Source organism: Dipteris shenzhenensis, chromosome 24 (genome assembly GCF_047967505.1).
Source record: "Dipteris shenzhenensis isolate YYH24624 ecotype China chromosome 24, Dip_SZ_1.0, whole genome shotgun sequence".
NCBI lineage: Eukaryota > Viridiplantae > Streptophyta > Polypodiopsida > Gleicheniales > Dipteridaceae > Dipteris > Dipteris shenzhenensis.
Genome location: NC_141619.1, coordinates 35082689 through 35154777, shown reverse-complemented (window position 1 = coordinate 35154777; position 72089 = coordinate 35082689). Strand labels below are relative to the sequence as shown.

At 41.1% G+C, this 72089-nt stretch overlaps 2 protein-coding genes across 2 annotated transcripts; one reads left to right on the top strand and one right to left on the bottom strand.

The window, feature by feature from the left end:
* The first annotated feature begins 29321 nt into the window (after positions 1-29321).
* HWS (Galactose oxidase/kelch repeat superfamily protein) lies at positions 29322-31448 on the top strand. The gene has a single exon (XM_087395027.1). The coding sequence runs from the start codon at positions 30000-30002 to the stop codon at positions 31218-31220; it is 1221 nt and encodes a 406-aa protein (XP_087251153.1). The 5' UTR covers positions 29322-29999; the 3' UTR covers positions 31221-31448.
* A 3004-nt stretch (positions 31449-34452) lies between these two features.
* Positions 34453-35521, bottom strand: LOC147886537 (histone H3.3-like). The gene is made up of 4 exons (XM_087395111.1): positions 35370-35521; positions 35020-35100; positions 34822-34908; positions 34453-34710 (listed from the first exon to the last, which is right to left on the bottom strand). Exons 1-4 carry the CDS (start codon positions 35439-35441, stop codon positions 34540-34542), a joined length of 411 nt encoding a protein of 136 aa, XP_087251237.1. The 5' UTR covers positions 35442-35521; the 3' UTR covers positions 34453-34539.
* Positions 35522-72089: the final 36568 nt, after the last annotated feature.

Here is a 72089-nt window from a genome sequence, read left to right as displayed (position 1 = left end):
CTGGAATGCATAAGAGTTGGGAGGCACATTATAATTTCTGTGCAGATTTGAGCGATTGAATAGCCTATTGATTCTGATTGTTTTCTTTCTTATTAAATCCTTAATTTGGTTATTTCACACCGAACATCGCCATATCAATTCATATTTTTTTTATTCTAGTAATGTCCTATCGTAGCATAGTCTAGGGTTGATCAAACAAGATAAATGGGTGCTCACATTTAATATATTTTTGAGAGTCAGAGGATAGTGGCTGTAGACTACAAAATCATCACTTTGAATAAATTTGGCAAGATTCTTCTGATAGAAGGAATAATTTCTATTGCACTAATGATGAAAGAAAATTATCAAAAGACTGATACAAGGCTCAAAATCACACTGGTGCTATTAGGCTTAATAATCGTAGGCTAGTAGTAGTACTAGTGTATTTACTAAGTAGTGTGCATGCCTCTCCTCATTAAAATTCATAGTCTTTCAAAAATATATAATACATAAGTCAAAATATTCTAATTAGTTTTATCATCCTAATGTTGAAACTGACCTAAATTCATAGTCTTAAAAAAGGTATAATACATAAGTCAAAATATTCCAATTAGTTTTATTGTCCTCATGTTGAAACTGACTTTCTCTTCCTTTGTCTCCTATGAGCTTCAAACCTTTAATCCATTAATCTCTCAAATAGTAAGGATGGTCTTGTATTAAGAGGCGATTCTAAAGTGATCTACAAATACTAAGAATGGTCTTATATTAAGAGGTGATGATATCTCAAGTGTTATACAAACGGTAAGAACGGTTTTGTATTAAAAGGTGATGATATCTCAAGTGTTCTACAAATAGTAAGAATGGTTCAAGTGTTCTACAAAAGTATTAGGTACCTCTTAGTGGCTGAAGGGAAGGAGTGATGATATCTCAAGTGTTCTACAAATAGTAAGAATGGTCTTGCATTAAGAGGTGATGATATCTCAAGTGTTCTACAAATAGTAATAATGGTTTTGTATTAGGAGGTGATGATATCTCAAGTGTTCTATAAAACTATTAGATACCTCTTAGTGGTTGAAGGGAAGGGGTTGAAGTATGGGCAAAATCTCTAGGAACTACAGGATGGTTGCAAGAACAATTTTGAATGTCATGACACTTGGGTTTTTCAACATACGGGTAAACTATTTTTAACATTTTCTTTCATGGTTGATAACACTTTTAATAAGAAGAACCATTTTGAATGTCATAAGTGTTGATGCAATCCCATGCTATGAAGTCTACAGACAGTTTTTTTTCCCCGCATATGGCTAAAGTGATGTTTACGTTACTAAGTTCAACATATCAAGCAATGCATTTGTTTTGATTATTGAACGAGTTTGATAATAAGACCCATTTCAAATGCAAAAAAATTGTTGTATCAGTAATGGAATCCGCTTTGGAGTGGAAATTCGGTTTCTTTCAAACCCACATACTATTGTTGCATAATGTGAGTATGGCTCCAATTGGAAGTTAAGGTAGACTATAATTCGCAATATTGGTATAGTTACACATAGTAACATAAGTTTTATTTTCAAGAATCTTCCCAAATAGTGGTTTCCACAAAGCTATGTTGAGTACCTCGATAAGGAAATTGTGGAAAAGCTCGCTCGCTTTTTTGGGCCCGCTCGCTTTTCCTCGCTCGCTCTATCGACTGCCTCGAGCTTGAGGAGCATACTATTAGCCTAGTTGAGGAGCAAGTTGAAAGCGAGGTCATCTTATCTTCATATCCGACTCATGCATATCCATCCTCTACCTATAATCCAGATGAGGCAGCAAGCAAGCCACACCTTGCTTCGTTGATCCAATCAGGATTGAGGGTAAGGAATACCTTACCCTATTGGAAGTGATGGAAGAAACCGGTCTTCGAGAGGACGAGGTGCTTTGCCGGCTCTCGAATGACACTTTTGATGATGTCATTGACTTTGATGCTCTAGTGAATCCAGCAATCGATGAGATTGCATGCTTTGATGACTCAAGCCTTGTGGGGGTTAAAGGTCAATGTGCCTTTACCCTGGTTATGTACAATACTCAAATACATATATAAATGAATGAAGAAAGAAGATTAGGGTGTTCTGCACCCATCAAAACTTGTGTGGCTCTCTGTCTCTATCTCTCCCTCTTTCGTTCTTGCTTCCGTTGTGAGCACTCTCAATTGGTATCAGAGCCCGGGTGATCTAGCTGAGCATGCGTGAATGCTTAGAAGCTCAGCACCTCTATGGGAGGAAGGAGAAGCTCTGTGGGAAGCTTTGTGGGTGACTTTACTCACATCCGAGTGTGCAGAGACCTTGAAGGAACCTTTGGAAAAGTCACTTTGGTTTTGCAAAGTGGTTTTGAGAGCCTGTTAAGTGTTTTCAAAGAAAAAGTCGTTTTTTGAGCTTTTCCCTATTCCGTTCGATGATTGAGACTCCGTATTGACTTGTAGAGGCAACTATTGCTTGCTTTTGGTGTCCAGTTCACTTTAGGAGCTTGGAAATACCTTCATTCTTGAATCTGGGATCATTTCATTGGATTTCTGACTCATTGTGTCAGTTTCTGCGTTTTTCTGCCCGGGTGTTGGAACTCAAGTTTGGCGCAACCATTTGCAGATCTGTCAGTTCTGGTGGACTCAGAAAGTCCTAAAACTTCTATGTTGCTCATCATTTGCACTCCGGTGGAGTTTACAAACAGCTCTGTTTCCAAAAACGTTTTTTAGTTCATGTGTTGGACCCAGTGATTGAGACCGTGGTTTCTAAAACCGTCTGTCCCATTGCATTCCGGATGCCAAAAAACCCCTACCTATCAGTTCTTACACGATTCGGTGGAGGATTTTCAGAGTTATAGATCTCTGTGTATTCGATTTTGTCTCTCTGTTATGCATTTTTCATTCTAAGGTTTTGAAATCTTAGATCTATGCCACATGGCAGTGGATAAGTGTTGACTCCCATTTCTCACTTATCAGTTGGGATTTTGGAGTTCCGGCAGAAGAGAGATATTTGCAGATTCTCTTGTGCTGAGTCCGATTATGCAATGGCACCCATGTTTTGAGGCATCTCAAGTTCTATTTTCAGTAGTGGTCATTACCGTGGGACTATGATTTCTTGAGCATACCTTATGTAAATCACTTTGGTTGCAGTTTGAGTAGTGTGCGCTCATTCGTGGTGTGCATTGGGTTGCAGTGGATGATTTCTAGGCCATTTGGATGCATTGCGGTCCTTATTGGATGTGCTGATAGGCCCGAATTGCCTTGTGGGATGCTATTTTTATGGACGCTTTGCACATGGATGCTATTTTATGCTGAGGGACAGCTTTGACACATTGCAGGTGATGCACTGATAGTGCTATGCTCTCTTGGATGAGATATTATTAATGCATATGCCAGTGGACGGTGTTTATGCTTGAGTCATTTGGCACTTATTGGCATTTTGGATTGCCATTGTAGTTGGCATTTTCTTTTGGGCCAGATTTGCTCATGTGGATGCATAGTATATGCACATGAGTTAGATGCTTTGAGACATGAGTTTTGGTGATATTTTAGTCTATTGTGGCATACATATTTGGGTGCACTTGGTATTTGGTGTGATTCTATCTTGCAGGCACTAGCATTTGGGATTTTGCTTTATTTGCATTATGGCATCCTCTTCCATGTCTGAAAAGGAGTTTTTCAACATTAAAAAGTTTGATGGGACAAACTTTTCTTTGTGGAAAGAACAGATAAGGATGTGCTTATTCAAAAGAAGCAAATTAAACCCTTCGCAGGGATTGAAGCTAAGCCTGCAAATATGTTAGAGGATGATTGGAATGAGTTGGATGCATTAGCAAAGTCTACTATTAGACTTCATCTTGCAGAGTCAGTTTATTTCATAGTAGTAAATGAGCAAACTACAGAAGATTTGTGGAAGAAACTGTGTCCCACTTATGAAAAGGAAACTGTCTCTAATAAAGTTTACCTCATGAAGAGGTTGTTTGAGCTACAGTTGAAGGAAGGGGTCTCCATTGCTTCTCACTTGAATGAATTCAATATTATTTTCATCCAGCTTCAGGCTCAGAGGATGAATTTTGATGCGGAGACTAAGGCAATATTTCTCTTATGTTCATTGCCATCCTCAAGGGATACCTTCCGTATAGCTGTCAGTAACTCTGCATCTGGTGGAGTACTAAAATTTGATGATGTTGTGGGTAGCTTGTTGGCCGAGGAGATTAGACAGAAGTCTATGGACGGTAACAAGCAAGATGCAGCCTTAAATGTGCAAAGAGGTAGATCACAGTTCAGGGGGAAGTCCCAAGAAAGAGGGAAGTCTCGTAGCAAATCCAGGGCACGGAACATTGAGTGTTACCACTGTGGCAAGAAGGGCCATATGAAAAAGGACTGCTACAAGCTAGAAAGAGAGCAAAAGGATAAGAAAAAGAATGCAAATTGGGGTGCAAATCAAAAGGAAGAGAGTCCAAGGGAGGACAAAGGAAAAGTGAAGATCGAGGAGATCAATGCAGTCACACATGATAGTGACAATGACATTCTCTTCATGTCTAGTTTATCTACAGAGTTGCTTAAGTACCACTTCAGATGATGTATATTCCCAGGATTGGATTTTGGATTTTGGTGCTTCATTCCATGTTACTCCCCATAGGGAATGGTTCTCCACTTATGACAGTGGAAAGACAGGTTGTGTGCATCTTGGAAATGACTATGCATGTGACATAGTGGGAGTAGGTGACATAAAATTTTCTTTTACAAATGGGTCTGCATTTATTTTGAAAGATGTGAGACATGTGCCTAAGTTGACCAAGAGTCTTATTTCAGTGGGTCAGCTAGATGATGCTGGTTTTCACACCACTTTTGGCTTTCAGAGTTGGAAAATTCAGAAGGGTGCTATGCTTTTGGCCAGGGGTGCTAAGTGTGGGACTTTGTATCCCTTACATGTATCAGGGGTATTTGATCATGTTGTTGCAATAACCGAGCAGCCAAGCACTTCTTTGTGGCATTGCAGGTTGGGGCACATGAGCTAGAATGGAATGATACTCTTATGCCGTTTGGGTTATGTACCGCATTTGAGTTTCTCTGATTTTGAATTTTGTGAGCACTATCTCTATGGGAAGCAAACTAAATCAGCTTATAAAAGAAGGGGAAAGAAAGAGTTTGAAAAGCTTGATTTGGTGCATTCAGACGTATGTGGTCCCCTGCCTACACGGTCATTAGGCGGGGCTGAATACTATGTGACATTCATTGATGATGCAACTAGGAAAGTGTGGGCTTATGCTATAGTTTAGAAGAGTGATGTGTTCCAGGTATTTTAGAAATGGCTGGCCTTGGCTGAGAATCAGTCAGGTAAAACGCTTAAATGCCTACGGACTGACAATGGTAGAGAGTATCTCTCTCACGACTTTCAGCATTTCTGTGATACACATGGGATTTAGAGGGAGCTCACATCCCCTCGTACTCCAGAGCAAAATCGAGTTGCAGAAAAGATGAATCATACCATTCAAGAAAGGTTGCAATGCATGCTTTCCAATGCAAGTCTTTCTGGTGTTTTTTGGGCTGAGGGAATGAAGACTGCAGTGCATGTGATCAATAGATCACCTAGTAAGAGTTTGGATGGTGGTATTCCTGAAGAGGCATGGAGTGGCAAGAAGCCCTCTTACTCTCATTTGCGTATATTTGGGTGTGAGGCATATGCACACGTGCCAAAAGAGCTTCGAAAGAAGCTAGATCCTAAGTCTAGGAAATGCATCTTTTTGGGTTATGGTGAAAGTGGAGAGATGGGCTATCCTCTCTGGGATCCAGAAGCAAAGAAGATCATACGCAGCCATGATGTAGTCTTCAATGAGAAGAAGATGCATAAGGCACCCATGAGGGATGTGGAAATGAGGAGAATCACTTTCCAGGATGTGAATCCATCTGCATATGTTGATAGACAGCAAGCTGTCCATGCACTATTAACCGGAAAAGAAATCGAGACCAGAGGCTAGAGGCTAAGCATGGCGACGCTCAAGGGCCATAGAGAAAAGGAGATCATGAGGGCGAACGGTTGTCATAGGAGGGAAAAAGGAATTAGAAGTGGAGGGAAGGAAGAGGGAGACTATGACACAAGGGGAAAAGGAGAGAGGGAAGAGAAGCATGTACATGATAGGAGGAGGAATGTAGAGATGGAGACATCAAGGGAAGAGAACCATACTTTATTTGAAAGAAGGGATGAGAGGGAAATATCAAAATACTAGCTAGGTGGCTTTACAAGAATGAGCGTGTCTCATCAAGGAATAGCCCCCTCCTTTTATAGCCAAAAGAGGGGGTCTCTCCCAATTAATGTATCCTCCCACATGCATGGTGTGTGTGGAAAAGTCTCCCATGTGGGCTAGGCGGTTACGCACTCTCAATTGTGTGCGACAACCCTTTGCCTCAATTTTCCACATAAATCAAGCCCCATATCTCAAGTCTATGATACTCCCTTGGTCTCTTTCCAATTTTATAATATGTTCAAACCTCTAGGAGGACAAGTGGAGGGTTGCCACAAGGAATCTTGCCACCTCATCCTACTTTCCCCATTATTTAACTTCTCTCTTGGACCTTCTATACCTCCCCCACATGGGCCTATCCCATATGGAGGGAATAACTCAATATAATATCCATCTCCACCTATTTTATATTGCTTCTCCCATAGACTTTGGGCCATATCTCACTAAATGCAGCCTAGGTGGTGGGGTGGCACATGGAGGAGCCATGCCACCTTACATTTTATAATATTACTATCATGGATTATGTACAACACACCTTATGGGTCCTCTTACATAGAAGGGTGGCACATGGTCATGCCCTGCCACCTCAACCTTGGGCACTATGCACACCATATTTTATTATACTATTGCCACATATACAAACACACATACATATTAATGCCTTTTTCCTTAGACAATTTTATCCATAACAGTTCCCCCCCCCAGGCAGGGAATGCACAGCATTTCCATGCCTGGGTCCATCACGCACAAAGAAAGGCTTCAGGTAACGCTTGTTGATCACCTTCTTGCCATATGGTTCATGCAGCTCCTGAACTTGTACAGACCCATTGCTAGGTTCCTTGATGACTTTGTATGGACCAGTCCACAGTGGCAGAAACTTCTTATCCATTTGGTGGTCCAATCTGTTATCAAAGCATAGCACAACATCCCCCTCAGCAAAGTGTCTTTCCCATCCCTTGAGAATCTTAGCATCCAAGCGGGCCTTTTATCGATTCTTTTGGATCTTTGTTTGGTGTAGTGCAAGGCATCGGGTTTCATCTAACTTCTCAAGTTGTACCAATCTGGCCTTTACATGTTCATCTTCTGTCATCCTCTATTCCTGTGCCAATCTCAAGGCCGGAATCTCTATCTCTAGTGGTAAAACTGCCTCAGTACCATACATCAACTCAAAAGGAGAGTGACCTGTAGATGTTTTATGAGTGATGTTGTAAGCCCACACAGCTTCAGTGACCTTCTGATCCCATTGGCTCCTGTTCCCTGTGGCCATTTTTCCCATGGTTTTACAAAGGAGGCCATTGGTCTGCTCTGTTTGACCCATGGATGCTGGATAATAGATGCTAGAAGTGTGATGATCAATACCCATGCGATCCATGAGTAACTCCACTGCTTCATTTAAGAATGGACTTCCATGGTCAGAGACTATCTCCATGGGTGTCCCAAACCTTGTGCAAATATGTTCAAATATGAAATTTGAAACTGCCTTGCCATTCGCAGCAAGGAGGGCGATAGCTTCAGCCCACTTAGTGACATACTGAGTGGCTACCAAAAGATACTTCTTTTTGCGGGCAGTTATGGGCAAGAAGGGCCCGACAAAATCTATTCCCCACTTCTGAAACGGATGGATGGACATCATTGGGTGATGTTGCCCAGGATGCAAATCCTTCCTACCAAAGCATTGACATGGTTCACAGGTTTTGCAATACAAAGTGACATCCTTGAACAAGGTCGGCCAATAGTATCCAGCATGTAAAATCTTCTTAGTTGTATAGTCACTGGCATAGTGGCCTCCACAAAATCCATCATGATAATGCTTCAATACCTTAGGCACTTCATATGCATCAATGTCCCGTCTTAGTACCCCATCCATGCCTTGACGGTACAACACCCCATCAAGGAGGGTGTAGTGCCTACTATCTTTGCAGATATCTTCTTTCTCTCATAGCTAGTACTTTCTGAAGGAAAGGAGAAAGCAGCCAAAAACTTGTAGATACCACCATACCAAGGATCCCCAACTTCTATGGCTGCTACCAGGGTTACATCAAGGCACTCCTCTAAATCAATCAAAGCATTCTTCAAGTTGGAACAACCCCCTTTTACAATTTTGAAAGAAAAATCTTATTCTTGTAGAACTGCCAACCATTTGGCCAACCGGCCCATGGGATTTGGTGATTGAAGAACCTGCTTCACAAGACCAATGCCACTGAGTATAAAGAAGGACTTTCCAGCCACATAATACTTAAATTTCTCAATGCAAAACACCAAAGACAAGGCATGCTTGTCAGCCTCTGAATAGCGTCGCTCAGTGTCGAGCAATTGTCGAGAAGCAAATCGAACGGGATACATGAACCGATCCTCCCCTTGCTGGAGAAGAATACCTGCCAGATTGTGTTCACCAAACCCAGGATTGATATAGAAGGTCTTTGACCAGTCTGGATTGCGTAGAATGGGTTCTGAAGCTAGAGCATTCTTGATTTGTGCAAACCCATGATCACGATCCTCATCCCAAGAGATATCAACCCCATCTTTTAATAGCATAGTCATGGGTCATGTCAAAGCAGCATATTGATCAATGAAGCAGCGATAGTATCCTGCTAGATTGACAAATGAGCGTACTTGATGTTTGGTTGTAGGCGGGGAGAGCTTGAGGATGGCTTCTACCTTCTCGGGGTCAAGCTTGATGCCCTCGGATGAGACAACATGTCCCAATAACCTCCCTTGAGTGGCTCCAATGGTGATTTCTCAGGGTTGAGACTACCATTTGCATCATTGACCCTTTGGAAAGCCAATCTAACCTTCATGATGTGCTCCTTACGTGACGAGAATATACAGAAATCATCTAAAAACACCTCCAAGAAATCCCCCAAATAAGGAGCAAACACCATCTACATAAATCTTTGAAAGGCAGCAGGAGCATTGGTGAGGCCAAATGGCATTACTTTGAATGCAAATGTCCCCCAGGGTGTGGCAAAATGTGGTTTTAAGCACATCTTCCTCGGCAATTCTGATTTGATAAAACCCAGAGTAACCATCACAGAAAGTATACATCTCATGACCACTTACCTTCTCAAGAATGAGGTCTTGAAAGGGCAGAGGATGATGATCCCTCTTGGTGGCAGCATTGAGTTTCTTATAGTCGATGCAGACCCCCACTTGTTGTTTTTCTTTGGGGTGACTACCATTGGTGAAACCCATTCAGTATTGTGAACCGGAACAATAAACCCAGCCTCTACAAGCTTCTGTAACTCTGAGCACAAGGCATCGGTCTGCAAGGGCCCTAATCTCCGATACTTCTGAGCCACAAGCTTTGCATCAGGCTTCAGCTCTATCTTGTGCTCTATGCCAGTCACATGGCGAAGGTGGTGGTAGCTAGTTGCAAAGAGGTCAGGGAAATCTTTGAACATTTCGAGAAACTCATCTTTCTCACTTGGAGTGAGGTCTAGAGAAAGCATTGATTCGAGCTATTGAGGACTAGCTGTTATCTTTTCTGCAAGTGGCAGGGTCGGAGACACCCCCATCATGTAAACTTCCTCCTCTGAGAATTCCTCCCCCCCTGTAATTCTTCCATGGACTCAGACACTGAGGATGAGAGAGTATCACTGTCATGCTCCTCTTCTTCTTCCGGTTCCATGGCACCAGGTTGCACCGGGATCTTCTCCTTCGAAGCACCAAAAGACATGTGTCCTATCTTCCAATAGCTGACTGCATTACTCTTTCTCAACCATGGTCTCCCGAGTATGGCTGGGTAACTTCTGCCTATATCTTCAATGTCCACTACATAGAAATTGACAGTGTTGGTCAACCCATTGACAGTGATGGGCAAATCCTCAATGACTCCCATGGTGGCGAGTCGTCGACCATCTGCTACCTTGATTCGAGTGGAGGAATGCCTTGTACATTTCAAATTCAATTTCTTCATGATTTAGGGCACCATGATATTACATGCAGCTCCCCCATCAACACACACATTTTTGACACGGCAATTATCTATGATGACATCTACTGTATGTGGGTGCCGATCAATTTCTTCAGAGATAGAAGATACCTCTCGTACCTTTCCCTTTTTCTTGCTCTTCCTTGTTGAGAGACCTTGCTGTAGCTAGCTCACATCTCACCTTAGGGCTTAATGCTATTAGTTGAGGGAGTGTGATGCTTAAAGACCGATGAGCAAGGTCCTGAACGACCGAATAGTCCTCTTGCCCTGAGCCAATGGGAAAATCCAAGGGTGACCACTTACTCCTATGAGATCTGTTAGTCTTCTCTGTTGGTGGGTCTGCCATCTCAGCATCTGAGGGCTCTGAGCAGGACACCTTCTTCCTGGGGCGACTTGGTCCACGGTTTGGAGAGGGGTCCGAGGTGGCACGACTTCTTTTCCCGAGGTCAAGGATCTCTACATCAGAATCATCAGTGCCCGACTCACTTAGAAGATTCACCCTTGGAATATTGGGGCATTCTGTGCAATAATGACCCTTTTGGTGGCACTCGTAGCATACAACATTAGCACGGTCTCTTGGATGGTGGTTGGCTTGATTTCTGATGCCCACCATCTCAAGCCGAAGATCATTCAGGGCCTTGGCTAGGTCATTGACTCCTGGTTCTATTGTAGGGGGGGCCTCTTTAGCTGGAGGGGCCACGGGAGTAGAGAGGAGGGGGGCTTGTGGGCGAGGCTGGGGAAAATCTTTGAGGCGGCAGGTGAGGATAAACACCTTGTTGAGGGTAAGCATCTAAGGGAGGACCATACATTTGAGGCAGAGGTGGTGGATACATCCCTGATGAGGGGTGGGGGTATGCCCCTAAGTTAGGACCCCCCAAGTTGTTGTTGTAGGAATTGAGGGGGTTGCGGAGGGACAATCTTCTTTGAAGCGGGGTCAGACTGAACTTTATCAAACTTTTGAGCAATCTCATGTGCTATCACCATAGTTTCTAGATTCTCCCATTTAAGCTTGAGGCGGAATTCATCACTCGCTCCTGCTACAAGGTAGCCCAGCACATGCTGAGTCATTCCAGCTCAAAATCTGGCATTGTCCTCCTATGTGGCAATCAAATGGTCCAGGAGCATGGCCGCTCGATCCACATATCGATGTGCCATCTCACCTTCTGACTGCTTCAAGTTTGCCACCTGCAGATACACATTCTCCGGCTCCTCTTCTTTGTCGAAATACTCAATCATCGCTGCTATCAACCTTGGCCAGCTTTGGCAAACGTCTTCGGCCTGCTTCTCATACCACACTTGAGCCAATCCCTCTAGAAATGTGGGAAGAACCAACAGCCATCTGTCTTCAGTAAGAAAGTTGAGAGAAACACAACGGCGCTTGAAGGCCACAAGATACTCATTTGGATTTTCTTCCACCCGTCCACAAAACACGGGAATGTCAGCCATGCAAGCTTGGAAGATGGAAAAGAGAGGCTTATCTATTGACAAACAATAGTAAGAGGAAGCTTGAACTAAAAATCGGGTGAAGATACATCCACAAAGCACACATAGGCAGGGTAGGGTGTGACTGGTGTAGTGTGAAATACTACACAAGAAGAATCTTCAGCATAGAAGAGCACATAGACAATCTTAAATGGACCAACCCTCATGATATCACATCGATCTTTACAAGCGAGGGTTAGAGGCACGGCGTTGCATGAGGTTGTTCATCAAGGCAAACAAGAATGCCATGACAAATGTCAACAGTTGGAGAGCGTGCACATCACCTTCAGCTTCTTCCAATTCTTGTAGTCGCCATGCTATTTCTTCAAGGGGTGTGCGGTCTGGCATCCTTCTTTCGAGCAATGTCCTTGAGGACCTTTCTGATGATCTTCCGAAGTCGGTGAACTCGTATCAAGTATGCCCAACACTTAGTCTCATGATGACCACAACCTTTGCATTCCTTACAAATGATCACCCTCCTTCGTGGCTTGCAGCTTTGTTGGGGTGGTGCTTCCACTCGCGTCATGCGTGATTGAAGTACAAGCTTCACATGCCAAGAAATCAGCAACTAGATTTCGAGCTCGAGGGATATGCTGAATTTTTACCTCTTCAAATTGGTTGCAAAGTTCCAATGCTTGTTGATGTCATGGAACCAAGCCTTTGCTCCGCACCTTCCACCTTCCACTAACTTGTTCACACACTAGTTAAGAATCTCTTGCACCTCTAGTTGCTTGGCATGATGTTCTTGTGCCTTTTGTAGCCCAAAAATGAGCGCCAAGTACTCAGCTTGATTGCAAGTACTTGCAGGTGAAGACTTGCTGTAACAATACTCCTCACCACTCGGTGAAGTGAGCTTCACACCCATGCTAGCAGCCTTGGTCGAAGGTTTGTAAGCTCCATCAAATTGAAGAATCCAAGATGTCATCACACCAAGACTAAAATTCGAACATCCCAAGTTTCTCGGTAGTCCAAGATAGGTAGGAGGAGAGGGTGGGGAGATTTCAACACTTGAGGCAAACGTTCAGCACCAAATAAACTTGCAATCCTTTGTTGATAGTTTATCTTAAGACCAAAAAGAATTACAACTTGAAGCTCGAAATGAGGCACAAAAGGTTGATTAGGTACAAATGGATTCCTTGGTCGAAACATTAGCCGAGGCCTAGAAACCTTTGTAGTGAGATTGAGAATAAACCATTCAGGACGAGCTTATCCACAGGAATCAACAAGCAAATGTGCCAAATCTCCCCCCAAGCTTGGGGAGCATCCCACCCTTTGATGAAGGACACCGTTTTAATTACCTCTGAAGCAGCAAGTCGTTCGATCGCCGCAAAATGAGTAGAAGTAAAATCAAAATTCTCCCAGCGTATCAGTAGTTCTTCACCATGAATCATCCACGGTGTATCATTCCACCCGTCATCTCCTTCAACAATGCACTGGACAATCAACCGTTGAAGGTCGACATGAAGATCAAGGAAGACATCTCGTGCATTGGTAGCCGCAAGGTGCGGAGGACCAGGCACCAATTCCTTAAATGCGTTGAGAAGTGATATAAATGTCCACCCTCCTCGTGTGGCGTGCGTCTGTGAAGTGAGCTTAGAGAAGTTCTGAATCGGCGATCTAGCAGGAGATGAGGATAGAGTACATAAAATGAAGTATATTTTCTTTTTATAGCAAGAGCAAACTCCCCCCGGTTAGAGAGTTACAGTGCCCGCAATTTCAATATATGAACAAAAATCATTACATTTTTACCACTTCCAACTTGTTGGTCCAATGATAAGTCTCCCTTTTGTGAAGGGGGAGGTCTTGGGTTCAAATCTTACTCTTTAATAAAAAGAGAGGAGAGGAGAAGGAGAAGAGAAAGAGAAAGAGAAGAAGAAGAAGAGAGAGGGGGGCGCAGGATCTGCTGTTACAGTTTTGCAGGAACTCAGAAAACTGTCTGCGACCAGAAGCCGCAGCAGTCCAGAGAACTATCGCATGGGCAGTAGATGCACGGAGCGAGAAGACTGTCCACGACCAGAAGCCACAGCAGCCCAGGAAACTGTCGCACGGGTGAACACAGTAGACGAGCGAAGTGAGAAAACTGTCCGCGACCAGAAGTTGTAGCAGCCCAGAAAACTATCACGCGGTCAAACACAGGAGACGCGCGAATCGAATGCGCACGCAGCAGCTTAGAAGGAGCATAGATGGTATAGTTTTGTAGATGCGACCGGTACGAGTAGAAGATTCGCCACTAGCCATGGAGATTCGTATCCCAGCAGCCACACCAAATCTATTAGCCGGAAAAGAAATCGAGACCAGAGGCTAGAGGCTAAGCATGGCGACGCTCAAGGGCCATAGAGAAAAGGAGATCATGATGGCGAACGGTTGTCATAGGAGGGAAAAAGGAATTAGAAGTGGAGGGAAGGAAGAGGGAGACTATGACACAAGGGGAAAAGGAGAGGGGAAGAGAAGCATGTACATGATAGGAGGAGGAATGTAGAGATGGAGACATCAAGGGAAGAGAACCATACTTTATTTGAAAGAAGGGATGAGAGGGAAATATCAAAATACTAGCTAGGTGGCTTTACAAGAATGAGCGTGTCTCATCAAGGAATAGCCCCCTCCTTTTACAAAAGAGGGGGTCTCTCCCAATTAATGTATCCTCCCACATGCATGGTGTGTGTGGAAAAGTCTCCCATGTGGGCTAGGCGGTTACGCACTCTCAATTGTGTGCGACAACCCTTTGCCTCAATTTTCCACATAAATCAAGCCCCATATCTCAAGTCTATGATACTCCCTTGGTCTCTTTCCAATTTTATAATATGTTCAACCTCTAGGAGGACAAGTGGAGGGTTGCCACAAGGAATCTTGCCACCTCATCCTACTTTCCCCATTATTTAACTTGCTCTCTTGGACCTTCTATACCTCCCCTACATGGGCCTATCCCATATGGAGGGAATAACTCAATATAATATCCATCTCCACCTATTTTATATTGCTTCTCCCATGGACTTTGGGCCATATCTCACTAAATGCAGCCTAGGTGGTGGGGTGGCACATGGAGGAGCCATGCCACCTTACATTTTATAATATTACTATCATGGATTATGTACAACACACCTTATGGGTCCTCTTACATGGAAGGGTGGCACATGGTCATGCCCTACCACCTCAACCTTGGGCCCTATCCACACCATATTTTATTATACTATTGCCACATATACAAACACACATACATATTAATGCCTTTTTCCTTAGACAATTTTATCCATAACAGCACCAAATGTGCAAGAAATGGTACCACCAAGTACTCCCACAAGTATACAATCAAGAATACATGATGAATCATCTATTGGTGGAAATGATGAGCCAAATGTGGTTGATATGCAAGTGGGACAGCAAGCTGAAATGCCCTTGAGAAGATCATCTAGAGTGTCTAGACTGCCTGATAGGTTTGTTTCAGGGGTAGACTATGTGATGCTTACTAATTGTGGGGAGCCTTCTTGCTATAGAGAGGCTATGATGCGCGAGGATCAACGCAAGTGGGAGTATGCTATGCAATCAGAGATGAGTTGACTTATGAAGAATAAGACTTGGGACTTGGTTTCTTTGCCACATGGAAAGAAAGCATTGCCATGTAAATGGGTCTACAAAATGAAGGTCACAGGTGATGATGTGCCTAGGTACAAGGCCCATTTGGTCGCTAAAGGAATCAAGCAAGAGAAGGGTGTGGAGTTTGATGAGATATTCTCTCCGGTTGTGAAGATGACCACACTTACATGCATGCTTGGACTAGTGGCATCAGAGGATATGGAGCTTATGCAGATGGATGTCAAGACAACTTTCTTGCATGGGGATTTGCATGAGGAAATTTACATGGTGCAGCCGGAAGGCTTTGAAGAAAAGGGCAAAGAGCATTTAGTTTGCAAGATAAAGAAGAGTCTTTATGGTCTTAAGCAAGTGCCTAGAGAATGGTATTAGAAGTTTGATGCTTTCATTCGGTCCCAGGGTTTTAGAAGGTGTGAAATTGATCACTGCCTCTACACTAAAAGGGCTAAGGATAATAGCTTGATAATCCTAGCACTATATGTGGATGATATGCTATTGGCTAGCAAGAATACTTATGATCTAGATGCATTCAAGGCCAAGTTGTATGAGGCCTTTGATATGAAGGATTTGGGACTTGCAGGTCATATTCTTGGTATGCGCATCATGCGTGATCGGAGTAGGAAACTCCTTTGGCTTTCACAAAAAGAGTATGTTACAAAAGTATTGCAGCGTTTCAATATGGAGGGGGGGAAGGCAGTGAGTACTCCATTGCCTCTATATGTGAAACTGAGTCATACAGATAGTCCAAAATCAGATGAGGAAAGGGCCATGATGGCCAAGATTCCTTATGCATCAGCGGTTGGGAGTCTTATGTATGCTATGATAGCTACTAGACCAGACATTGCATTTGCAGTGAGAGTTGTTAGCCAGTATATGGCTAATCCAGGAAAGAGGCATTGGGAGGAAGTTAAGTGCATCATGAGGTACATGAAGGGTACCAAGGAGATGTGCATTTGCTTTGGTAAAGCAGACATGCGTGTACTTGGGTACACAGATTCAGACTATGCAGGGCATGTGGATAGTAGGAGATCCACTTATGGTTATGTGTTCACCTTTGCAGGTGGTGCAGTGTTGTGGATGTCTCGTGCACAGAAGTGTGTTGCTTTGTCTACCACAGAGGCTGAGTATGTTGTAGCCACAGAGGGTTGCAAGGAGGCTATATGGCTTGATCGGCTAGTGGGAGATTTGGGGATTCATACAGGTGTACCGACATTGCATAGTGATTCCATGAGTGGTATTCAGCTAGCACGGAATCTGGTCTTTCATGCAAAGACCAAACACATTGAGGTCAGGTACCATTTCATCAGGAAGGTACTTGAGGACAAGCACATAGAGCTTGTCAAGGTTCATACAGATGATAACCCTACAGATATGCTTACGAAGAGTCTATCTAGTCAGCGATTTGAGTATTGTCATGTATTGATGGGCATTGGATAGTATGCTCACTGGTTGTTCTCCCTTAAAGGCACATTGTCCTTTAAGTGGGAGGTTGTGGGGGTTAAAGGTCACTGTGCCTTTACCCCGGTTATGTACAATACTCAAATACATATATAAATGAATGAAAAAAGAAGATTAGGGTGTTCTACACCCACCAAAACTTGTGTGGCTCTCTGTCTCTCTCTCTCCCTCTTCCGTTCTTGCTTCCGTTGTGAGCACTCTCAAGCCTCACCAATCTGGAGGCAATCTAACTAACACAGAAGGCAATCGAGGATGCTGCACTAGAGTACGACATGTCCGATGAGCAATTCATGAATTTGAAGAAGGAATTGTTCGTGGACAGAGATGAAGAAGCTGGCACCTCAAGCTAACATGAAGTTCAATACCAACCACAAAAGGGAGTCCAGTTGGACACAGTTAGCTGACGCACTCCGTGATGAGGTAGACAAGGTATGTAGCTTTGCCAGCTTCATCATGATTCAAAATCATCAGTATAATTCTAGGTTCCATTTTAGGAACAAAAATCATTGCTTTTTCTTCAACTGGTAGGGAATGTTTAGGGTTTAGAGTAGAAAACCCAAGCAAATTTTATGATTTCAAACCCAAGACATCCTACCACTTCCACTTGCCCCTAAATTTTTGGAAACAATTGGGGTTATGGTTTTGTAATTTAGGAAAAAAAATTAGTTCTAATCAAATTTGGGAGGCCACTGACACCCTAGCAACCATGTGCATAATTTTCAAGCTAAAATCCCCCCTTGGAAACCCTAAATCTGACATCATGCGACCAAAGCCCTACAGAGCCCCCTGAAAACCCTAAATCCAACATCATGCGACCAAATCCCTATAAAGCAAGGCTTTGGTCGTATGATGTCAGATTTAGGGTTTTTAGGGGTTTTTGGCTTGAAAATGATGCACATGGTTGCTAGGGTGTCAGTGGCCTCCCAAATTTGATTTAGGGAATGAAAAATAACATTGAGGGTTTAGGGTACAAAACCCAACCAAATGTTATGATTTTAAACCCAAGACATCCTGCCACTCACTTGCCCTACCACTTTCCCCTGCCACTTGCCCCTGACACATGCCCCTGCCACTTGCCCCTCCCACTCCATTTGTGTAAACAGGGTTTGGTTTTTTCATAAATAAAAATCATATCTTTAAGAAATCTGATTTGGGAGGCCACTGGGACCCTAGCAACCATGCCCATCAATTTTATGCCAAAAAAACCCCTGCAAGCCCAAAATCTAACATCATGCGACAAGGCTCATGTTGGATTTTGGGCTTGCAGGGTTTTTTTGGGCATAAAATTGATGGGCATGGTTGCTAGGGGCCCAGTGGCCTCCTTAGTCAGATTTCTTAAAGATCTGATTTTTACTTGGAAAAAACCCTTATTTTGATTAATTCTTGAAATTTGATATTTTATTAATTTATATAATCTTTGTATTTTGATGTAATATGTTGGTTGCAAGATATTTTATGGGTTGATGAGTATATCGGGTGCAAGGGTGGAACCAGAGGGTCTTCTGGTGGGGGGATGGTGTCGATCAGCCACTACATCAACAGAGTGGCTCAACACATTTTGGTGTTCCATTGATAATTATCACTAGATGGAAAGACAAACATCATGAAGTTCAAGGTCCTTAGTCGGATGGTGAAGATGAGGCCCATCCATCCTACTCCTAATCGTGTTCTGATTAGGCATAGTGAAGCTTTATTTTTGTTCTCAGACAAACGATCTGGTCCGCTTCATAGTATTATAACTATTGCAGGGCTAGCTGGCATTACAGATCCATTGGCTATAGAGAATGAAATTGTGTAGCCCTCTCTGCTTCAGCAAGCAAAAAAGGGATCTGAGCCAAGTAGGAAGAAGCATAGACTAGAGTAGCTTAGGCATTCAAGCTTTGATGATCTTTGTGATACTACTCAATGTAAATAAAGAATGCAATTTTCAAATTATTTTCTCTTCCCACTTATAGAACATTGTTTCCTTTTCTATGTTAAGTAAAATTGAGTATTATTTCCTTTTGCATGTTCTATTAAGATTTGATGTTTGTTAATTCATTTTGCTTTTGTATACATTGAGAGTGCATGTAAGTAAATTAATAGATTGCAAATACATTGAAAATAAATTTAAGATTGCACATGCAAAGACAATTCTAAAAAAGACATTTTCTTATATTGATGTCCATAGGTAGAGTACAAGGTAGATGCCCATAGGCAGAGTACAAGATAGATTCCCGTAGGTAGAGTACAAGGTGGAGCATACAAAATCCCTAAGTGCCCTTGGGCTTCCTAAGACGTACAATAAATTGCATGTCTGCAGCGGTCACTGTGACCCTTTGCCTATGGATGGTAGCTAGCTGGGTATCATCCATGAGGTCTACTAGGTAGGCCTCAGATGCATGCTGCAACGCAAGCAAGGCGTCTCTAGAAATATGCTAGGGAGCCTCCACAACTCTGTGCCTGTAAAACCAAGACATTGGGCTAAGGTTGAGGTCCTACATGACCTCGCATACCACCCTTGTGAAGCTAGCCATTGGGATGAGCAGATCAATGGACTTCTGAGACTTTTTGATCTCCCGAAGTGCCACTATCCTTGGCTTGAATCTGTACCACCTCACTGGAGGAGGGCCTCTTTGCCCTTCATGTGGAGCCTCTTCTTCGATGTTGAGGGCCTCTTTGACCTATGCTTGGAGCTCGAGCACCTCTCCCCCATTGGCGTGGACCCTGATTGTTTGTTCTTGCCTTGGTCCTCTGCTCTGTCCTTCGTTGTTTCTCTTCCACATGCTCCTCCTCTGTGCTCTCTGAGTCATCCGTCCCTATCAGAGGATCTTCTTGTGCCTTCCTCTGTCCCTCCTCTTGTGCCTTCCTCTATCCCTCTTGCTCCCTGTCTGGCTTCCAGATTGGCAGTTTCTCCCTTTGATGGGGATCATCAGGGGAAGAGGGGGGGGCTATCACTCTCTATTTTTGAGTCTGGAGGTGGGTCTAGCTGTGCTAGTCTCCGTGGTGCCTTGATCTTGGGCCTGGCCATGGGGGATGGAGACAGTGTGCAAGAGAAAGGGTGAGGGTGTGAGAGATAGGGTGGAAATCTCAGAGGCAAGTGGCAAGTGGTATGGGAGTGGAGAGCTCTTTAACCAAATGAAATGAAAATGAGGGCGCATCCTCTTATATAGGGACAAAAACCCTAATTTTTTAAAAATACTTGTTTCAATAAAAACCCTTTAAAAAGTAAAATTAGTACAACCTTGAGCTAAATACTTATAATTAACATCCCATAGCACAAAATTTTTCATTTATACTCCAACTCATGTCCATTATACGTTGGCTTTACTGCAAATCACATAACTAAAATTATAAATAAATTCTGAAACTTATGCATAGGCATCCACATTGGAAGAGTCTACACCATCCTTTTCATCCATCTCCACCCATATGCGCCCTTGTCTATGATGGGTTGCATGCCAACTTGCATGATTTTGTCTTGCATTCAATGAGTTGTATATTCTTCTTCGACGTTCCATGTTAACATCTTGCACTGCATGGGACACTAAGGACTCTTTGAATGCTAGTGTTGCAACTGCTCTTATTTCGATATGCCTGTACCACCATTGAACCAATTGAACCATTGGGCTTGACTTAGTTCTACCACCCCCGTGTTGGGTCGCTCTATTATATGCACAACATGCTTGCCAATGCGATCTTTCCATGCCTTGAGTGGACCACAATCCGATGCTTCCATAATTCCATGCCATGTATGGTGCATGAGGATATAATATGTGCTGCCAAATAGAAAAACAAATCAGTAAATATAGGACCATTCAATATGCACATCTCAATGTCCAAGTTAGAGATTACCATGTACTATGTGAAATGATTCTTTCCCCAAGCTATCTCCATATTATTCTAGCTAAAGTCATTCACAGCATTGATGAAACACTATGCATCTTCTTCGAATCTTTTCTTTTGTAGTAAAGGTACCAAGCTATCAAGAGCTAACCATACTCGTGCCTTTTCCAGTCTTTTTTGTCCCTTCCCCCCCCGTTCACAACAGGCATTGTGTAACTTTCTCTATACATCAAACTCATTAGCACGTTTGAGCTTGTCATTCTTCTTCTTTACAGAAAGGAATTTTAAAGCCTTGACACCACCAAAGCTTGGCTTCAAGGAACATTGCCTGTTTTTCCATATCTTTTCTCATCTTTTGTAATCTTTACTTGCCTAGAGTGTAGTCCCATATCTAAAAGAACCTTTTCAAGTCAAGATTTCAAAGACTCCATTCATAAAATGAGTGCCTTGATCACTTACAAACTCAATAGAACAACCATATCTACAGATAATATTTTCAAAAAGGAATTTGGCTATAGTATGCGTCGAGTTATCTCATATAACTTTTGCTTTAGCCCATTTAATAGTATAATCTGTAACTACAATGACATATTTATTATAATTTTTGGTTGTTTTGAAAGGACCAATGAAATCAAGGCCCCATCGTTGAAAAGATTCCCAAGGCTCACTTGATTTGCAAAGACTTGTGATCATGAGGAAGCATCCTCCCAATGCACTAACAAGCATCACATTGAATAATATAGGCATGAGCATCCCAAAATAGAGTATTCCACCATAACCTTGCTTGGAGCACTTTTGTGGTTGAGGTCGCTTGCCAAATTACCTCCGAGAAGACCATTATGAGCCTCTAGAAGAACCATGATGTGCTCGTGTGGTAAATTCCACCTTTGTAACACATCATTAGCTCATTGGGTTGATACAATTGACCACCAATTAGGTTGTACTTCCAAGCTTTAACAGCAAGTTGTCATTGCTTTTCTTTAGACATCTACATAGGGAATGTATATTGAGAGAGATATTGCAACAAATCTTCATATTCAGTCTTAGTAAAAAAGGTTAGCATTGGGAAGCTCGGTGGGTTCCTCCTAACTCTATTACATGGTATGATATGGTAGTCTGAACTAAATCTTAGAACGTTTCAACCGTAAATACTATATATAGACATAGTTGAGTAAATGCAAAAATCATCTACATAAATAGCAATGAACTCTGTAAAATAGTCTCCGAACGTTTCAATTGTAAATCTTAGAAAAGTAGATGGTGCATTCCTAAGTCCAAAAGGCATGACTTTAGTGGCATACACATTCTATTTAGTAATAAAAGTAGTCTTGCTCTGATCATTTGGTACAGCCAAAATCTGATTGTAACTAGTGTAGCCATCCATAAATGAGTACATCTCATGTCCTACACCTTGGTAAAGTATACCATCTTCAATGGGATAGGAAAAGGGTCTAGTATAGTTTGAGCATTCGGCTTCTTGTAATCCACACACATTCAGAGTTTTCCATATTTCTTAGGAACTTCTACCATAGCAAATAACCAATTACTTCTTCCAACTGAATAGATGAATACTACTTGTTTTGTGCAAGGAATAGGTCTTCAACTTGTACTTACTCTCACAAAGAGAAGAGTAACTTATTAAAAAACATGCTAACAACGTTAAGTAGAGGAGTGCACATATGAAGAGCTTCTCCATATGAAATATAGTGATACACATTGTTTCACCAAGGGGGATGGGGAAAATGAGTTAGAAGTACATATACTAAGATAAGAGGGAAAAAGACAAAAACAAGTATAATTTGATAACCGACAAGATTGCAAATTCAAAGAAAGCTAGCAAAAGACCATGTTCAAGAAGCAATAATTCCACTAGGGTGTTGTAAATAAACACTATTATGCAAGGGAAAAGCATCGAGGCAAAGTAGGAATAGAGTCATTGCAGAAGGCAAGAAGGGTATTGACAATTGTAAGAAGATTAAAGGGAGTGTTGCCATAAAACAATACTCCTACTAGAGAAAGGAAGCTTGGTTGGAATGGGATGTGTGGGTGGGAGACTGAAAGATCAAAATAGGCCATGTACATTGGGAAGTAAGGACTAGATAACAAGGAAGGGGGTAAAGCATGCTAAAGTAAAAGTAGAAGCTTACAAACACACATCTATTATATTCAAGTGTAGAGCATTGATGTTTGATGATTCTAGAATGTTATGAAAATTGGAAGCATGAATCATGGGTGCTTGTAGGATCACAGTCATGAACAACAACAAGAGGACTAAACTAAATAAATTTTCCTACTAGAGGCACTTAGAGAACTCAAGCAATACATACACCAAGGTGGGAATTTGAATCGCTTTGAATGGGAATTGATAAATGGGTCAATTGCAAGACAATACCACATGAAGTGTCTTGTGGATTCCTCAAACAAAGGACATTAGAAACAATCCAGTCAGTATTGAATTTAATTAGAATTGAATCCAATAAAAGGCCAGCAGAAACAATCCAAAAGTAGGTTTTTAAAGGAAGCCATCAACTTTGTTTAATATAATTAGGGCTCTAATATCTTCTAATCACAAATCATGATCAAAGTAAATACAAAATTCGCAATTATTCTTAATGAATGATAAGCCCCTTAGAACCAATAAGGTCATGATCATATCACATAAGTTCCTCTACCTTCAATATTTAAATGATTTTCAATAAAATGAATCTATTCTAGACTTCAAAGGCATCATCAAGTAGTAAAAGTAAAACACAACATAATTAAAATTCATTATAGAGAATCTACAAGGTGTGTCATCGCACATAAACAACACTTAATTGAAATGAAATTGAGAATAAATCACTATCGCATGGGAATGGAAGGGGACCACACATGAAGTAAGCTTTCCCATGGAAAAGAGGACAGAATTATCTTAATCAATACAAAAAATAATCAAGTGAATTGAGAAACACATAAATTTCCACGATGGAAATCAAATGCAACCCCCAAAGAGGATATTAAAAGTTAGGGAGGTGTGTGTGTGTGTGTGTATGAGCGCGCGCGAGCACACATGCATGCATGTTCTTGCATTTATGTATGGATGCACATACTGTGCAGTTACATATGGATCCATATAGTGTGTGCATGCATGCATGTGTGTGCACTTAAGTGTATGTGTACATGCCCATTCATGCATGTGTGTGAACACACGCATGCCTGCATGCATGCACTTGCACGCATGTGTGTGCATTTACATTTGGATTGCATACAACGTGTGTGTGCATTTATTTATGGATACATATAGTGTGTGCATGCATGTCTGTGATTTATACATGGATACATACATGTTGGCACAAATCTATGTGTGGACGTAAAGTATTTATTTCTCATCCTTTTGGCAGTTTTAAGGTTTTCCCTTAGGCAATTTAGACACTACAAAATAGAAGTAATGAAATGTAAGTGCTCATGGGAATAGATGTATGTATGCAAATTTGAGGTTCCTCTTTGATGACATGAAAAAACATGAGCATATATTTTTAAATTACTGAATATGCTTTGGAAAAGCACATCTGAAGAGAAGTATTTCAAGATATAAATGAGAGGTAGCCTCAAGAGGTAATGTGTAGTTGCTTTGTCGGATTCGTATACTAAAAGCGTCCAAGAAGTGAAACATCACAAATACTAAATAAGGGATGTTGCACGTGCTTGACTTTAAAAGTATGTGTATAAGATGATTAGGTACATGCTTGTGGCCATTTTTGCTAGTAAAAGCAACATCATGTGCATGTGTTCACATGTGTCATATGGACGCAAGTCATCTAAAATAGACACAAAGAAAGAAACAAAAATGTTAATTTAAAAGCAAGATATTTTTTGATCGTACCACCTAAAGTTATATATGAATGGTTTGCATGATTGGAGGATGCACAAATAGTTCCAAATAAGTAAGGTAGAAAGTAGGTGCACCAAAAGTTGTAATTTATGCATAAAAATAATCAAGTGAGTTTAAGCGATTCTTCACAGGTCATGGTGACAATATCCCACCCAATGAATTATGGGGCTATGGAGGGCTAGCAATTCTCATCTTTCCAAAATCATGTATTTTTAATACCTTGAAATAAAAACCTTTTTAATATCTTAAGACATAATACAAAAAAGTTTTTTGCTCCAAAAAAAAAAACATATACTTTTTGTGGGTAAAACTAGTATAATTATATGCAATGCAACAATAATACTTCGACATTGCTTTGTCTATCTTAGCTATCAAACTATATTTCCAATGCTTTTTTTAATTTGTTACTCCTTGGAGGTTTAATTCAAGCCCGCTATATAGGGGTCATAGACATACAAACTTGGTGGGATTTTATACCTATTGTACTAAGGGGTGGAGAAAAGGGGGAGATTAGGAGTGATGGTTTGACTAGTAGGGTAGTGCACACAAACATGCTCATGGACACATACAAGTAATGGTTTGAAGGGAAACCTTTTAGAGAGCATACACTTGCAGACCACACAAGAGTGATGGTTTGGAGGGTGACCTTTTGGAGAGTAGACACATGCATACACTCAAGTATGTGGATGCACATACATGACACATCTCTCTCTCTCTCTCTCTCTCTCTCTCTCTCTCTCTCACACACACACACACACATAGAGTATAAAAACAATTCCAATATATAAGGAAGCATGTCCAAGATAAATTATGTGAAAAGGTGTGTGTGTGTGTGTGTGTGTGTGTGTACACGTGTGTGCGCATGCATGTGCATAAGCCTTCCACATGTGTGCATCCTTATTGCACTCCTTGTGTCAATTAATCTCTCTCTTTCACACATGCAAAACAAGTAGGCATGCCACACAATGGACATGCATGTACATGTTATACTTTTTCACACTTATGGATGGCAAAGTGGTTGTGTCGTAGGTTGAAAATAGCAAACCAGAAAACATCCCAAGGTTCTTATTTTCCTATAAACATTCAACTCGTGTCACTCCCATGCTTATAATTGAGCCAACCCAATCACATTGAGGACCCATGCAAGCCAAATCACATTACTTATTTTCATATAACATATTCCCAAAGGAAATCTTTATCTTCTCTTGAAGTACAAACTTGGTCAGATTTTATACCTAGACATAAAAACTTGGTGGGATTTTATACCTATCGTACTAAGGGGTGGAGAAAAGGGGGAGAGTAGGAGTGAAGGTTTGACCAGTAGGGTAGTGCACACAAACATGCTCATGGACACATACAAGTAATGGTTTGAAGGGAAACCTTTTAGAGAGCATACACTTGCAGACCACACAAGAGTGATGGTTTGGAGGGTGACCTTTTGGAGAGTAGACACATGCACACACTCAAGTATGTACATGCACATACATAACACATCTCTCTCTCTCTCTCTCTCTCTCACACACACACACACACACACACACACACACACACACACACACACACACACACACACACATGTGAAAAGGGGTGTGTGTGTGTATACGCGTGCACGTGCATACATGCGCATATCCGCACACATGCCTGTGCATAAGACTTCCACATGTGTGCATCCTTAGCATACTCCTTGTGTCAATTAATCTCTCTCTTTCACACATGCAAAACAAGTAGGCATGCCACACAATGGACATGCATGTGTGTGCATGCATGTACATGTTATACTCTTTCACACTTATAGATGGCAAAGTGGTTGTGTCGTAGGTTGAAAATAGCAAACCAAAAAACATCTCAAGCTTCTCATTTTCCTATAAACATTCAACTCGTGTCACTCCCATGCATATAATTGAGCCGACCCAATCACATTGAGGACCCATGCAAGCCAAATCACATTACTTATTTTCATATAACATATTCCCAAAGGAAATCTTTATCTTCTCTTGAAGTAGTACACTATAACTAACTTTATTATATCTTATTTTATAATGTCTTTTTGTTCATAATGTGACAAAATAGTATCTTTTGATTTTATTTAGCCTAGATTTCTATAATAACCATTGGCCCATGTTATTTCAAAATGTGCATGAATGGTGAGAGAGACCCCAGTGGTTGTTAAAGTATTGATGATCTTTAGTACTAAAAGCGTCAAGTAGTAGGAGCTTGCATTTAGACATCTAACCAATGTCATGCCTAGGCAAGATGATTTGAAAGAGACCTAAAAATTTCTTTGATTTTTGTACTCTTAAAGATCAAAATCATTAAAATGTAGTGCCCAATAAGGAACACCTAAATGCTTATTTTTAATGTCACAAGCTATCACGTCTTATCAAAGTTGATTTGAATGAGACCCAGGAGTGGATGTACATTATTTGTATAATATCATAAGGAAATTGTAACAGTTGAGTTCATCGCTTTAAACAATGTTAGAAGTTACCACATTCAAGGGAAGAAAATCATCAAATAGTGTCACACAATTTTTTAATTCAACAACCACCAAGTTGGCTGATGATGCTCATTACACATTTCTCTGTGAGCGTGCAAGGATTGGGAATGACAAGTTGATATGAGTGTGTAGGGGGAAGACGATGATGGTCTAAAAGAGTGTGTGCATTGGAGAGAGAGATATTCAAAAGCATTTTGAAGAAGCTGGTTGGCTTCATGATGGTGTGATAATGACTATAGCTCCGAAGAAGGGGCATGCTTGACCAATTGTTGAAAGTATACTTGGTTTGATTTTATAATCTATGGTTCATTAAGTGAACCCAACCATCTATGTTTCATTGAGTGTTGTCTTTAGGAACCTTGTTTGTGATTCCCTTATAGATAATACACATGTTGATCCATTTTATTTCATTGATTTCTCCCAAAGACATGAATTAAAATAAATGTTGTACTTAAGGTAGGATTCACAAACGGGTGTGGACGTCCTAGCAAAAATGATGTCTGCAAATAGCATGCTGCCATTTCAATTGTCCGTCCTCAGATGGTTTCACAAATGGGCACGAACATGCTTATGTGGCATCCTAATAAAATTTGGGCAAAGGATTTTTCTTGGGTGGCAGTCCAAGGCCGCCCAAAAAAAATTGGAGCCGAACAAGAGTAGAGAATTTGCCATGATGACCACTTGGATACTTCTCATTTGCTGATATAGTTAAATTTATATGTTTGTACGCGCGTGTTTGTGAAAGTGCTTATGCCCAAGTTCCCCCTTAGTCGCTTGACATGTAGGGCCCATGGTCCAATGTCCGTCACCCGTTAGTGAAATCTCCCTAAGTTTGTTTAGCAACTCATCTCTTTGTACATTATATTTGGAAGGATCCATGTTGAGACTTTACTTATTGTGTAATTAAAATATATATGTGCTTCATGGCTATCATTTTGTGTGTGTGTGTGGTAAACCTTCATTCTCACATTTAGAAGGCTATGCTTAAGGGGCACATGGCCTTCTACCTTCTAAGTGTTGAGATGCCTTAGAGCTAGTGCTTGAAGGCGTGTCTAGAGGGACATTTTTGTATTGGCATATATTTCGTAGAGATGAGTATAATGCATTGAGATTGTGTTTTGTATGTGTACCCAGGGGTAGTATTGGACTTGCGGTGGAGTCGAATAGCCAGCTTGTGTCTTGTTGCTGGCATGTGTGATGCGATGACGGGCTTATTGTCGTATGCTTGCTTGTTTGCGTCGACATTTCGGTGCAAAGAGGGAATGGGCATGCTGGTGTTTATGGCCCCAGGCTAGCGGCAGGGGCATTCTTAGCCAGGTAAGTACAAGGAGATGGAGTACTTATGTGCGGAGCCATCATGCATTGATGATGAGGAAGGGGCAACTGTAGCGGCGTGAGGACCGGTTAGTGATGATTCCGTTAAAAGAGAGATGTGGGCACGTTGCGAAGTGCGTTCAAACCGGGGGGGGGGACACAGGGGAAATCGAAAAGGCGCAGAAAGGTAAAAGAAAGGTGGAGGGCGAAAGGAGAATGGACAAGGAAATGTGCGAAAAAAACAGAGGACAAACACTTGTAAATTCTAAGAATGGGAGAGGAAGCGGCACAAAGCTCATTTCAATGTGAGATGGGCGGAGGAGGCAGCTGCTGCTACAGCAGCATGCTAGTGTGAAGGGTGGAGATTTAGAGACAGGACACACAGTAACATGCTCAGACAGAAAGAGACAGGAGCAAACTAAAAGAGAACGGAGCTACACTGCTCTGCTTGCCAGCACTTTAATATATGCTTACTATCCTTAAATTAAAAATGAAACCTAGGGCCTACTCTTCACGTACAGAAAGAGATACGATAGAGAGATTGCACAAAACAAGTTGTTATAACCTCATCAAATAACTTTTAGTTTAGAGAAGTTTTGAAGATAGAGAAACCTCCTACTTTCCACCTCGAATTCCAAAGATAATTTGTAGTTTCATTGTACATATTTTGCTCGTTGAATTGCAAAGATAAGATGTGATTGATAATTTCATGGTATGGTGTGATTGTAAAGATAAATGTATGTGTTAGACTTGGTTTGTTGGGGTTGAAAATGTCCGGGAGGGAAGAGGGGTGGTAAGCCCTTGAAAGAAAGACCAGATGTAAAATTGGGCCTTACGAGGGTGAAACACCCTTGTGGCCAATGTTGAAAGGAGAATGCACACCTTACTAGATAGGTAGGCTAGCGTCTACCGACAAGAGAGAATGACTAACCAGAATCTTGATGAAATCAGGAAGATATAATGTAATCAGGACGTTGAAGCAAGAGCTAGGAGTTGGAGAGGAGAATTGAAGAGAGAGAGAGAGAGAAGCCAAGGGACCCAAAAAGCACTGAGAAGGAGAGAAGAAGAGGAGGAGAAGAGGAACAGGAAGAGAAACAGAGGTGGAAGGTGGCCTTAAAAATGGCACTTCCAACCTCCACTTTCTTCATCAACAACAACAACAACAACAACAACAACATCAACAAGAGCAGAAAAAGAGCTCTTGCTCTTGCTCTTGCTCTTCTTGCTCTCTTTGCTCCTGCATCATTTTGCCTTCCCTGCTTTTGAATTTTCCTCTCCATCCTCCCCCCTCCATCATCCCTTCTCCTTCCTCGGATTTTGCGTCCCCTTCCCATCTTCCCAAGACATTGCTCTTTCCCCCACCGCATTGCTGCTCGCACTCTCCCATCTCCTCCTCCTCCCTCCATCGCCATCACCATCGCCATCGCCATCCACCTTTCCTCCCCCCATTCTTCTCCTTTCCCCCTTCTCCTCCTTCCTTTCTACGCTCTCCCTGCCCTCCTCTCATCTTGCCGCTCACGGAATTCGTCCCCCCCCCCCCTCCTCCAGCCTTCCACGAATTTGAGCCGCTCCTCCATAACCAAGATTTGCGCACACTTGTCACTTCATGCTCTTGCTTCCACACGCGCCTTTGCCTGCCTCTGTCTCATTGTCGGCCGCCCCTCACCACGCACATTCAAAATGAGTCACGATCTCCTTCCATTTCCAAGTTCAGGTGTCTAGGGCCGCATGCAAATCTCTCTTCGGTATCGTTTTCCCTCTTAGGTTCTCCGTCTGTATCCTCGAAACGATCTCGTAGCATCACTTAGAAGATGGATGGCCTCGCCCAATCTATGTTACCGCCGCTCCTAGCCATTCAACCTCAAGAATGGGACTGGACGGACGGCTATGCCTTTGTCTCCCATACAAAAGCTGTCACGGCTGTTGTGGGTCAATCAAGCCAACCTGTGGGTGAAGACCTATGGAGTGTCCTGCCCGATGAGTTGATAGAAAGAATTCTTGCCTTGCTGCCGGTGACATACATCTTTCGAGCTGGAGCCGTCTGCAAGAGATGGAATTCCATCATAACGTCCAGGCGGTTTTTGCAATTGTGTGACGAGATAGCCTCCACCAGTCCGTGGTACTTCATGCACAAAGACTCCCAAAACGCTGCGGGATTGGCATACGATCCTGTGACAAGAAAGTGGCACAACTTCGAGCTTCCATGTATTGAGGCATCGGGTTCTTTTGTTGCCTCGGCCAGTGGTCTCATCTGTTTCATGGACAATTCAGATTTGTATATTTGCAATCCAATGACGAAGTCTTGGAAGAAGCTTCCCGAGCCCTCTGAAAAATGGAGCTCGGACTACTACACTGTGTCCATGACTATGCACAAGGCCACCAAAGTTCACATGACAATTGTGGCTCGATCCAATCAGATGCCCGATGATTATTCACGGTGGACTTTAAGTATCGAAGTACACGACTCGCTATCAAACAAATGGAGAACTGCGGCGCATACCCTTCTGCATGGCTGGCGAGGTGGTGAAAATAGTGTTGTCTGCAATGGCTTATTTTATTGCGTCACTCACTCCACGGCTATGGTTGGTGGTGGAGACGACACTAGCAGGCACGGTTTAATAACCTATCACCTATCTAGCGGTGATCTGAATGTGTGTTCTATGGCAATGCCTTGCTCTCTCACCTGTGTGAAGTTGATAAACTGCAAAGACAAACTGGTCATGGTGGGAGGGATTGGCAGGTCGGATATAATCAAAGGTATTGGTATTTGGGAGCTGGATCATGAGTGGCGAGAAATAGCGAGAATGCCTAACAAGTACTTTAGAGGCTTTGGTGAATTCGATGATGTGTTTTCTAGCAGTGGTACTGGGGATCTCATCTACATTCATGCCTTTGGAAGTCCGCAGTTGCTGCTCTATGACATGACTGATCGATCATGGCGGTGGTCCCAAAAATGCCCTATGGTAAAAAAACATGCTCTCCATCTTTTTACAGGATTTTCCTTCGAGCCCAGGTTGCAAGCTTCTGCATAGGAACATCTGAACATTTCAATGATGCAAGCATAACCCGATATATCGATTGCTTTGGATTCTATTGTAGCAATTTAAGTACCGTGAGGGGTTAGGCTTGGAGAGAAAATGGTTTGTTCTAATAGTTTTGTCCCCGGTTCTGGTAAGTAGGGGCCAGACCTGGCAAATTTTTGTGTATACACCGAGTCTGAGTAATTGTGTCTCCACCTTACTGTATACTCTCAAAGAACATGAGTGAAATTTTGTTTATACCTCAAAATCATGTGTATACTCTCAGAGTCTGAGTAACTGTGTCTTTACCTTACTGTATACTCTTCAAAACCTTTGTTTATACTTAAAAATCACTAGTAGTTTTTACTGCAGTTTTCCCCTCGCTCACATCTCTCTGTATGTGCGCGTGTGTGTGTGTGAGAGAGAGACACAGAGAGAGAGAGAGAGAGAGAGAGAGAGAGAGAGAGAGAGGCCTACACACGTGCACTACACCTGGCCATAAGATACAATCAGGGCATTAACGAGTCATTTTTTGCGGTACTGTTCTTGTCAGTTTTGCAGTATTTTCTGTTCTTATCTGGTTTAGTTGGGAAGCTTTTATGGTGATGTCAAGATTTAAGCTTTTAGTTTTTCTATGCATACCTTTCCCAAAACGTCATACTTTTTCTACCTTCTTGAAGCGTGTTTCTTTGTTCAGTATCCATACATGGAGAGTCACACCCTGCTCTTATTTTGAGCAGCCAAAGAACTCATACTGCTCCTCGTTTTGCTCATGTTAGTTGTGAATCAATTGCTTGAGAAAATTAGCATCCATGCCATTTCTTGTTAGTTGTCCTATGGAAGATTCAATCTCCTTCGCAGCCAAGTTCTTTTACGTGGGTCTTTGGTTCATCTTGGTTTATTCAGTGCTGTCCTTGCAATCACTCTTGTTAGCTTTCTAGGGTAGTTCAACTCTGCTTATCCCTGTCTAGTTGTACTGCGTATGGTATCTGCTTACTTCAACTGAAAAATGAAGCTATGTGCTTAAAGCCTAGTGCAAATTGCTAGCAAGGCACCTTTGTGAGTTGGTGACCTTTCAGTTGAGGCCTGAACTTCTGAAGGCAAGGCGTTAAGAAGCTCCATGATTGCAGGACTTGATGCTATATGCAAAAGAGGCTATTGAAGAGCAGCCGTTAATATGGTATGAGGCTTATTTACTCCATCAAGCTTCACTACCGAACCTGACTCCCTCCAACTTTCTCTTACGCCCTTTCTGTCTCCAAATTTTATGACCACCTCCCGACATTAATGTGCTGCTTATTAGGCAGGTAAAGAAGGTGCTATTTCCATTAGTTCTCCTCTCACTTCAGCCTCTTGTTCTTTCAGCTTACAATTTTAGTTTTGGACTAGCAACATGTCGTTTCAGGTGTCTTGTAACCTTCTGTGATCTACCTGTTTTGAGACCGTCAGAATTATCTTTTATCCCTTGACAAATATTATCTGACATAGGTTTGATTTTGAGTTTTTAAAAAAGTGATCACAGAGTGGAAAATTTGTATTTAATGCTCACGCAGATATGTGCACAGTTTAAATTAAGACGACTAATTGTTGTAACTTGGTCTATCAACCAAGCACTTTCTATATTTTCACATTTACATTTCTTCATATCGGTTAGCAGCGAATGGTTGGGATGTGCTTACATCTTGAACTCTTTTTAATAGCAAAATATGACTTAATAGTCTATGGCCTAGCCCCCATGTGCACACGCACATGTTTGAGCCTGGGTTTTGCTTTTACAATTCAAGCATCTCAAAGGGAATTATGTACAAAGATTACTAAAGTATTGGCTCACAACATAGCAGCTCTTAAGAGCCGACTTAAAAAAAACAGAGGTCTTATTTTGACATATAGTGAACTTGTATTTTAGCTATGTCCATGCAAGAATAACTTTCTAGAAGTTGTGATGACAACATTTTCTAAATGTTGGGTTAAACAAAATAATGAAAATGCATTTCAAAGTATCTTAAAATACCTTAGAAATACGAGCATGTGGATGAGATGGGTTGTATTGGGGATGAAGATGGTTACGGGAACTCAAATGACTATTTAAATTTTAACGACTTTCCGTGCAGAGATCAGAGGATGGTTTATGTCACTGCTCTAATAAGAATTAGAGTAAAATTTGTAAGACCAGAATATATCCAATTGTACAAATTCAGATTTTTGTTCTAAAGTCCAAGATTCTACAATAAATTTTAGATTGGGAGGCTTCCTAGATATTTTAATATAGTTCAACAGCTGATCATGCAGTTTTGTTCCTGCCCCCTTATCATTATCTCGTAAGGCTCATTTATATATGTTTTATTTTTAATATGGACGATATATCAATTAAAGAGGCATGAAAAAGCTCCTATTTTGGAATAAAGAGAATCAGAGAGTTTCCCTGCTTAGGAGGGTCGCCCTTTTCATCATACTTGAGGACTCCTCTATTGCTCTTAATTATGTATCTTTGGCAACAGGATTTGGAATTTGGATTTTCTGTTGATAAGAAAGAAACCTTAGATAACTATCAATTTTTCAAAGGCATGTTTCCACTCGTTCAGGGGGGAATAGTATTGGCATTATAGCCATTGCATACAACACATTTCAGGCCTCAATAATTGCAGTATGACAACCATGTGAGGCACAAATGTGCAACTTATATACCCATAGAACCTAAAATTAGAAAGGGGGCAGCGGGGTTGGAAATGGAGCAGGAACATCTAGATCCACATATGCGCTCACACACAATTCGTGCATGCATTCAAATTCGAAAGGTGGGGGGGGGGGGGGGGGGGGGGTAGTCAATTTTTCCAATGTCTCAACAACCTTAACGTTCAAATTTCAAAGTACCGACCCTTAACATGCCAAGACTGATCAGCAAAACTCTTCTCGAATTCACCTGAGATAATGTCTACTCTAAGTGGCCCAATTCAATTTTAATGCATGACATAATGACAAGTTAAAAACCATCGACATAAAATCGTATTGCTGAACGAACCAATTTCTATACTTGACATAAGAATGAATTCACATCAAAACAATTGATCGCAGCAAATCAACACCAAAACGACTAAGTTAGATTGCAGTGAACTAACATAATTGGCATGGGTTGTATGACATGGCAATCAAGGCACTTCTTAAGTCAAATTTTGCTTCACACAGTTTGCCATTCAAAATTTATTTCGTCTTTGTAGAACAGATTACGAAAGCAAGTAGAGCAGTCTATTCAAAAATAGCAGTCAGTTATATATTTCTGCCGTAACCTCCACGCTAAACATCCAGAAACTACAGCTTTCCTTTGTACAAAAACTCAAGCCCTTTCTCCACGAATTCTCCTGGCCAGTTGAATGTCTTTCGGCATAATGGTAACCCGCTTGGCATGAATTGCACAGAGATTGGTATCCTCAAACAGACCCACCAAGTAGGCTTCTGCTGCTTCTTGAAGAGCTAGAACAGCATGACTCTGGAAGCGCAAATCAGTCTGTCACAGAAAAAGGCCATTACTGAAAGGGCATTTGCTATGTGTGGTGTTTTCTTTAAAATTGAATTGGGCTGAAAATATAGAAGCCTTCACACAAAACCACAAAACTACCTTGAAATCCTGAGCAATTTCTCGAACCAGCCTTTGAAAAGGCAGCTTACGGATTAGCAACTCCGTGCTCTTTTGGTACTTACGAATCTCACTGAAGGGAGCCAAACCCATTGTCAACAAAGGATATACATAACAAACACCTTAGGCGATTCTGTAGTAAGGGTTTCAAACAGTACTGCGGAAGGAGTTTAGAAAAACTTGCCGTAAAGCAACCGTTCCAGGACGATAGCGGTGAGGCTTCTTCACTCCTCCAGTCGTGGGAGCAGATTTCCGAGCAGCCTACCATGTATACAAAAACTCAGAACAAGAACGATCTACCCACGCCTTCTACGTTTTCATTGAAAAAGGGGAAGCCGCAAATCGAACAAATGCAAGAATAGCGAGAATTCGACAATCTCAAATCCCAATGATCTACAGAGGTGAAGCCATTCTAGGTCTATTGTAGACCAAAAACCCTGTTTCAATCCGTGGAGACGATCCAGACGGACGAATTTCGAGAAATCGACGCAACGAGGAAGAGAGATTCTGGAAGGGGGTCAAGAAGGGACCTTGGTAGCGAGCTGTTTGCGGGGAGCCTTGCCTCCGGTGGACTTGCGAGCGGTCTGCTTGGTACGCGCCATGGCTGCTTGCCTGGGAGAGAGATGGAGGGCGTAAAGGTCGAGAGCACCTTGCAAGATAGGATATATACGGCCGCGTATCTATTCCTCTTGTTTTATAGCGTGCCTTAACCGACCTTACCGTCCTTAGCGTCCTCCCCACGCTCTTTACCCAACATTATTCACTAATTTCTTTTGTCATGGAAATATCTAGCGTGGCTTTTCCAAGTTTGGTTATTTTTTAATTATTAGGATGTGCTTTTTTAGGCAAGCACTTGCTTTTTCCAACTCCGTGCTCAATTAAAAATCTTCATATTTTGAAAATCCTCTCTCTCTCTCTCTCTCTCTCTCTCCTCTTTTATGGTTATTTTTGGTCGGCTGCTTTTTATATTGCAATGCATGCCTTTGCTTTCTTGTGCACACTTACACTCTCTTCCTTTTCCTTTTTGTATTACTCCCTACTTTTAAAATCGTTAAGGTTGACTCTCTCTCTCTCTCTCTCTCTCTCTCTCTCTCTCTCAAATTGCCCACAAGTCTCTCTTTCCACCCTTTTTGGAACCTTTTTTGTAGTCAATGTCCATTCGACACATGGTCCTTCATCTCATGTATTACCCAAGTTACTAACCACATTCCTTTCTAACAAGCAAGTAAGCCACAATTTTGCATCTATAATTTTTACTTGCATGCTTTAGATTCTCTTCCTTGCCTTATACTTTTTCACACAAATGAGGCTTTCCAACAAAGCTTAACAAATGCAATTAATTTTTGTAAATATATGGAGGGAAGCTTTAAATTAAAAAGTCTCAACATGTGTATGTATGGGAGGGGGTTAACAAGAATGTTTAAAAAATGTAAAATCTCAAACATATGGGTATTTTAAATATAGGCTTACGCACATGTGCTATATGAGTTTTCAAATAGCGACCCATCGTATTACGTATTATCTCCCTCTTTCTTCATTACTTTGTAGGATTGACATTCTTTTCTCATGGTGTGGTAGAACTTCATAACAAACTCAAGTTGACCCCTTGAAATCCTTTTGGAGAGCTGTTTATTATTGGGAAGACAAGATGGAAATCAAAAGGCACAAGACTGTCTGGATTAGATTGTAGAGAATGACTGCCAAGGGACAACCACCACAAGTGGTAGAAAGTGCTCCTATGAATGGGGAGATCTCTTACTATGTTCACACATAAATGTTTACAAACCCCCCTAGATTGATGTTGTGAACATGTACAAGGATATAATAGATCAATCTAAAATGGCAACAAGCCCAGATTTTTGCAAACTTGTTTACAAGGAAGCGCCCTCGTGAACTAAACAATCATGGTCATATGTAGACAAAAAGACCAAGCTGATCTCTAATATAGAGAGCCTCTCCTGGTAATGTGCATGTGCTTAGTGTGAACTAGGTTCCTTATAGTTGCTAGTGCACTCTGATTGTTAGGGTTGTTGCCCATCACCCAAATTATCCATAAGGTGTTTGAGCCCACACTCAACGGTGGCTATGTAAAGATGCCCTATACTCATCCTCATAGCTCGACGGGGCCACTATCAGTTGCTTCTTACTGAGAGCATGATATGCATGAATCACCAAGATGAAAGTAAAACCCACTGGTGGACACTCTAGTGTTGTCACATCTAGTCATGTAGCTGCAAATCAACCTAAACAATCCAAGGTGTTGAGTGCCCTATAAGTAGCCAAAAACCCCTTGACAGCATGCCAATGCCTGGAACTTGGGCTATGCATAAACATGCTTAACTATGAGACCACAAACTGAATGTTTGGATTTGTGTTGCATGGAAAACCAAGCAATTGATAAGAAGGCTCTCTAGAATCCTACTTGGCACTATAAACACAGGCTTACAATCCTCAAGATTGAAATGTTTAAGTAGGTTTTGTATATACTTTGATTGTAGCATGACAATCCTATCATCTCAGTGAACAAACTAGATGCCATCTCAAAGGATGGTTGTTGTTCGGCTTTGAAAGATTGAAATCTGATCCTCATTAAGGCTTGTGAGTAGCATGCCATCAACATAAAGGGCCATGACTAGGAAACAATGTCCAATCCTCTTTACTTTTAGTAGAGCAGTTGCCAAAACCATTTGCAACTAAGTATGCATGTATCTTCTCATACCATGCCATGGGAGCCTATTTAAGGCCAGACAAGGCTTCTTCAACTTGCATACTTTGTGCTCTTGCCCTTAACTACAAAACCACATATGCCTCCTCGTTAAAATCACTACTCAAGAAGGTAGTCTTGATGTCCATCTGCTGATGTACATTCCATCTATGATGTCCTACCAATGCAATGATAGACCTAATGGTGGTCTTATCATAGTTAATGCCCTTCTACTTAGCATAACCTTCAGCATGACAAGCCTAACCTTGTAGCAATCTATGATACCATTTCCCTTTCTCTTCAACTTGTAATCCCACTTTGTACCAATGGCCTTCTTGCCATGTGAGCCAAAAGACCATACATCACTTTTTAGAATTGAGTCAAATACTGATCTTACATGCCATGCAATCAATGATCATCTTCCTATGCACTCATCCATACATACATCAGTTTTTAGAATGGACCTAGTAGAGGTATCCACCAATGGATGGTGCGATCATAGGACCACACACATCAATGTATACTAGCATTAATTTTTGAAAATCCGTTATTGATCCATACTTCAAGAATGATACCCCATACTTTTTGCCTAAGATGCACCCCTTGCATGTCAATGAGGGCCACAAATTGTGGCATTTTGTATACTATATCTTACCTTTTTTGGGTGCAGCAAACTGTCAAAATTCAAGTCACCAAATCGAGCATGCCATGGCTCCACACCTATTATAGCATCTGTGAAAAAATGGGCTTGAGGAAGAAGATGACTAAGCTACACGGTGTTGTTAGACCTAGCAATAGTGTCTCCCAACTGAGTGTGTGATGGGCAAGCACAATGTGCCAAGGATGAGTGTCAATGTCAAACTTAAGGTTGAAGCAAGGAGGCTTAGATCTTATTCTCTCCTACCATATGTTGGATCATCTACAAAAGCAAGACAATATGGAAATTGAAAGGCTATAAGAGCATCTAGAATAGATTGTTTTGAATAAGTGCCAACACATTAAGATAAGTGACATATTGCTGCAAGTGGTAGAGATTGTTTCTATGCACGAGGGGGGGAAACCTCTTACAAAGAAAAAAAGTGCCCCCACTAGTCCTACCATGTTCACACCATTGCATATGACAGATATGCCCCCACTAGTCCTACCATGTTCACACACCATTGCATATGACAGATATGTCTACATTTACCTACCACTAAGCCTATTCTAAAAGCTTAATGTGAAAGGGTCATGTGCCCACTGCTTAGTCTTAATGTGAAAAGAATCGTGTGCACGTGAATAAAAAATTGATTAAATTAGATGATATGGCTAGGAGGCTGATCAATCCTTAAATTAAGACTATGTAATTCAAAAGCCAAGAACAATGGCAAGGCTCATACAGGAAGATGACCTAGTACATGTGAGGATGAAGGAGACCCAGATAACCTCCCAAGAAGACGATTCCCAAATGGCTTGGGAGAAACTAGAGAACTAAAGATCACTATTAGCATCAGTCAATTGTTGCTAAAGTTGGGATGCCTCTAGTCGATGATGAAGTTGAAGGGGCAAATTGATGTGTGTGTGTGTGTGTATGCCTATGGGCTTAGAGTCCTATGCAAGGAGTGTGTGAGTGTAGGTGTGCTAGAAGGTTCTAGTGACTTATTAGTTAGGTGTGTATGCTCGGATGATTCTAAACGTCCGACTCGGTGGGGCACGAAGTTGAAAATTCCGCACCCAAATAGAGTTCTAACAAAGCTTTGAATCTCTATGCCTCATTGCTTTCTCTATGGATTCACATGTGGTATCAAAGCTTACTGAAGATCCTAGTGCCTTTGAAGAGATTCTTTGAAGATTCCATCTAGATTCTCTCTTCTTCCCCAAATGGAGTTTTTTTCTTCCTTCCTTCCATGAATTCCCTTAAGCTCATTCTCCTCCTACAAGCCACCATTGCTCCAGCCCTTTCAGGTGTAGATTCCCCTAGTTAGGGTGCCCTTCTATCTGAGAGGAATTGAAGGATTATGGCCTCTACAGCCCGTGCTTACACTCACCCTATCCTGTGCCATTTCTAAAGATACAGCTTGCTGGACCCACCATTTAAAAAACGGTATAACGTGCACTTAGGCGACTCTATGGGCTACCTGCTGGTGAATTTTGAGAGCAAATGGTCCAAGGAATGAGAAGAAACTATAGAGAAAGCAGTCAGGTTTTTCAAGAAGACATGGTTTTTGGAGGCAGAGAAGATGCTGATGCCCCTGAAGGTGTGAAGCTTCTTTTGGTCTGAGACTTGCACTAAGTCTTCTACTCCGAAGGATCATTAATTGTGCAGCAAATTCCCTCTAGTTGATGCTTTGTGGTGTAAGGCAGCAATCCTCCAAGTTTACTCTCTTTTTGCAAACATTTCCTAACTATTTTTTGAAAATAGATGCTACAGTAAATACTAAGTTGATGCTTGAGGAGTTAAAATTCAAATCAGAGATTCAAAGATTTCTTTTTTAGATAAGAGAATGCTCTTTGAAGTTCAGTTGATGTTGATTTCTTGACAAAATGCCAAACTCTCAATCTTCTTCAAGTGCCAAGAAGCCTACAAAGACAAAGTACAAGGTAAAGAAGACCCCAGTTAAGAAGTTGTGGGAGAAGCCAACTGATTATGCATATGCCAAACAATTAGGATTTTTTTAACTCTTATCTTGCAATTTGCATCTATATGGTGAAGGTGATTTCTTTGTTCGGAAAGATTGATCTTTTGTAAAGGGATTAGACCACTGCCAAATTGGTAAGACCTTCCCAAAAAGGCTTCCAAACTAAAAATAGATAAGTTTGAGGGAGAGGGGTTCCACACTTGGCAAACAAAACTGAAGTTTATTCTCACAAAAAAGGGAATATGTAAGGTATCAAATGGAAAAGAAACTAAACCTACAACTAGAGAAGGAGAAGCTTCATGGCTTCCCAAAGATGAAAAAGCACTTGCTATAATTGCTCTTAGTTTGGGTGATTCCTTTATTCATCACATTGATGGATGTGATACTGCTCATGCTGCATGGACTCATCTTGAGCATGTTTTTGGAGCATAGGGAAGATGCTCTAAGTTTAGCTTGCTTATCAAGTTCTTTGATTTAAAATTGGATAGAGGAGAATCCATCTCTTCACATCTAAATTCAATGAAGAGCATTTTGATACAGTTATCTAGCATCAAGTTTAATTTTGATGAAGATATTGTACTTGCCATCTTACTTAGAAGTCTCACTGAAGAATATGGCACTATTGTAACACACTCACCAATATACTAGAGATAAGTCTGGTAGAAATTGAAGCATCCCTCTTGGAAGAGGAAAGAAAAATCAAAACAAAGAAGTGATTACAAGAAGGGGCATATTACAAAGAAGAGGCATGTTTGGCCAAAAGAAACCTCAAGGGAAAGAGCAAAAGAAAGTGTAACTTTTGTGGCAAACCTGGACACTTTGAAAAGGAATGTTATGCCAAGAAGAGATGTTTCCAATTTTTTCGAATCACGAATTCAAAATTTTCTCCTTAGGTGAGATATTCTCATGGAGCACTTTGCGTTGTAGTGAGATTGCAATTAGGGAGTTGGTGCACATAGACTTGAATCCCCAGAACATCCTATTGAAATTCACAAGAAAGTTTGCATGTCAAGTACTCATTATAGATTGGGTGCACAAAAACTTACATCCCAACAACCTCCTTTTATCATTTACAAGAAATTCTACATGTTGAGTAGGCAATTTAGATTGAGGAATGGCCATGGAATTCTCCAAGACATGGAAGGAATTCAAGAAAATGAAGAAAAAGTCTCTAGAGATGGATGCCAATTGTTTAGGATAGATTTGTGCAAAGAAAAAAATAAGGGAAAAATGGCTTTACCCAATCTATAACATGTAGTGTCAAAGGGATTCTATACCTATCATTGAAGTATATCGTTTAAGCTACTTGTCTACATTTTTGTAAGCTATAGGTTAAAGCTATAGGTCAAGGTGGCTAGACTAGAGGATTATGTTTCTTTCTCAATAGAGTAGAATAGAAATCTCTCTCAACTGAGTAGAGAAAGGAAGCTAATACAATAATCTCTCTCTCTCTCTCTCTCACACACACACACACACACACACACACAAGGAATCTCTCACAAAAGTCTCAAGAGAAAATGAATGGAAGTGAACAAAAATCACCTAAGAACAATGCTCACACTCAAGAAAAATATCAATCTCTCTCACATTCATAAGGATCACAATGCATCAATAGAAGGCAAGGGAGATATGATACCATGAATAAATATGAAGAGGGAGAGGAGAATAGTGTAAGTGAGGAGAGAGGGCATAGCATCAAAGAACACCACAAATGTCTAATTGTACACTATACTAGCTGAAAATAAGGAATATATACATATCCCTTCTTTTCAATGAGTACTATTTGTCTCTGTGCTATGCACAATATGAACACATGATCTTAAGATGCATCTTCAAAAAGTTCTAGATGCCTAGGAGGAGAAGGACAAGACATCGTATGGATGAGAACAAGGCTGGTGATAAGGATGAAAATATGGTTAGGAATTAGATGAACATGATATTTACCTTTTGAACCCGAATGAGGAGAAAAACATCGATGATGACACAATTGTGATGCTTGAACTTTGTAATGTATTGATAGTGATGGCATTGACTATGAGCCAATGGCATGACATTTGGTGCTTTGTTTCTTAGCCCTGATCTTTTGTTCCTTTTAATAAGATGTGTGCGTGCTTGTATCTTTGACTTTAGTACAAGGATTTGACTGTTTCATATTATTGATGAAAGTGGAGGTGGTCACTTCCTTTTACTAACTATTGATTGTGATTGGCATTTGCACATATGAAAGGAAAACATTAATGCATAGGAAGACTCACTGAGAGGTTGACACATTGATGAAATCTAGCATTACTTAGATGAAATGACCAATCATATCATCTAATGAATTTTTAGGTAATTGTAAGTTCCAGTTATTCAATTTCTCAAAAAAGCCTTCCTACACATGATCCAAACCCTTATGAGAAGAACTAATTGAGGAGCACTAGCTTGCACACATAGGAATCATATTTTTCATCATAAATTCTAGAGTCATAAGTTTTTTACATTATGAAGGATCATCTTTTCAACCTACAATTTGTAATGCATGCTTTTCCCATTGACATGATCTCTCTAGCCTATAGCCAGACGGATGCCTAGACATTTAGAACTGGATCCCACCATCCTGGCAATGGCCCGAACCTTTTGCCATAGGCTAGCATCGAGGAGACGGTTGCCAACAACATTTGAAAAGCACACTGCAATTTAGTAATTGGCAGGGAGGGGGGACAACATCTCAAGAGATAGGCTACATAACAACCAACACTTTCTTCCTATCAGTGCCCCATGAATAGTCTATCTATATTGGTTTTTCATTGGGGACATGTATTTTGACCTTCTATTCTTTGTGTAGGTGTGCAAGGAATGGAGTATGATTAATACCTTTGGATTTGGAAGAACTTTAAGTTCAAATTTGAGATAGAAAATGGATGCATTATATCTTTTGGGATGAGGGGTTGATGGTTTGAAATCTTGAATAACTAATGTCTCTATCATTTGTATAAAAAATAATAACAGCTCATCTATTTGCACAAGTTGGTGTCCCATCAAAGCTTTGCTCTTCACAAAGTTTGGTTGTGCGGTTGATTATTCATTGATCAATTAATATTTGGATTAATGTTGAGTAGAACGAGGGCTATAATGTTAATTAAATGGTGGTGTAAGTTTTTATTTGCTGTTGGTTAGTTGAGTGAGTGTTCCAATAAGTATTGAAAGAATGGTGTACAAAGTTTGAGCACTAGTATAGTACAAAGGTTCATTGTTAGTCCTAACCCTTCCTTTTTTCATGAATGCAATTTAGGAAGCTAGTTGTTAGTTTCTAAGCTTTTACTATCTAACTCAAACCATAGAAGTAATGGTAAAGGTTGCATTCATAAGGTTAGTCTACTACTTCTCGAGCTAGTCTACCACCTACTACAAAATTTATCATATACCACCTAGTGTTGTACTAGTGTCACTTGCAATTAGTTGAGAAGACTCGTCATATTCTTCCATTGCAAGGTTGGCGAAGATTGAATCATTGGCAATTGAAACTTGAGACATTTGGTGACTTGACATAAATGTGAAGATTGAATAGTGGACACATTTGGTACTTAACATCAATGTGCATAGTGTCACCCCCTCATCACCCCCAACTAGTTGACTCTATTTGTATTCTAAACATGAGACATTTGGAACTTGCCATTAATATTTTGCAGTGTTTTGCTAGCTACTCTATTTTTTATTTTCCAAAGTCGCTTGAAAGTCTTGTTAATTCATCTTGGGCATTTCTACTAGGATCATTTGAACTACTCCCTATAGATGATGATTGGTCTCACGTAGCCATTTTTTCCTAATTCACTTGTTTGGTCTCTACTAGTCTGTCCTAGGTACATTATAGCTCTTTACCATCTTTCATTATAGCTCTTGAGTCCACTGATCATGAGATAGTCAAACCACCAAATGACCCCCAACACTTTCCCATGGTACCCATCAACAAATTGGGCCAGTACTTTGAAAGTGATGACATCAACGCAGTACTTCCCATCTCCTACCAAGATAAGTGGATGACTGCAATCTTGGATGGAGGAGCTGATGTAAGCATAGTCACCAAGCACTGCTAGACCAAGTGGGGACAACCTAAAATGGATAGCACCAACCTTGTAGTCAAATTGGCTAATGGAGCAACAGCCCAACCGGTAGGAGTTCTAAGAGACATCAAGACTAAGACCTTTGGTTTGACCTACCAAGTGTGGTTTGTTTGTAATTATGGACTCCCCAATCAACCAGATGGCTATGACATCATATGCGAACTACAGTATTTCATGAGGATGGATCTTCAAACTTAGAAGCCTCACCCTATGTCGAGGAATCTATTTGCAAATGAATCTGAAACCACCAATAGATTGACATCGGTAAATTTCTTCAATGTTTATAAGCAAGTGCACAATGGAAAGAGTCATGAAGACTCTTAGTGTGCTCCTTTACTAGAGTTAGAAGACTCAACAAATTGGATACATACATTTGCCACAATAGATCTACCAAGTACAAAAGGAACTCAATTTATGCACCTTGACAATGATAAACCTATTTCCATTACACCTTTTTACACCATAAGAGTGGTACTACCTAATTGAGTTTGAGCCTGCAATCGATAATTCCATTGATACTAAGGAAATAGATATTACTCCATCTCAACTATGAGTAGTTTTTACATCAACAGGTGCAACATGTCAATTTACATGCCTTGGCAAATGGTCAAGCAAGCAACAACCTCATCTCCAGGGAAACATTAAAACATCTTGGCCAAGTACTCTGTGATTCTAAAATTCAATTTGTAGGAGGTACCTCAATTAAGGTTGTCTGTTCTTTAATGCAGAATGTTTCCATGGACAATCACATTGTGCCTTGCAAGTTTTTTGTAACTCCAACAATTACCTTAATGCAAGTCGCAATTCTTAGTAAAAGCTGGTTCCAAGACACTCACAAAAGGTTGTTTGGTGATGAATCAACCTATCAAGATATATTAATCACTACCAACCAGCCCAACATTCAAGCATCAACATCAGCATCCACTTCCACTTCTCAACCTCAGCAAGCACCTCACCAACAAAGAAAATGAAGAAGAAGAGCAACTAAGCAAGTGTCGGTCCAAAAAAATCTACTAGATTTGGTTCTTTCTATATGTAGGACTGATGTAGGAGTGATTTTGGAATCCATACAGTTGCTCCCTTTTTTGCTGTTTATTTTTTAGCCTCCAAAGATGATTTAGTAATCAAGTGGATAAGTAGTATTTATGCTCTCGGTGTCTATAGATAATTAACCCTTTTGCCCCCCACCATTTTCTATTCTAGCTTGGAGAAGTCAATCTCAAGCCACTAGTAGGAGTAACACCCTCCTAAAGTTGCCTAGGAATTGTGGCCACCACTACAATTGGAATTGAATTTCTAACTACTATGTTGGCAATCAAATTACCAACTACTTTCTTTTCTTAAAATGAGCACTCACATTAAAAAATATTAATTGTAATTTCTTCTCAATTCTTCTTATTGTTAAAATGCAAGTGTTGAGTGGGAATAAATTGTCGATGGATGTTTCATGACATGGGATGCATGTGCAATTCAATATATTTGAGGATATATTTTCATTACATATGGGAATGAATCATCCATGGCTACTTAATTACATGGGAGGAACGTGTCATTCATTATATCTAAGGACATATTTTTTGCTAGACATCTTTAACACTATGCAAATACTAGTCTTTAGATACTTCTTCAATAACTCTTCAATGTCGACTACTAAGATTTAACGATCCTATGACCTTCTATTGGAGGATTTGATGGATATATCATGGGGCAAAAGTATGAAAATACATTAGAACTTGGAGGTTTCATATTTTCTCTTCAACATTGATGTCTATTGTGATTCCTCATCCTCCCGCTCTTCCGAACTTTGTACTACTTTCTTAATGGTCATCCAAGAGCTTCTGAGTAAGACTATATAATACTCTAGACCCCTAATCTTTTCCAAAATATTAGGGTGATCAAATTGGAAAGGAATCCTCTAATCTCAATTGAGTATTCCATGAAAAGAGGGTGATCTAGAGTAGAGAAATCCTTCGTACAACCCTCCAAATCCAAGCATTTCTATAGATCCTCTTGTTGCATTAGGAAACTTAATTGATAGGATCAAGAAAGTTGTAGCATTAGTTCATAGATCTCTTAAGCAATATCTAGAATCATCATAGTAGATATACAGTACACCTATTTTTATTTTGCATGATCATCAAGTTTTTAGTTTTAGTTTCCACTTCTGTCATTGGGCAAGGTGCTTCAAGTTTTGGGTCTTATGACCTCGAGGATCCAATTGATTTTCATCAATTTCAATGGGCAACAAGTATCTATTAAGGTGGTTTTTATTTATAACTCACTCCAATCCCATCAAGTGTTTCCATTCCCATTACTTCACATCAAGTTATTTTCTTGATTTCAAATGCCAAAACCTAGTATTTGTGGCTTGCATTGGAGTTTCTCAATGCAAGGTAGAAATATCCCACAATCAAACATTTATGCACTCAATTAGATAGTCAATGGAAAGGTGAAATTGTCTTTGATACATACACTAATTCAAAATAAACGTTTGCAAACCTAACCAATTACTTTTGAAGTCCACTGCACAAAATATTAGTGACAAGACAATTGCAACCAACCTTGTGGAGAGGAAAACCCCTCAATTCACAATAGATAGGGAATAGATACTCTCAAGATCTTTTGTTGCAATCCATCAAAGAGATGATGCTCCACTAAAAATTATGTATTGGTGTCTCCAATTGTAATCATGACTCACAATAAAATATAATGCATTTTTTGGCCTACCATCATTGGAGAAAATGTGACATATTGCATCATAACATGTGACATAACACACATCGTATTGCATATGACAATTTGAAAAACATATATTGTCTAAAATTTGCATGCTTGAAACATCATGTATTTGGGCCTTATGCATTCTATTAAAATTGAGCATTAGGCATACAATTTATAAAAACTATAATGTGACATTGTACTATACTCCATGCCCATGAATTGAATATGCTAGTATTTTGAATTTATGCATGCATAATACTTTGTGCCCTTGCTGACTTTATACAAATAGCAATCAAATATACATGACCACTACACTTCATGCAACCCTGATGCACTCTCTCCTTCTCACTCAACAACATGCCAGAAGGAGAAGAGCCCCAAGAACCAAAAGAGTGGACAAGAGACCTCTCATGAGAGGAGTCAAAAGAGCAAGAGAATCATAGTCAAAAAATTTGTGTGCAATATTAGTGCCTACAAATGATTATTAGTGCACCTCCACAACACTTGCCAAACACAATCCAGTGCATGTGAGAGTGAACTACTTTTGGCTAGCATCCTTTGGAAGGACATGAAAACCTAGTGTCGAAGGAGGATGTACTTTCTATTTCGGCCCTAGATGTAGAGCATCATGAAGATGCAAAGGGAAGCCTAAGGAGACATAAGCATGTATTTAAATGATGATTAAAAGATAATTAATTCATATTAGATTAGGATTCTAATATATTAGTAGAACTAGGTTAGGAATAGGTTAAATTATAAGTTTATTTAAAGTATATTTAATTTAAAATAATTTCAAACATATTTAACACTTGTTTCAGTTAAGACAATCCTCCTTATTCTCTCTTTTACATGCAATATAGGGTTACACTTGCATCAGATGGATGCCAAGTCTACATTTTTTCATGGAGAGCTATAAGAGGTGTATATGTAGTAACTAGGAGGTTTCCATGAAAATGATTTGAGCACTTTGTGTGAAGATTGAAGAAAGCACCTTAGGCTCTCAAGCATGTCATGGGCTTTGTATAGAAAGATTGACACCAAATTCAAGTTAACCCAACTAGGGGGGGATAATCAAGCTAGTAGAAAAACATAAATTCTTGTCATCATATCATGGCATATTTTCTTCCCACCATTGAGAAACTAGGGAAGTCCAAGGGAACCCCTAAGGAACCATGGAATGACTCACCCAATCACAACTCTTACTCAAGAGGGTGGTGAGTATAGGAAGATGCTAAGAAAAAGCTAGTGTTAATACTAATTGATGTGATGTAGTTGATAACTTGATGTGTCATTATTTGAGAGATATGGTGTTATTTTCTTTGTTGAATGTTGAATTTTGCATTTTCTTGACTTAGTAGACTCTAGTTCATCACTAGGATGCATGTAATTAACTAGGAATATGCTAAGCAAAAGCTAATCTTAGTACTACTCCTTATGGAGGTACATGGGAACCCAGGAGGTAGAACATAATTCTGGTCATGAACTAGACACAAATCCTTCAGTGGAACCATTGCTTGCTTGCAAGAACAAATCAAATAGATACCATGAGTACTATGTTACACCTTTCAAGATCAATTTGCACTCTTTTTTAACACACCAAGGTAGGGAAGGTAGGAGTCATTCATTCAAAAAATTGATGATATGATTGACATAGTTCTGATATGTGGGGTGTCCCTCTTCCCCCCTCTTCCCATGTGTTTCTTGTCCATCCTTGACTATGCTAGCATGCTCATGGTATCTACTATACTGGTCCTTATCTACACAATTATATCTAGACAAATTTTGAAGGCCTAATATCAAAACGCTACTCATGCAACTTGCCTTAGCTATATTGAGGTAGAGGCTATTATCACCTATAACTTGACTACTTTGATTGTTCTTCATATGACTTGGTTGTGCTTATCAAAATCCTTGTTGTCCTTGGTTTCTTCTTATGACTTGCTTGATCATGCACCCATGGACTCAAATGCTTGAAGGCATATAACACCTTAGCCTTGTCACTCCCTCATCACTCCACTCTTATTTCAAGGCATCCATTCCAACTTTAGTTTCAAGGTGTCCTTATAGATGTAGTAGCAACACTATTAGTATTGCTTATCAGACTTGATGCCTCTTATTAGATGGTTAGTCCCTATTTCTTGAGTTTATCCTCTCAAAGAGACTAAAATTGGCCTTCTTGAGTAGACCCAACAGATAGGAGACCAAGATAAGCCTTGAACCATGAAGGCTTACCAAGTTCTAACTCTTGATATGTACCATAAATATGATAGCTCTTTGAGGAAATAGTGATATATCCACATGAGATTATCCCAAATTGCGAGATGTTCAACCTGAGGTCTACCAATAGTCAATCTTAATCATTCTTGATATGCTAACCCTATTAGAAATAAAGGCATTGAATGAATCCAACCATACTAGGTGCATATGAGAAGTCCTTGACCAAATCCTTTGTAGCTTCATTTATGCCATTGACTAGAGTGACTAGTTGTGGTGATGCCTAAAGATAATTTTGTGTGGTTTTACTAGGAGCTAAATGCTCAAGTGATATCTAACCCATTTTTAATTCCTTCATGGATGGGATTGTAAATGATGTGGCATGTACTCCTTCATGCATGGGTACAATAGACATGATTAGATTTCTATAATTGAGAAAGACTAGAAAAATACAACTTTCATTGTTGAACGAGATGCATACATTGTCAAGTTATGCCATTTGGATTAAGGAATGATTCTTGTACTTTTCAAAGGTTCATGGTGGAAACATTACCTTATGGTGTTCATGGCATTCTACTTTTTAAAGATTGATGGCAAAAATATTTAAGATTACCTTATGGGGTTCCTAACCTAATGAAGATGAATTATGTGTGATGTTGTCTCTCATCATCAAACAATGTTGCGATCAATTATTTTAATCTCATGTCAGTATTCACGCGTAATATTTTCACGATCTTGTCATAATTGTGGGGGACACTTGAGAGAAGCACTTCTTTGAAGTCATTGTCTTCAACCTAGATGCCAAGATCTACTAGTTGATGAAGGATGGCTCTCATCCAATTTAGATACTCTCCTACTACAGCTCCATCTTTCATTTGGAAGCTAAAATACTCCTATTTTAGGAGACCGTTTGATTTTTTCAACCGAACACCAAAGAGTGTATCCCAATTATTTTGAATTTTTAAACTAAGTGCCAAAGACCGTATCAACTACAACCCAATTCTCAGGAGCATTTTTTGTAAAATCAAGATGTGATTAAATTTCTAACCTAATGCACGTCCCAATATCCCAAGAGCTCACTCATTCATGTTTTTCCATGCACTTACATTGTCAAGAGATTCCTAAGCTAACTTTCTAGTTGGCTTCTTCTTTGTCACTCCAACCACCATTGCCCGCAAGCTTTTCTCCATGAATTACAACCTCGAGCTGAGCCACCATGCTACAAAATTTGTATCATTGAAAACAACAAGCTTTGTGGCCCACTCAGAATTCACACTCCATTGCCCCACCTGATCTAATATCAATTGTGAAGGATTGATTATTCTCTACACACATAGCTATAAAGTTTAAGAACTTGGCATTAAAAGCTATTGAGAATAACTAGAACTATTAACACACATATTATTATTTCATGTAAAGAAATACTTGGTGAAAATCTTCTACATGCATTGATCCTCTACATCCCTATGGGGCTGTGCAAAAGGATCGTGGATTACAAGAAAGGGAACACGATGTTGAACCTATCAAGCCTACTAACTAGTGTGAACCTCTGCACCGTGCCATCCTTATATGGTGGAGTCAAAGACTAGAGACATGCCAATGATGCTAGTCTCATGGAGTTGCCATGCTCACGTAGGTGTAGTTACAAATCTCCTCAAGAATAGAGGCAACATTAGAGGCATGAATCTCATCCGTTATCTACCCAGCTGTAGCTCCAATGCAAACATACAACACACCAACCATGTGGCAATCACCAACGACCCCATCCAAGGGTTTTCTTCTCTCAATAGTACAAACCAAGGGCAGGGTATATTTATGGATGTGAATGCTTGCTCACACATCTAGTCCTTTGTCATCCCTAGGTAGTCCCTAGGTAGGGGCTCCTCCCCTTGCAACATGATTGTGCACAAATGGGACAAGCTGCAAAAGGTTCTCAACAGGTGAGGCTTTGAAGCTCGATGTTTGAAAAGATTTGGGATGCATGGAAGTTAACATTCATAAATCACTTCCATGTGATGCAAGATGCAAAGACTTATGCATGCATGATCTCTCTCTCTCTCTCTCTCTCTCTCTCTCTCTCTCACACACACACACACACACACACACACACATAGAGACACACACAACAACAACAATAGGGAGTCATTAAAAATGATAACAAAATCATGCAAGCGACAACAAAACTCCTTTTTTGAAAAGAAAGTGCCTTTTTCCAAACTATGGAACATTTGATACTCCTTTACTACTCCATTAGGCTAGGAGCGAGATTATCTATAGGGTTGTTTAGCCAAAACGGTTTGGCTTTGGCTTATCAAATCTACTTTCCACTTGTCAGCATGGCTTATGAGATTGGGACACTCCACAAATCCACAAGATTTTCATACCTCTCATAGGACATATACACCCTACGGGCATCTTAGTATCTTTAGACTGACCCTTGGGGTGGGAAAGGAGTGAAGGAAGAACTAGACAAATGAGAGGCTATAATGATTAAGAGACAAAATAGTTTTGATGGGTTTTAGAGAGCTGAGAAGATGAAAATGCTGATGTAGAAGATCGTATGAAGGAAGATTAGAGATTTTTGAGAAACACTGATGATTTCTTGGTTTGACTAAGAGAGACATTACCATTAAAGTGGTGCAATGGAATGTAATGTTCATTACTTTTTCGATTCCCCATAATCATCATCTTGAGGGAAGCACTCTTCTCTTCTCCCTTTTCATATTTGTTAGAATTTGAAGTGAAGGGATTGTTTTAGATGGAGCAAAATTAGGTAGGACATCATTAGCACACTTTGAACTTGCAGCACAGAGACTACATCAAAAATGGGAAAAAGATGGGCAATATATCTTAGGTCCACTTTGGAGCTTGTTCTTGAATCCCACAATGATTTCTAGCATTTTGTGATTAATTTAAATATACACAACCTTCTCAACTCAATCCTCCAAAGGTCTATTTCTCAACTATTGTGGATGTATGTGTAGGGACTCTAATTCCTTTTTAACCTGAGTTGGCAAGAACCATCATGGAAATGAGATGCAAAAACTCATAATTGGCACAATTTGTCATCCACCATTTCTAAGTGGCAGATGTGCTTTCTATGAAAGGCTATAGATTTCTTGATGTAAATAATTTCTACTTGTATTGATACTTGGCTAATTCATTACTCAAGATTCTATGGATAATATGCCCACAAAACCTTATGGAAGTCCTTCATGACTACAAGGATCTCTTCTAGCATCATATTCTACCATCGAAGGTCAAAGGAACATCCCAACAAATTTAAGGATGTGAGGTTTCTCCCATTATGGCCTAAATAATTGCCATAACTCCTTGCATTTTGATGCATTGAATGCCCACACCACCTTATGGAAATCATTCATGACCACAAGGATCTCTTCTAGCATCATATTCTATCATTTGAGGTCAAAGGAACATCCCACACTATTTAAGGGTGTGAGCGAGATGAACATTATAGGGCACGACCTAAAACGCTCCTCCTCCAAGGTGCCCTATGGCATGGCATTGGAGTTAACCTTTGCTATGTGAAAAGGGTGCCACACATCACAACTGCTAGGTGTCACATGGAACCTCTCCTTAAGAAATAGAATAGAAGTAGCTGGGCAGTTAAAGGAGCTTTGGGGGTAGCTAGGCACACAACTAACTATCCACAACAAAGGCAAGTTTGGAGTAGGGGAAAAACAGCTAAAGACATGTTAGCAAAACTATATTAATGGGACCAAAGAGAAGCATGAAGAAGAGAGAGGAGGGAAATTTTTTATTTAGGAGTGTATGGGAGTAAGAAGGGGGCAAATTTTGGGAAGCTCTCTTGAGCTAAAATAATAACTATCATTAGGGGAGAATTGGGGTCTCAAAAGGGCCTCATAAGGAATGGATTAGGGAATGCTTATTGGGCTAATGCAAGGGGCTTGGAGGGTCCCAAAGAGGCCTAACCAGCCCAACCTAGGTGGGTTAAGCCCACATTTGAGTCCACCTCTCCCCCCATTAATGAGGGGAGGGGGCCACTTTTTGAAATTTGAATTTCAAATTTTGAATCTCCCTCCCTCCCTCCGTCCCTCCCTCTCTCTCCCTCCCTCCCCCTCTCTCCCTCCCCCTCCTCCCTCCCTCCCTCCCTCCCTCCTTCCTCCTCCCTCTCGCTCTCCCTCCCTCCCCCTCCCTCCCCATCCCTCCTCCTCTCCCCTCCTCTATCTTGCTCCTCCTCCTCCCTCTCCCCTCCTCCTCCTCCTTCTGGCTCCTCCTCCCTCTCCCCTCCTTCTCCAGCCGCCTACGCTCCCTCTCCTGTACTCCTCCCTCCTGTAGAATCTCTCCCCTCCTCCTCCCTCTTGTGGCATCTCTCCGCTCCTCCTCCCTTCTGCAGTAGCTCCTTCCCTCCCTTCTACAACTATCGCCCTACTCTCCTCTGATCTTCCTCTTGCCCTCATCTGCTTCTCCTCCTCCCTCTTCCTTGCTACTCTCTCCGTTTCACTATTCCATCTTTGCCAGCTCTCCCCTACAAATTTTTAGCATGTTTCACTGATACCTCTCTTTGAGTACTCATGGCACCATTCAAGGACATATCCAACAAGTACCAAGAACTGGAGGCAGAATATGCAAGCACATGCTATTTGGGATATAGTGTAACTCCTCAAAGTGTGCTCCACAGTCTTTGATTGCAAGGGAAGAAGCATATTGACTTTTGGGTGGATGGAAACTTGTATTCTTTAGACCCTGCCACCCAAAAGAGTCCTCCTTTTCATACAATGCGTGATGTTGTTTGGTTTGTTGGCAAGGGACATGCTAGATTGCTCGGTTATTACAATCGATTGGCCACGCAAGCAAGTGAGGTGCAGAGAGCCCAAGCAGAAGAACTTGCACATTTTGGAAATATTACTATTGTGGCAATGCATAATAGTATGCAGGATCTCCAATTGCAAAACAAAGAACTAAGTGACAAAGCACATGCACTGGACTTGGACATGAATTGGAATAATCAATCTAGAAGCTCGCTGAAAGAAAACAAGATTTGGAAAGGTCTATCTATGGCCAAGTTTAGCATGCTATGGAGAAGGAATGAGAGAAGTTGATAGAACGAATACAAAAGTTGAAGGAAACACTTTTGGGACTAAAGGAGAGCAAAAGACAATTGCAATATATGGATACATTGTCAACCAATAGTGGCACCCAAAAGAGGAGAATACGGGCTACAAGGTTAGTTCCCCAAATTTTCAATGAAATTTCTTACTCCAAAATATTTGGGAACAATGGAAATGGATGATAGTGATCCTTCATATGTTCTAAGAAGTTTAATAAAGCCAAGTGATGTCATGGAAGTAATGAAGGACCCTAGACAAAAACGGCTACGTGAATAAGTTGCTAGAGAGGTAATGAAGGATTTCAAGGGCCTCGTGCAAGCAAAGGAGGTGCTTGGAGCTTGTGATGCTATTGGTGTAAGTCCCGAAGCTTACAACTCTATTTTTAAAATTTTCAAGTCTGCTATGGAGGAAAAGTATAAGATATCTACAATGCCATTGCCAACACCGTGGCCTGTAAGGCTTGCACGTCAAGAAACAAACCAATGTGCTAGAGAAAAGCTTGGAGGATACCATTGTGTAAGTGGCACAATGACTTGGAAGAGTAAAAAGAAATCTGGCATCCAAACGTTTGAGATGAATGCTTTCAATAATGTTTACGTAGATGTAGAGAATTTGAGAGACCATGGTCAAATTCTATGGGATGAGAGAAGAAGATAAGAGAAATTCCCTCTTCGCATTCAACTTTATTTCTTCTCATTTCTATATCCTTATTGTATTTCTCTTTCATTGTATAGATGGCAAGCTAGTATTTGTTATAAAAATGGATGAAGCTCAGTTGGTAAAAGAGCACAAGCTAGAGAGGGTGAGCATTTGTATTATGAATGACGCCTTGCATTTTGCTCAAGGGGATGAGGAAGTTGAGCAGGGTTTCTCGGTCCAATCTGAGAAGGACATATGGTGGCTTGCAACCTTTGAGACCCCAAAGGAGTGCCACGAGACATTGAAGTGGGTTTTGGAGAGAACCGGCATCCTGTCAATTATTCGAAGACAAGAGGCAAGGCAAACATTAATAGTGGATGGGCATGGAATGTTTCAAGTTGAATGGCATCTAGCTGGTGATTTGAAGACCCTCAAGTGCTTGTATGATTGTGATACAGGTGCAGATGCAAAATGGACATGCTTATATTGCACCCACTCTCAGAAGATGCAAAAGGGAAGCCTATAGTGGGAAAATGGCATCCTTTCTTGCAACCAAAGTGTATCCGTTGATCGTCTCACAAAAAGGATCCTAAGTGGGACCCCATTCTACTAATTCCATTGGAGTGGGTACACGTGTGTACTTTGCATGCTGAACTACGTATACTTGATAAGTTACTCTATCTCCATCTAGTTTATGCTTGGAATTTGAGGCCACAACAAGTATTTGCACAATGCATTGCAAAAGCTGAACGACTACTCTCACTAATGGGACTTCACAGAGGCAATGTGAAGCTTAAGTAGGACAAGAAACAATCAAGAAAGACACGAGCTCCAAGAGGTGATGCAGCTAGGAATCGAGGGAGAAAGAGCAAAGGGGATGAGCAGCTGCTCCAGGAAGTGTTGTAGCTAGGAATGGAGGGAGAAAGAGCAGAGGGAGATGAGCAGCCACTACAAGAGGTACTGTAGCTAGGAATGGAGGGAAAAAGAACAGAGGGGGATGAGCAGCTGCTGTTGTAGGAGGTGCTGTAGCCAGGAATGGACAGAGAATGAGCAGCTACTACAAGAGGTGTTGGAGAGGGAGAAACACAGTGGACCAGAGTAGGAAGGGGTAGAGAAGATGCCAAATGAGTTCCCACGTTTGAAAAATAGAGGGAGAATGGAGCTGGACAAGAGAAGAGGAGGGGACAGGCCTGTAACAAGCTGAGGGGGGAAAAATTTGCCCAAAAGTGCCCACCGCCTCTTGAATGACTTGTAGGTTTGTTTGGGGGAGGTGCATATGGGAGAAGGGTCAAGCATGGGTTGAGGGGAAGGGGGATGGTTTGAGTGGTCCCCGGTGTAAGAGGAGTAGCCAATAGGGGTTGTTTGCACGTCTGCCCACCCTCCACCTCAACATGGCATTGCCCCACAAAAAGGAGCACTCCCATTGGTACACCTCAAATACCTCACTAATCTCTTGAAATTAGAAAACACTAATTGGGGGCCCTTTGGAGACCCCAATTCTCCCCTAATGGGAGAGAAACAGTTAGGAAGAGGGAGGTTTGGGAGAGTTATATGATAAGGAAAGGTGATTTTCCTCTATGAATGATGAATCTAGTGAGCTTTAAGTCACTACCAAATGTGTCCCCACCACTTTATGGCCTAAATAATTGCCATAATTCCTTGCATTGAATGGTCTTGTCTCATTCTCTTGCCTCAATGGACAGGTATTCTTCTTGCAATGAGATTTTTCTCAATACTCTATAAGTTTCTCATAAATTTTCATCTAGCTTTTTCCAATGATTGGCCGACCCTTTGAGTCCTAATCCCTCAGCACATACAAGATGGGATTTGTAATGTTCTATGTTCTCATCATCCTAGTGTGTGGCCATTTCTCAAATATCTATTACAATACCTCTCTTTTGTATGTGAACCCTTGCTTCTATAAGTTTACCTAAGGTGAGGGGGGGTGTCTTTGTCAATATCCTTGTCATAAATTTTTACTTGAACAAGTGAATGTTATCTCAAGCATCATGTAGAGTATCAAACTTTTCGATGGAGAGGACCATTACTTTGTAAATGCCTACATTGTGTCAGTCCATAGCATTTGATGGGGCTTTGATTGCATCTCTTTCCATCAGCAGAGCTGATTTTATAGAGCTAGCACACCTCCTTCTTGAGATCATTTATCTCTCACATAAGGTGCACTATCTCATCATGTGTAACATTTTATCTATGGCCTTATTAGTATAGCTATAACTTGCAAAGGCATTCCAATTCCTTTGGTGATGCTCATTTATTTCTCATTTGAGGTGCACTATCTCATAATATTATTCCATTTATTTGGAGAGGTCTGGGTTTAAGGGCATGTCAAGAAGGTCGTTTAATTCTCAACAACCTTGACGGCTCTGCCATGTGCTCATCTTGCTACTCTCCCATTATTCTAGGTTTGTTTGTGCCTTATCCTCACTTGATGTTTCTCTACCACTGTTTTCTTTTACTCACTTCATGTGGCTCTACCAATGCCTTATCCTCAATAGTTTTGTTTGTTCCTTATCCTCACTTGATTTGTCTCCACCATTGCTTTCTTCTCCTTGTTCCTCACAATTCACTTTGTCAATAAAAGATACGAAGATCTATATATTTGCACTTAATTGAGCTTTTCAGAGAGTTTTCAGATAAAAAACATTTATAAACACCTTAGTTAGAAGCTGACGATATCGAGTGATGATTGAGTTTTGTAACTAATCTATGCATTCAAGATTAATTGGTGAGCTCACATGTTTGGACTCTTTCCACTAAAGGTTCATGTTATTGATGAAGGTGCCATCTTGTTGTGATCATGTTTAAGTCCTTTCTCCAAAACATTATCATAATATGAATCCTATGAATATATTTCCTTTAACATTTCACTAATGTTGGAAATGGGCTAATGGTTCTCATTTATAGGAAGTTAATGAATCTTGATGTATTGTTACATTGAATAAAACATGCTATGTGTTTGGTTTATCAGCATCTTAGAGAGAGATGCAAACCAATATGGGTTTGCATTTTCACCTTACACTTCTCAAATTGTTTTGAAAAGCAGTTAGATATGTATAGTGCAAATGTAGCTAAGAGGACATTAGGCTTCAGTTTCTGTCAGCCTTTATGTGCTTTTCTTATGTTTTTTAAATTTCTTTTTTTAAAAGGGTGCATTTTATTAATAATAAAAGATGGTCATAGCCATACCCAACAGCTAACTTCTTTTCTGATGATTTGATGTAAGTTGTTGGGTTGGAGTGCCATGTTAACTACCAATACATTACAAAGGACGTCCCTTTAAAAGCATGAGTAAGAGGTACTACGTTCATTCCCATAGGGAAGAATCTCTAAGAGGTCGTGCTATGTTCATTTCCTTTGGTAGTGGACATAATATAATAATCTATATCGTTGGCCACGTGAACTTTCTACTTGTTGTCATGTGTCACCTCACCAAAGTATAAAGGGCTGCCTTTGCTATATAGATCATCTAACATGTTCTTGGGCGTTGAAGAACATTTCATCGTTTTGTGTTTTATGTTTTGGTCACTTTTGTGATCTTCAGATTCTTTGCATTACGCGTACGATTTGAGGTCATTGTGGTACTTTGTTGATTTGGGACATTCCCATGAATAATGAATACACATTTCTACTTGTTTTCCGCTGCCCAACATTCACGAGTGTACTTTGGAGGCGAGAAGACAGCAATTGCAAGCTGCAAGCCAACCCGTTTTTTAAACCAACGGATCCGAAATTCCTACGTCCAAAGCGGGGTACAAGATGGATGGAAGGAAATTTTTTGAAAATGCAGGCTATGCAGCAACGGGTCTTTTCGTTGAGTCGCCTGAATATCGAAAGTAAATCTTCGTTAAAAGAGCGTCGCTCACAAGATCATAAACCGTATGAAAACTCTTTCACCTTCAGACACTGCGTAGTTTTAATACCAACCAGCCATCGTCCAGGCGTCTTTACAATGTTGCTAAAAGTGTATGGGCAGGTATGCGGTGGATGCAACTGATTGTATCTTATCGGCATTCGGCAGCCAGATTACCAGCTGACAAAGTATGATCTTTCTGGAGCAGCTGGTCCGTGACTCTGGTCAGCTGTCCCGCTCTGTCTCTCCTTCTCGCAAGTCGCGCGCGCCTGCGCTTTTGAAGAGTACAAGCGTGCCGTAAGGCGGAATGAGTCTCGAGGTCCGTATACCACTGGAGCCATTTATCACACAGAGGAGAAGATAAGGAGCGCTCAGCGCTTGGCTTGTTACGTGATTCTGAAGTGATGTCTACTAGTAATTTCGGGAGTCGGATCTCTGCGAGTAGCAGGAGTGCTCAAACGTACGCACTTCTTTCGTTATAGCTAGCAGTCAGGATTAGATCAGTGCTCTTGATGCACGCGAAGGCTGGTCAGTTCGAACTTCGAACTTCGACCGTTTCACTATAGGATTAATCACAATGCTCACCCAAAAACCCACTCTGAATTGCAAAATTTTGAAAATTAAGTTTAAAAGAGGACTCAAGTATTATATATATTATATATTTACATTTATATAAGGATCTAATTTATATATTGTACTATCTTATTATAGTAATTTGTACTTTATTGTTTTAGACTTTCAAACGTGGATGGTGGAACCTTAATTACAGTCATCTATGTCGCTCCTACCTTTTGCACATGGGACAAAAATTGTGCAATTGGTGTGACCTCGAAGCCCAAGATCGATTAACCGTGTGGACTAAATGGTGGGCACTTAAAAATTTTTAACAACGCTTGAATGAGCGGCAGAATTTGTAAGTGGCGATCTAACCACCTATAGTGGAGACTTTGTGAGTGGCAAACTTTGTACATGGACCTTTATCATTAGCTAGGGGCAGAGCAACTTGACAACTCTTGATTACTAGAGGAACATTGAAGGTTGGGGGCGAAGCAGCTTGACAACTCTTGATTGCTAGAGGAACATTGAAGGTTGGGGGCGAAGCAGCTTGACAACTCTTGATTGCTAGAGAAACATTGAAGGCATTGGCAGACCCAAATGGCAATTTGTGATGGCTAGATGAGAAATAGTGCTCCAGTGCTTAAATATGCACCCTCCAAATCCGAGGTGCCAATTTGAGCACCAAAGTCACACTAGAGTCACATTAACTAAACGCTATCCAACCATGTGAACAAATTCGATCACATCTAGTGGCACATTTTTTCTCTTGTGTGCATAGGTCCCTATATACCCAAGTCTCTGTGTTCAGTTGTGCTCTAGCCTCTTCTCTTTTGCTAATTTGTTCACATCGAATTACCTAGCTCTCCTTTTGTTCTAGTCTTTGAAGTTTGTATGCTCTATTCCTGTAAAGCTTGTATTGGCTAATGCACACTATTGGCTCATGCACATAAAGAAGCTGTGACTCAATTATGCTTTGAAAGCTACAAGAGTTGTCACTGCATTATTTTTTCAATGCATTATTTTTACAAGAGTTGTTGCTGCATTTTCTCTGCCATGCTTTCTTTGAGCTTATGAATTTTAGTCTCAGCACTTTGCAACTTGGTTTGGATTGATGTGAGCATCTGCCTTTCCATTTCTCTTTCCTGCTCATCTGACACCATGGTAGCAAAATAATTGTGACCATTGTTGTAACTATCGACTATGATGCTGTATAATCTGGAATGTGCTATGGCCTTACTTGTATTGGACATATAGTTGACTCCCATGTGCCCATGTGGAATTTTGATCTATTTCTTGAACAACAGTCTATTGTATGGTGCCACTAGAGAGATTTGCGGGTTGTGACTCTAGAGTCATGGAGTCGTCAATGTTGGCGACTTGTGATTCTTAAAGAGGCATGCTATTTGGCTCACTTGCAAAGTCATTATGCAGCATGGTCTCCTCTTGGATTTCCATGCTCAAGTCCTTCTGTTGCGGTAGCAATATTGAATTGAGTTATAGGATTCTTTAGCAGAGTTCCATATCAATTGTCATTCTCTAGAATCTGTTCGGATTGCCATCCATCCATGTAATCCACATTGAGAGTAGGTGGAGGCTAATTCCCATTCTGGCAATAATATCAATGTTTCAAAGTCCTCTATATCTGGTGTTGAGAGGGGTGTAGAGTCTTCCTCTTGCTGTATTGCAAACCTAAATCCAAAAGCTTCTGAGGTACATAAAAGGAGGAGGGGGGGCGGTAGATTGCAATTTGTAGGTAGAGGAGGGGGGTTGTGAAAGCTTCCCAATAACAACAAGGAAGGGGGAGAGATGGAAGGTAGGGGGAAGGGAGAGGAGTGGAAGCAATGAAAGAGAAGAGGGAGAGGGCAGAGGGGTAAGGGGAGGAGCAGAGCAAGAGGGAGAGGGGATGATGGAGAGGAGAGGGAGGGTGGAGAGGGGAGGGAGGGTGGAGGGAGTGGAGAGAGTGGAGGGAGCAACGAAGGGTGGAGAGAGCAAAGGGAGCACCAAAGAGCGGAGAGACAAGCTATACATATATCAAACTAATTAGGCATGCTTAGCTAAACTTAAGATGTATTTGTCTTACTTCCACCAATAATGGTTTGAAGCATGCATGAGATTGAAGGATCACATAATTAAGCAATGCTATAAAGATGTGTGTCTTACTTCAACCAATAGCAGTTTGAAGCATCCATGAGATTGAAGGATCACATAATTGAGCCAATAATGCAAGTATCAACCATGCAAAAGGCATGCCATGTTCACTACATGATGAGTGTTGGAGATCACTGCCTTGCATACAAGCCCTCAAATGAGAAGGATGAAGAGGCCAATGATGAGTCATAAATGGATCTTGAAAGCAAAGCCAAAGTACAAAGGGGTAATTCGATCTTCACAAGAAGAAGAACTACAAACCTAGACTGAGTTCTCGGATTGGATATGCATGATAGATAAATCTATAGGTATGCTAGCTAGCATCTGAAAGGCAAGAGTCCTAGATAGGACCCGGAGGTAGGTAGCATGCTAACAAACTAGATGAGAAATTATAGCATTGATTTGAGGGTTCACTCCGATGGATGGAATCAGGAGGAATCTCTTGGAGATTTTAGGTGTCAATCATAGACTTAAACCGCCATTGTTTTTGTAGAATGGAGGTGATCAAGGGAGCTTGACTCTAAGATCATTTATTGGTACACAATAGGAGGCTAACATTGCTAGGAGTAACATATTTTTCATTGATGAGACGAGTTGATGTTCTTACTTGGAGCAAAATAATCCTTGGTGTTGTTATGGATAAATTTGACCAAGGTAAAAGGCACAAATATATGTGTGTGCTTGTGTGTGTGGCAATAGTATAATAAAATATGGTGTGCCCAGGGTTGAGGCGGCAGGGCATGACCATGTGCCACCCTTCCACGTAAGAGGACCCATAAGGTGTTGTACATAATCCATGGTAGTTATATTATACAATGTTAAGGTGGCATGGTTCCTCCATGTGCCACCCCTCCACCTAGGCGGTCCCATGCTTGCATTTAGTGAGACATGGACCAAGGACCATGGGAGAAGTAATATAAAATAGGTGGAGATGGATATTATATTAGATTATTCCCTCCATGTACGATAGGCCCATGTGGGAGGGGTGTAGATAGTCCAAGAATGCAAGTTAAATAATGGGAAAAGTAGGATGAGGTGGCAAGATTCCTTGTGCCAACCCTCCACTTGTCCTCCTAGATGATTGAACGTATTATAAAATTGGGAAGAGACTAGGGGAGTATCTTAGACTTGGGATATAGGGGTTGATATATGTTAAAAAATGAGGCCAAGAGTTGTCGCACACAATTGAGAGTGCGTAACTGCCTAGCCCACATGGGAGACTTTTCCACACACGCCATGCATGTGGGAGGATGCATTTATTGGGAGAGACCTCCTCTCTTGGCTATAAAAGGAGGGGGATATTCCTTGATGGGACACACTCATTCTTGTAAAGCCACCTAGCTAGTACTCTGATTTCTTCCCCCCATCCTTCCTTTCAAATAAAGCATGGCCCTCCTCCCTTAATGTCTCCATCTCTACATTCCTCGTCCCATTATGTACATGTTCCTCCTTCCCCTCTCCCTCTCCCCTTGTGCCATAGTCTCCCTCTTCATTCCCACCCCTCGTAATCCCTTTTCCCCACCCATGTTAATGCTTCTCCCCTCACATTCCCTTTTCCTATATGGCCCTCGAGCGTCGCAATGCCTAGCATCTAGCCTCTTGTCTTGAATTCTTTTCTAGTTAATAGAAATGGTGTGGCTGCTGGGATCAAAATCTCCACGGCTAGTGGCATAAAATTTGTTACTCCTATGGCTGGGTGTAATTCTGCAGCACCTTCCGTGTGCGGTTCTCTGCTTCTGCACCTCCAATCTTCATGTCTTCTACTCGCAGTTCTCCATCTCTGTGGCTGCAGAACTTCTCAGTTTCTGCACCTTTCGCCTATAGTTCTTGTGCATCTTCTAGGTTCTTGCAGGTCGCCATGTGTCTTCTGGTCGACCGTGTTTGCAAAATCGCTTCTGTGCATCTTCTATGTGGCGCTATGCAAAATTGCTCCTACGCATCTGCAACAGACCTCGTGCCCCCCCTTCTATCTTGTTCTTCTCCTTCTCTTTCTCTTCTCTTCTCCTCTCCTCTCCTCTCTTTTTATTAAGGAGTGGGAATTGAACCCAAGACCTCCCCACTCACAAAAGGAAGACTTACCAATGGGCCAACAAATAGGAAGTGATGAAAGTGTAATGATATTGCTTATATGGTAAATCTCATGAACTGTAACTCTCTAACCGTGGGGAGTTTCCTCTTGTTGTAAAAAGCAAAAGTACTTCATTTCATGTGCTCTATTCATATCTGATACTAGATCATAGATTCTGAACTTTTTCAAGTTCACTCCTTGGATGCACGCCACACGAGGAGGGTGGATATTTATGTCACTTCTCGACGAGTTCAAGAATTTGGTGCTTGGTCCTCCGCTCATTATGGCTACCAATTGGTGAGATCTCTTTCTTGATCTTCATGTCGATCTTCAATAACTGATTGTATAATGCATGGTTCAAGGAGACGACAGGTGGGATGATACATCATGGATGATTCAATGTGAAGAACTAGTGATACACTCGGAGGACTTTGATTTCAATTCTACTCATTGTGCGGTGATCGAGCTACTTGCTGCATCGGAGGTAATTAAAAGGGTGACATTCTTCGAAGGGTGGGATGCTCCCCAAGCTTGGGGGGAGATTTGGCGCATCTGCTTATTAATTCATGTGGATAAGCTCGTCTTAAATAATTTCTTCTCGATCTCACTACAAAGGTTTCTAGGGCTCGGCTATGGTTGGTAATGTTTCGACCAAGGAATCCCTTTGTACCTAATCAACCTTTTGTGCCTCATTTTGAGCTTCAAGATGTTATTCTTTTTGGTCTAAAGATAAACTATCAACAAAGGATTGCAAGTTTATTTGGTGCTGAACGTCTTGCTTAAGTATTAAATTCTCCCCACCCTCTCCTTCTACCTATCTTGGACTACCAAAAAACTTGGGATGTCCAGATTTTAGTCTTGGTGTGATGACATCTTGGCTCCTCTTGATGGCACATACAGACCTTCGACCAAGGCTACTAGTGTGGGTGTGAAGCTCATTTCACCAGGGGGTGAGGTGTATTGTTATAGCAAGTCTGCACCAAAAGTACTTGCAACCAAGTTGAGTACTCGGCACTCATTTTTGGGCTACAAAAGGCACAAGAACATCGCATCAAGCAACTTGAGGTGCAAGGATATTCTCAACTCGTGTGTGAACAAGTTAGTGGAAGGTGGAAGGTGCAAAGCGAAGGCTTGGTTCCACGACATCAACAAGCATTGGAACTTTGCCAACAATTTGAAGAGGTAAAAATTCAACAAATCCCTTGAGCTCAAAATATAGTTGCTGATTTCTTGGCACGTGAAGCTTGTACTTCAATCACGCATGAAGCGAGTGGAAGCATCGCCCCAACAAAGCCGCAAGCCATGAATGAGCGTGATAATTTGTAAGGAATGCAAAGGTTGTGGTCATCGTGAAACTAAGTGTTGGGTATATTTGATACGAGTTTACCGACTTCGGAAGATCATCAGAAAGGTCCTTAAGGACATTGCACAAAAGAAGGATGCCAAACCGCACACACCTTGAAGAAATAGCCTGGTAACTATAAGAACTGGAAGAAGCTGAAGATGATGTGCAAGCTCTCCAACTGTTGACATTTGTCATGGCATTCTTGTTTGCCTTGATGAACAACCTCATGTCGCACCACATCTCTAACCCTTGCTTGTAAAGATGGATGCAATGTCATGAGGGTTGGTCCTTTTAAGATTGTCTATGAGCTATTCTATGCTGAAGATTCTTCCCGTATAATATTTCACAATACACCAGTCACACCCTACCCTGCCTATGTGTGCTTTGTAGATATATCTTCACCTGATTTTCAGTTCAAGCTACCTCTTTCCATTGTTTGCCAATAGATAAGCCTCATTTCGTCTCTCTTTTTTCCATCTTCCAAGCATGGCTGACATTCTCGTGTTCTGTGGTCGGGTGGAAGAAAATCCAAACGAGTATCGTGTGGCCTTTAAGCAATGTTGTGTTTCTCTCAACTTTCTTACTAAAGATAGATGGCTGTTGGTTCTTCCCACATTTCTAGAGGGTTTGTTGGCTCAAGTGTAGTACGAGAAGCAGGTTGAAGACGTTCGCCAAAGTTGGCCAAGGTCGACAGCAGCTATGATCGAGTATTTCGACAAAGAAGAGGAACCGGAGAATGAGTACCTACAGGTGGCAAACTTGAAGCAGTTAGAAGGTGAGACGACGTGTCGTTATGTGGATCGAGCGACCATGCTCTTGGACCATTTAATTGCCACACAAGAGGACAACGCCAGATTTTGAGCTCGAATGACTCAGCATGTGCTTGGCTACCTCGTGGTAGGAGCAAGTGATGAATTCTACCTCAAGCTTAAATGGGAGAATCCAGAAACCATGGTACTAGCACATGAGATTGCTCAAAAGTTTAATAAAGTTCACTTTGACACTGCTTCAAAGAAGACAATTGTCCCTCCACAACCCCCTCAATTCTTGCAACAACAACCAAGGGGGTCCAACTTAGGGGTATACCCCCACCCCCCATCAGGAATGTATCCACCGCCTCCACCTCAAATGTATGGTCCTCCCTTAGATGCTTACCCTCAACAAGGAGTATATCCTCAACCTCCACTTGGAAGATTTCCCTAGCCTCGCCCATGAGCCCCCCTCGTTCCTACTCCCCCGATCCCTCCTGTTAAAGAACCCGGAGTCAATGACCTAGCCAAGGCCCTGAATGATTTTTGGCTTGAGATGGTGGGCATCAGAAATCAAGCCAATCGCCCTCCAAGAGGATGTGCCAATGTTGTGTGCTACGAGTGCCACTAGAAGGGTCATTATTGCACGGAATGCCACAATATTCCAAGGGTGAATCTTCTAAGTGAATCAGGCAAGTGAATCAGGCACTGAGGATTCTGACATAGAGATAATTGACCTCGGGAAAAGAAGTTGTACCACATCGAACCCCTCTCCAAACCATGGACCACCGGGATGCCCTAGGAAGAAGGTGTCCTTCTCAGAGCCCTTAGATGCTGAGATGGCAGACCCACCAATAGAGAAGACTAAAAGATCTCATAGGAGTAAGTGGTCGCCCTCGGATTTTCCCATCGGCTCGGGGTAAGAGGACTATTCGATCATTCGGGGCCTTGCTCATCAGTCTTTGGGCATCACGCTTCCGCAACTAATAGCATTAAGCCCTAAGGTGAGACGTGAGCTACAGCAAGGTCTCTCAACAAGGAGGAGCAAGAAAAATGGAAAGGTACGAGAGGTTTCTTCTCTCTGAAGAAATTTATTGGCACCCGCATACAGTAGATGTCATCATAGATAATTGCCATGTCAAAAGTGTGTGTGTCAATGGGGGAGCTGCATGTAATATCATGGTGCCCCGTATCATGAAGAAATTGAATTTGAAATGCACAAGGCGTTCCTCCACTCGAATCAAGGTAGTAGATGGTCAATGACTCGCCACCCTAGGAGTCATTAAGGATTTGCCCATCACTGTCAATGGGTTAACCACCACTGTTGATTTCTATGTGGTGGACATCGAAGATACAGGCATGAGTTATCCAGCCATGTACTCGGGAGACCATGGTTGAGAAAGAGTGATGTAGTCAGCTATTGGAAGACATGACACATGTCTTTTGGTGCTTCTAAGGAGAAGATCCCGGTGCAACCAGCAGGTGCCACGGAAGCAGAAGGAGAAGAGGAGCAAGACAGTGATAATCTCTCATCCTCAGTGTCTGAATCAATGGAAGAATCAGATGGGGGGGAGGAGTTCTCAGAGGAGGAATTTTACATGATGGGGGTGTCTGTGACCCCGCCACCTGTAGAAAAGGTAACAGCTAGTCCTCAACAGCTTGAATCTATGCTTTCCCCTGACCTCACTCCGAGTGACAAAGATGAGTTCCTAGAAATGGTCAAAGAGTTCGCTAACCTCTTCACAACTAGCTACCACCACCTTTGCCATGTGACTACCATAGAACAAAAGATAGAGTTGAAGCCTGATGCTAAGCTAGTGGCTCAGAAGTATCGGAGATTAGGGCCCCTACAGACCGACGCTTTGTGCTCAGAGTTGCAAAAGCTTATAGAAGTAAGGTTTATTGTTCCGGCTCACAATACTGAATAGGTTTCACCAGTGGTAGTCACCCCAAAGAAAAACAACAAGTGGTGGGTCTACATCGATTATAAGAAACTCAATGCGGCCACCAAGAGGGACCATCATCCTCTGCCCTTTCAAGACCTCATTCTTGAGAAGGTAAGTGGTCATGAGATGTATACTTTCTATGATGGTTACTCTGGGTTTTATCAAATTAGAATTGCTGAGGAGGATGTGGTTAAAACCACATTTGCCACACCTTGGGGGATGTTTGCATTCAAAGTAATGCCATTTGGCCTCACCAATGCTCTTGCTACCTTTTAAAGATTTATGCAGATGGTGTTTGCTACATATTTGGGGGTTTTCTTGGAGGTGTTTTTAGATGATTTTTGTATATTCTCGGCACATAAGGAGCACGTCATGAAGGTTAGGTTGGCCTTCCAAAGGGTCAATGATGCGAATGGCAGCCTTAACCCTGATAAATGCACCATTGGAGCCACTCAAGGGAAGTTATTGGGGCATATTGTCTCATCCAAGGGCGTCAAGCCTGACCCCCAGAAGGTAGAAGCTATCCTTAAGCCCTCCCCGCCAACAACCAAACGTCAGGTATGCTCATTTGTCAATCTAGCAGGATACTATCGTCGCTTCATTGATCAATATGCTGCTTTGACGCGACCCATGACTATGCTATCAAAAGATAGGGTTGATTTCTCTTGGGATGAGGATTGCAATCATGGGTTTGCACAAATCAAGAGTGCTCTGGCTTCAGAACCCATTCTACACAATCTTGATTGGTCAAAGAATTTCTATATCAATCCTGGGTTTGGTGAGCACACTCTGGCAGGTATATTTCTCTAGCAAGGGGAGGATCGGTTCATGTATCCCGTTCGATTTGCTTCTCGACAATTGCTCGAAACTGAACGATGCTACTCTGAGGCTGACAAGCATGCCTTGTCTTTGGTGTTTTGCATTGAGAAATTTAAGCATTATGTGGCTGGAAAGTCCTTCATTATAATCTATAGCAATGGTCTTGCAAAGCAGGTTCTTCAATCACCAAATCCCATGGGCCGGTTGGCCAAATGGTTGGCAGTTCTACAAGAATATGATTTTTCTTTCAAAATTGCAAAGGGGGGTTGTTCCAACTTGAAGAATGCTTTGATTGATTTAGAGGAGTGCCTTGATGTAACCTTGTGGTGGCCATAGAAGTTGGGGATCCATGGTATGGTGGTTTCTATAGATTTCTGACCACTTTCTCCTTTCCTCTAGAAAGTACTAACTATGAGAGAAAGAAAATCCATAGAGATAGTAGGCGCTACACTCTCTTTGATGGGGTGTTATACCGTCAAGGCCTGGATGGGGTACTAAGATGGGCCATTGATGAAAATGAAGTATATAAGGTATTGAAGCATTATCATGATGGATTTTGTGGAGGCCACTATGCCGATGACTATACAGCTAAGAAGATTTTACATGCTGGGTACCATTGGCCAACCTTGTTCAAGGATGTCACTATGTATTGCAAAACTTGTGAACCATGCCAATTATTTGGTAGGAAGGATTTGCATCCTGGGCCACATCACCTGGTGATGTCCATCCATCTCTTTCAGAAGTGGGGAATAGATTTTGTTGGGCCCCTACCCATGACTACCCGCAAAAATAAATATCTTTTGGTAGCCACTCAGTATGTCACTAAGTGGGCTGAAGCTATCGCCCTCCCCACTGCAAATGGTAAGGCACTTTCAAACTTCATATTTGAACATATCTGCACAAGGTTTGGAACACCCATGGAAATACTATCTGACCATGGGAGTCCATTCTTAAATGAAGCAGTGGAGCTGCTCATGGATCGCATGGGTATTGATCATCGCACTTCTAGCATCTATTATCTAGCATCCATGGGACAAACGGAGCGGACCAATGCCTCCTTTGTAAAACCATGGGGAAAATGGCCACAGGGAACAGGATCCAATGGGATCAGAAGGTCATCGAAGCCGTGTGGGCTTACAACATCACCCATAAAATGTCTACAGGTCACACTCCTTTTGAGTTGGTGTATGTTACTGAGGCAGTTTTACAAGTAGAGAGAGAGATTATGGCCTTGAGATTGGCACAAGAATAGAGGATGACAGAAGATGAACATGTAGAGGCCAGGTTGGTAAAACTTGAGAAGCTAGATGAAACTTGACGCCTTGCACTCCATCGAACAGAGATCCAAAAGAACCGACAAAAGGCCTGCATGGATGCTAAGATTCACAAGGGATGGGAAAGACACTTTGCTGAGGGGGATGTTGTGCTATGCTTTGATAATAGATTGATGAATTGCTTTAGAGCACTAAGCCATATGTGTACAGGACATTGACCCTCAGCTATGTCAGTGACTTGGTCAAGAGTTTTGCATTCCTCCTCCCATTATGTACATGCTCCTCTTTCCCCTCTCCCTCTCCCCTTGTGCCATAGTCTCCCTCTTCATTCCCACCCCTCTTAATCCCTTTTCCCCACCCATGTTAATGCTTCTCCCCTCACGTTCCCTTTTCCTATATGGCCCTCGAGCGTCGCCATGCCTAGCGTCTAGCCTCTTGTCTCGAATTGTTTTCTAGTTAATAGTGTTTGTTGGGAGCTACTAGTGGCGAGGCAAAGCTTTGTGACATAACATAACCACAAAGTTTGTAGCCTAGTATAGAACAAAGGCTAAGGTCCAAAGCCAAGATGAAGCTTCGTGGTGTATCGTAGCCACAAGCAAGGCTTCATAATCAAACATTCTAAGCTAGGCTTAGTGCATGCATAATCGAGTCAATGCAACTCAAGGAGTTGTGAAATTGAAAGAGTACATAGGATCCCACTAGATCCCTCTAAGGAGGCATACGAGATCTACACTATCCCATCATTGGTGCAGGTGAAATGTTATTGTAAATGAAGTAGCTCTTGGTGGTTTTGTGTAGTCAAGAGCTCCTTGATACATGTGTGTATTCATGGAAGGAAGTGATGTAATATTCAATTATTGAATTCGGCATTTCTATGTTAGTGTGCATCATTATGTCATATTTGGTTTTCATTCAAGTGTAGGACCAAAGAGAGGGTTTCATCTTGGGAGTCACCTCATGAACTAAACGAGTTTCTAGTATGTTTTTTTGGGGTCTCAATTCCATGTTCATTTCTAAGATAGGGTCGAGGTGTATAATAGGAAATCAATTGGTTTTCCACCATGATATCATAGAGTTGATTGTGGTTGAAAGAGTTTTTCAAGCACTAGAGTTTCATATATTACAATCATTTGGACTTGTGAATTTCCAAAATGGTATCGAAGCCTTGTTCCTAGATTCAGCTCTCATAGTCTACACCAATGTTACATAAAGAACTTCCTCCCAAATTGAGTAAGCTCAATGATTTAGCTAAGCATCAAATCCACACCAACTCAAAAGGTTCACCTCAAAATGGTTAGCCAATTATTGATCCCGATTTCTAAAAGACCTTGGGGCTCAATGGGTCCAACTATCCTTTGGAAAAGGAAGACCCAAAAAGAAACTTAGTTGTCAAAGGAGTATGGCACTCTATCATCAAAATAGACTTCACTTCCATTTTGATAGCAAAAAGAATTGAGAAGAAACTACAATTAATATTTTTTAATGTGAGTGCTCATTTTAAGAAAAGAAAGTAGTTGGTAATTTGATGGCCAACATAGAAGTAGTTAGGAATTCAATTTCAATTGTAGTGGTGGCCACAATTCATGGGCAACTTTAGGAGGGTGTTACTCTTACTATTGGATTGAGATTGACGTCTCCAACCTAGAACAAAAAATGGTGGGGGCCAAAGGGCTAATTATCTATAGACACCAAGAGCATAAAAATTACTCATCCACTTAATTACTAGATCCTCTTTTGGAGGCTAATAAAAAGACAACAAAAAAGGGAGTGACTGTATGGATTCCAAAATCACTCCTATGTGAGTCCTAATGCCATGTATGTAAGGACAATGTGGTTGTCAAGTACCACATCTCCTGCCAAATGTTATATTTTGCTTTCCAATATAGGCACTGGAAGAAAACAGGTGGCAATCGGCTCCCCCTTAACTCTAACGATGATGATAATATAGGGGTAAGTTTATGTATTGGTTCTCATTTAGGAGATGTCAATAATGTGATTGCCATACCACAGTGGACTCTCAAGGACGTGTGAGAACACCTATTGGTCATGGAGGATGGAATGTATGATTCCTTTGACTTTAGCTTAAATGGTGAAAAGGTAGGAAAGTGTGTAGAGAAGCGCATGCATAGTGCCACTTTTATCCCTCCTGCAATATTGAAGATTGTAAACAATGTGGGTTGGAACAATTGTGGATTTTTACATTTTCCAATTAATAATGGTGCAATTAATTTTGATGTTTTGAATGGTTTTGTTTCATGTCAATGTCAAGTTTTGCCCAAAAATTTTATAATTCTTTTTATTATTTATATTTAGAAGATTTGGGTATATATAGGTTATAAAGTTACTTTAGTTTCAAAGTTTCACTATCATAGCCATAACT

What these genes read in the sequence shown, in the direction of transcription:
- HWS (XM_087395027.1), top strand. Translation starts at nt 30,000, where the DNA reads ATGGATGGCCTCGCCCAATCTATGTTACCGCCGCTCCTAGCCATTCAA.
- LOC147886537 (XM_087395111.1), bottom strand. Translation starts at nt 35,441, where the DNA reads ATGGCGCGTACCAAGCAGACCGCTCGCAAGTCCACCGGAGGCAAGGCT. An exon ending in GCAAACAGCTCGCTACCAAG is followed by an intron (nt 35,101 to 35,369) that starts GTCCCTTCTTGA and finishes TATACATGGTAG; the next exon opens with GCTGCTCGGAAATCTGCTCC. An exon ending in GAACGGTTGCTTTACGGCAA is followed by an intron (nt 34,909 to 35,019) that starts GTTTTTCTAAAC and finishes CCCTTCAGTGAG; the next exon opens with ATTCGTAAGTACCAAAAGAG.